Raw genomic sequence first — 72,089 nt, 5'->3', positions numbered from 1 at the left:
CATTGCAAGGAGCCTTCTCTAAAGACGCCTATCCCAGCGGCCACCATTGAAGAAGACCTGGAGAGGGCTAAAAACTGTCTCAAGAATGTGGTGGACGAATGTGAACAAGACTTAATCAATGTAAGGCAGAGAAGCTGTGAGTCCAAAATGTGTTTCCAGCAGGGGCAACAAATATTGGAGACAAAGCCCAGGATTTGGTCCCTGGCTCACACCGCCACTTCTCTAAACCAAACTGAGTATCCTTCCTGCATGCTGAAACGCCAAGGAGTCTCCGCCTCCGTTGCAGTTTCTGCTCCTGTTAGTGTCATTGACAGACATCAGGATTCCCCAGTCACCAATCTCAGGAACTGGGTGGATGGGGTGTTTCATGACCCCATATTCAGACACAGTACTTTGAACCAAGCTTTGAGCAACACAACAGTTTCCTGGGCTACCACCAAAGGAGCCATTCTGGAAACGGGATCTTTAGGACGCTCAATTGGAAACAGTACTAACGTGCTAAAAGGCCAACTGTCAAACTTATCCCACCAGGACTCAAATAAAGAATTTCTTGCATTTCCCAAATCAGGAAGCAAAATGTTTTGTTCTTAACAACACCCCAAGTGGCAAAGAACTTTCTAACAGCTGAAGAGTGGGATACACTGAAAAGAGATTTGGAAGAATTTAAATTTAAATATAATTTTTTAAAAATAACAAAGATAAGGATTTAAAGTTCAGTTTGCTTAGTTAAACGGGCAGACTTTATTCATTGCTGTTTTGAAGAATTTCTGTTGGCTGCGACTTTAAGGGATCAATGTCGTGAAAATAATTTAACTCCATGTCTAAAAGCACGTACTATAGTGTAGGCGTACTTAAAAGTTTACATCCAAAAGTTTACAAACGAGAAATTTAAATTCTGATATTTAATTTAAGGCATGCCAATATTAGTTATAAAGACTTCTCAGATTTTTTCCTTCTGATTTCATTGTTACCATATAATTCACAAACGGCACTTATACCAAGTTTACACTATTGCACAAATTTACCTTGACAAATATGTTAAAAAAGTATGTTCACTCCAATAAATTGTCTGTTTCAGAAGTAAAAATTAGTGGTGGCGTTTTGCATTACAAAATAAATATGTTCCAGTTTTAGAATGTGTGTTCATAGATGTTCTAGTAATTTAAAGAAATGTCAAGATGATTGCATTAATACTAGAAAAAGTTCATGAAATGTCAATAAATCATTAGCATAACTGCAAACAAATTTATTTAAATCAGAAATATTGATACTTTTTCATTGGGCCTTATTTTTTTCTCTTTCTGTGTCTGTAAAGGAATCCAGAATGTTCTAAACTCGGAGATTCTTGAGCAAATAACGGTCTAAGATTTCTCCTTTGAACAGATAGTTATTGTTATGTTTGTAAGTACAACATTACATTTACCAGGTTGTATTCTGTTAAAGAACGCCTTGTTAATGAATACTGTGTGTTACACTGGAATATGGATGTCCAGTCTCAAGAGCCTTCTCTGCTAGAGAAACACAGGGCCATCCATCATTACATTTGTTGAGTTTGACAGTTGTCATCCAGGAAAGGAGGGGGGAAAGAAAAACAATAACAGGAGTTAAATGTTCATCCTTTAAAACAATATTAGATAGATAGATGTGAGAGGAGAGAGAAGTGTAGTTGTGCTCTAGATTTGCTGAAATGAAGGGGGAGAAAACAGAAGGAGGAGAGAAAAAAGTAGACTCCAGCTGCCCACTAATGTGAGGGTAGACAGTGTCCGCCGCATAAACCTGAGAACAGAGTAGGGGGAGGTGGGATCTTGGAGACTAGGCTGGGGAAAATCACCCCGGGACCCAGTGTTGGCCGCTGTGGCAGGGGAATCTCTTTTTATGAGTGCGAAGCAATTGATTCACATGGAAAATTTGATATTTTAAAGAACCGTTTTAGCTTCAAGCTCCTCTGATAGTATGAAGAATCGTTGATTCTCCATGAATATTTCAGCACTTCAGGACAGATGCTTTCCCGTTTTGACATTAAATAGAGTGCAGCCAAGAGAAAGAGCTCGTTCTCCGTGTGCTTCAGGAGGTCTCGCTGCCAATTTACCAGTTAAATAGCAAGCGTTTTAAACATTTCCCTTTCAATCCCGGAGTCGAAACAAACTTTCTGTTCCGCAGGCCGGGGAAAATAAAGAAATGATAAACCAAACCTGACAGAAATAAGAAAAATAATCTTCTTAAAATACGAGTTTATAGTCCAGAGGAGCCCTATCAACCGGTGTGGGCAAGAGTTAAACGCTCATAATGGGACTGAAGTAGGAACATAGCAAAAACTCTGCATCCTTTCCCATACTTCCTCCCCCAAAAATTAAAACAAAGACCAGAAATGAAACAGAGCGCTACCCCCAGGAGTTTGTAAAGAAGTCTCGAGAGAGCAACTAGTTAAAATATAAAACACACCAGCCCGCAAACTTTTGAGACCGGTTAGTGCAGCAATTGAATAAAGGAATCTGGGTGTGGGGAATAGATCAAACCCTTCCCCTCTCTGAAAGCAGCTGTAATTGGATTGTATCCAGTCATATTCCCTGTCATTGTATTGACTTTCGCTCTCTTGGATGATATTATCGAGATCACTGAACCTCGCTGCTGATCTGGCTGTCAAAAGGCTGAGACAGGAGCCCCCGGCCTGGAAAACGTGCATCAGCCAAGATAATTTGAAGTGAAATTTTCATTTTGACAGTAAACCCCTCAATTTCTAAAGGCTCTGCACCCAGAGATCTCGGTGGCAGGGGGAGGCTTTACAGAAAGCCACGTCTTAAACTGAAAAGGGCAAAAGAACTCGAATTAGTTGTAATAGATAAAAGGGCAAAAATAAAGAGTCAAGGGTACTTGACAGTAATAGCGAAAGTGGAGTCTCTGGGGAGAAGTGTTCTCAGCTAGAGGCTGGGCCGGCAGGAATTTTAATGCAGCAGGCCGGCCGGAGAGCTTTCCAGTGAAGCCCTTTAGACAAAGCAATTTTTTTAAAACCAAAATAAGGTAGAAGGGACGAGAGGGAAGGGGGCGCAAGTAGTCCGCCATCAAAGCAGCGGTAGAAGCAAATGGGACAGGAATCCGCATAACCACCACATAAGAAAAAATACTGGCATCTGTGCTAGCTATGTTAAAGCAAAAATGTACGTGGGTGTCTATACACGTCTTGTATATGTAAGTACGTGTGTACATGCTAACGTTTCGCTGCAGATTTCAACTTCGGTGTTATTGAGGATGTATGGGGGGAGGCCCGAAGATTTAATTATCCAATACATTGATAGCCAAGTGAGTATGATAGGAACACAAAGTCATATGTAGAGACAAAGTTATGAAGTAAATATAATTCAGATAATGCATTTCTCTAAATCTGCTGTACCACATAAAATCAACACATATACGGAATGCTAAATTATTCAAAACACACTTTCTGTGTATAATTACAGGAATTTTACCCTCAGAGGAAACAACAATATGGCATTAAAATTGGTCTGATTTCTATAGAGTTCTTTTGCACTTTTGCACATATTTCGTGGCCAGGCATTTGAAAAATGGTAACAAATGCTCTTGGAGATAATAACTGACAATATTGACTTACATTCAAATCTGGGGAAAGAAATCCCCAAATAATATTTAAAATAAAGGCAATAAAATTATATTCAAGGCAAAACCGATCCAATATTATAAATTAGAAAAATACTTTACTTTACCCCTTTATGCTATGTTACTATCGTAAAACAAGTTCGAATAAGTTTGTACCCGCTATCTAACAGGACCTGATTGCGGTAGGCTACAGGTATATAGGATGCTCTTTGTATGAATCAGAATTTTGTTTTGGGGTGTTTTTTTATCCTTGTCTAAAGATTAGCGGTCAGGCATAACAGATCATTCAAAAGCATCCATAAAGTGTGAACAAAAGACTATGAGAAATTAATCTTTGCTATTTGATCCAATAGCACAAGTCAAAGATCACTTTCAACTGTTCCTTGGCTTGGGTGGCGGGGAGGAAAGCTCTAAGAAAGAAAGCCATATCACTTGGATAGATATACAAAGCAGAAATATAAGAGGAGATCAAAAAGAAGGGAGAAGAAAGAAAAAAACATGGAGAAAACGGTCTGAAACTGAGAGACTCTAAATCATTCAGCCATGGCAAATTCAAACACACAAAGGAGGGGATGCTAAATTAACAGTGCTTTTTACATAGAGCCCAAATAAAACTGTAATCAGCGACGCGTTACTTTTCATTAAGCGAGTTTGACAGCAGCATATTCAGCCTCGACAAGGGAACAGGAGCGAAGAAATATACGGCTCTCCTAGCCCGAGTCATAAGATAATTCCTTAAGCTCCATTAACAACTCTTAGCCGCAGGAAATGGGCTCCCTGAAAACATCTCCAAATCTAAAAGCTTTATCGACCTCTCAAACCTCTGCTGATGGTTCTATTTTTTAAAAAAACTTAAGGGAGAGACGTCCAGCAAGGTAATAGACTTTGACACAACACCTTCTTAACTAGAGAGAGAGAGGCAGAGAAAACGAGACCTTAAATGATATTTAAAAGGCAGCCAATTAAGATTTAAAATGATTGTCTCCTGAGATTATGCATGTGATTTATGTCACCTACTTTTTCCCAGGCAAGCATGCAAAATTGCAACTGGGCAGATAGCCTGTTCTTTAAATAATAATATATTTTTTAAAATAAATAGTAGCAATTAATTATCTGTAGCTATCTCAAGCAATTTTAAATATTAAGCTAATAAGAGGTTGGACTTCAGATATTCTGATTGAAAGAATACATTTCAGCAGTCACCTACTTTATCTGTAGTCAATTAAAAGACAACCAAATAAATCATACAAACATTTTCTTTTAACTTTTATGAGCATAATTTTAAAATAAATTTTACTATGTGTTCATGTCTGACTATTAAAGACTTTTAATTAGTACATTTCTCACACAACAGAATGAAATAGCTTTCAGTTCATCCACACAGTAAGAAGACTTTTTTTGTCTTTACAGGATTTGGAATAGCACATATATTAGTGGTAGGTTGGTTGTGAGGGTACATCAGACTTAACAAAGTCTTAGTGATGTATATTTGCCCTTTGTCATTAAATCTGCCCTTCAAATAATTTGAAATTTATTTCTTGTATTGTATTAAATGCCAAGAAAAGTTAACTTTTACTTTAATAATTTCATCCAAAAAGCCCTGAAAATGAGAATGAGGGCTGAAATTCTTTGGGTTGTATTGGAAAGATCCCCAAACAGTGTGAGTTTGGGAGTGGGAGATGGCAGTGGGGAAAGGGAATCATTCAGAGCCTTTGGATAAGTTTAGATCTAATCACAATCTGATGGGGCTAGGACTAAACTTTCAGCATTAATGCTTTATTTGTGTGGCACTTGTGAGTTTAATGCCCACCTGTACCTTTGTAGATGTAAACCTGGAAAAGGGAGGTTTTTATGGCCAATGCTAGTGTGTGTATGTGTATAGAAGGTACCACATTATCTAGATTTTCCACTATGTGCTAAATTTAATATTTAGCATTTATATACCATTTTTCATTCTCTTTACACACATTAATTCTCAAAACACTTATGTGAAGCAGGTATTATTATACCCATTTTACAGAAGGGTAAACTGAGGCACAGAACAGTTAAGTGACTTGCTGAGGTGATTCAGCAAGAAAGTGGCAGAGACAGAAATTAGAACCTGGGTACCCTGACTCTCAAACCCCTGCTTCAGGCCCTGATTCAGTAAGGCTCTTAATGCCTAACTTTAAACACATGAGTAATCTCAGTGAAGCTAATGGGACTACTCATGTGATTAATATAGGTGCATGGTTAAGTCCCTTGTTGTACTGGGACCTTAAGCACTAAATACTCTTATAATTTAGTTAAGGTTTTATTTGTTTGTTTGTTTGTTTGTTAACGATTTGCTTCTGCTCCCACTGAGGTTAAAGCCAAAATGTTCACTAAGGAACCTAAGAATGGTATTCACCAAAGCAAGTATCCTAGGCATAGAGCCCAATAATATAGGTCAGTTGGAGATTCCAAGGAGAGGGGTGTTTGCTAAGCCCCATGTCTCTCAGGGAGTTTGGCACCTACTCACAGGCTGCAGTGAGGCACCTATCTACACGTGCGAGTATACACAATTACTTGGCTGTGTACTGATAGACCATGTATCCTGAACCCATGCCACGTGTCTACATATGCTGTGCTGTGCTGGGCATAGGTATAGGCTGTGAATAGGCATGTACCTTCATCCACACTGCCCCTTTTTAGTATGTAACATTAGTGATGATGTTTCAGGGGCAGTATCCCAAAGTCCTGTTTGTCACTGGAGACACTGTTGGAACCACCTTGCTATATGTTGCTGGAACTGTATGCCACCTTCACGCATTTGACAACAACAGTTTCCTGTCATCTCTCCCTTTTGTCAAACTGCATTGGAAACATGGAACAGGCTCCTGCTATTGTTCATTGGACATATATTCATGTGGTGCAGTACCAAATACTGGGTAGAATCGGTTCAAAGAGATTTCAGACAGCAAAGACAGCATAATCTCAGATGGGGAATGAAATTCCTCTTGGGACCCATAGAACAGATGTGTTGAATAACAGAACTGCAATGGTGTGATAATGGGTGGAGCACTGCTTCTGGTCCTGAAGAACCAGCATAGTGTGGTGGCCTTGGAAATCTGAGATGATGACCAGTGGTTGCAAATCTTCAGAATGAGGGAACAGAACTTCATGGAGTTGTGTGAGCAGCTTCCAGAAACCCCAAAGAACCAGAGCACTTGATTTTGGAAATGGATACCAGTGCAGATGCAGGAGGCTATCATCCTTTTGTTGCTGGCAACACCTGACAATTACTGGTCAGTTGCCAACCAATTCAGAGTTGGAACGTCAACTGTCAGGATGGGCTGTACAGGTTTGTCAGGCTACCAATACTGAGATCTACCCACGGGTGGTTGCCATAACCCAAATCCCTGAAATTATAGCAGGATACAGAGGATGGGTTTTGTGAACTGTGCGGGGGCCATCAACAGAATACACATTTCACCAAAAGAGGCCACCAAAAGAGACCAGTATGTGAACCATAAAGGTTAATATTCACTGGTTCTCCGAGGATTGGTGGACCACAGGGATTAATTCATGTACACAAATACTGGCACAGGAGAAAGGTCCATGATGCCAGGGAGTTCAGGAGGTCCAGGTTGTAATTTGGGGGTGGAGGTGAGGAAGAGGGTCTTTATTTCCCCAAAATAATGTGCCTATGTACAGTGTTTCTGTGCATACCTTTATTTTGGGTGATCCTGCATACCATCTCTGACTGTGGCTCATTGAAGTGTTACCCCTTCATCACCCACCCAAGGAAAAGGGAATTGAACTACAGACTGAATAGCTGCAGAACGGTGGTGGTGTCTGCCTTTGTGTCTGAAAGCCTGTTGGTGATGCCTTCGAGCTTGTCTGGATGCTAATGTGGCCAACACAGTTTGAATTATGATGGTTTGCTGTGCTTTGCATAACGTATGCAAGGCTAAAGAAGCTTTCAGAGTGAATGGTCACTGGACAGATCTGTTTTTAAGGCCAGTGCAGGTAGCCAGATCCCACCGATGTGCACACTGTTCTTGGTTCCCTGCAGGCCTGGAAAATTTGTGATACTGTGTGCGTGTACCTAATGGAACAGTGGGGAACCAGCAAGTGACTTAGAACTGTGCCAAGGTACACAGTTGTGATGCAGTGGAGCTGCTTGAAAAAGCATTGCCACATACTTCTGTTGCCAGATACCTCAGAGGGTTTCAATCCCCTGCAGTTAATGTACTAACTGAAAGCAGACAGCTGGGGTAGGACCCTCAAGGTTAACAACTTTGTCGGTGGTTTTGTACTGTCATCATTGAGCAATGTTTTCATTACGTATTAACTGCTCTGTTTTGAGTTGGCTTATGGGGAGCACTTCAGCAATCCTAAAGTAATTAAAAAAACAGTTCTTTAAGGTTTGGGGAGAGACTTAACACATTCTTTCCTCACAATTCTTTCTGACACCATAGTGCACAGTTCTTATCAGGTATATGCATGTTGATCCCATGGCATGAGTACTGCCATAGTTGCCAGTGGTAACTGTTTGATGGATGTGGAGGTGTCATTAAATCACTGCTCAGTATCAGATATCTTAACTGTTTAATTTTGTTTCCTTTGTCACTTAATTTTTAACAAAGATACAAAGAGTTTTAAGTAAAATTCTCCTCTACCATTGTGGTGTTTAGGATATCAACAGTTATTTTACTGCATACTTTATTGCCACAAACCTTTTTTTTTTTTTCCAAACATTAGTGAATTCTTGGCTGCAGGTGCGGGGGTGAAATTGTTAGCATTTCCATGGCACCACACTTTTACAGAAATCATGCAGTCATGTGCTGCGAATCCTGTTACCTCATCCCAAATCTCTGGAAAGTATCATGTTGATCATACTCAGAAAACAACGTGCATGCAGAAGTGAAGGGAAGAGTTACTTTTATTTACATATATACATGGGACATAGAGCTAGAACGGTTTCTAACAGAAACAAATTAACAAAAAAGATGCCCCAAAAAAGACAAAAAACAAGCCAAATTCATTCAGAAGTGGGCAAATATCATTTTCAGAGGAGATCTCCTCATCCTTGCCCTCCCTTTTGCCATGACAAGTGGGGAATAGCTGCGGTTGCAGAATATTGTGGAGAGGGTCAAATATGGACATGTCCTGTGTGGAATTTGGGGTCTGAACACATGCAGGGCTAGAGGGACTAGCTTAAATGGGGGGAGGGATAGCTCAGTGGTTTGAGCATTGGCCTGCTAAATCCAGGGTTGTGAGTTCAATCCTTGAAGGGGGCCATTTAGGGATCTGGGGCAAAATCAGTACTTGGTCCTGCTAGTGAAGGCAGGGGGCTGGACTTCATGACCTTTCAAGGTCCCTTCCAGTTCTAGGAGATGGGATATCTCCATTAATTATTATTATTATATAAGTTCATCATTCACTTCCTGAATGCTTTGGGAGTTCCCCCAAGAGGGTTTTCAGCTGACTGAGAAGTATGTGGTGTTGATCAGCCTGCATGCTCATCCCTGGCAGGAGAGGAGCTGGGATTCACACTTTAGCAGCAGCCTGGGCAATAGTTGGAGAAGGAGGAGAAAGTGGTAACTGTTCCCCTAGAAAAGCAACTGCCACTGCAATGGGTGGGGCCCAAAAGCATTCTGCTACCAGTTGGACTAGGGACTGCATGAGTGCATGATCCCATTCTTTCTGTGCTCCTATTGCCAGTGCTGTCTCCCCATTTGCAGGAATGTCTTATCCTAAGAGCCCATTCTTCTCTTGCCCTAAGAAAATCTGACTATTCCTGACTCCTTCTGTCAATGCCAACAAGCAGGTCCTCCAGATGCACTTGGTTTCTTCCTCTTCTATCTCTGGGGTGCCACTCCTGCTCTTCCAGCAGAATGGGTTCTCTCTTGGCTTCAGAATGTCCTGGCAAGTTAAACAGAAGATAGCATTATATTGCATTATATTGCATTTTCTTTGGAAGATAATTACATACCCCCACACAGTGCAACTGTGCAGCCAAAGGCTGCAAGGAATGCAGTTGCTACAGCTTCCTTCCTTCAAACTACTTTTGCAGCCCACAAGAAAGGGTCTGAGGTTAAAAGTGATAAGATACCTGCATTAATTTTATTAAAATGTTGCAATGTTTATAGTGTTTACAGTGGGAAGATTTGGAGAGAAGGGCAGTTGACAGGCAAGGATGGCAAATGTGGGTAGCCCAATGGGATAGCCTTTGAGAAACCATGTATCATTAAACTGTTCTTTTCCCATCCAGGCATTTCAAAACCCTTCCTCCATCCCTTCCCACCTGCAGTTGGCTCAGAACAGGGAATATCACTGGTCAAATGCAGGGACACAAGGACTGCTCATTAACACTCTGCTATAGCTTCCACTAAATACAGTGCTTCATGTGATTTCAATACAATCACTGAATTACAGCTGTGTCTTGCTCGGGGACCAGGCTGGGGTGGAGCATGGGTGGGGTGGTGAGGAGGCTGGCTTCAGCCATGTATTACTGGAGCAGGAGATGATATTTCTGGGAAGTGTGGGGGCATATTATAACTTACTGGGCTCAGATTCCAGTTCCTGCCAAAGCTCAGGGTCCTTTTCAGGCTCCTCGGGAAGGGTGTGGGGAGGGGAGCTTCCTCAACCAGGTCTGCCAGGTAGAGGTGCAGAATCACATGTTTCTCTTCTTTCAGGTCTTCTGGGGGTTTCTTCTGGGACTTCATCCAAGGTCCCTGCTGCCTCCTCGCCCTGCCTCTCATCAGTGTCCTGCCATACATTAAGGCTGGCAGAGTCGAGAGCGGGTTGTGACTGAATTCAGGCTCAGTACTCTCAGCCCTGGAGAACACTCAATCCAGCTCATCACATGCTAGGTCATCTCCCTAGAGTGACTATCTGAATCCTTCACCCCTTGCTACAGGAGCCTGAGGTGCTTCATGCACGCCCAATAGTGGGACTGAGTCCCATGAATGTCCATCTCCTCCAGCCTCTGTGAAATCTCCTGTACAGGTGTATGTTCCTTCCAGTATGGGCAAAGTCATGGAGGATGGTGTCCTCTGTCCACACATAGATCAGCATCTGGGTGTGCTCCAGAGCCTGGTTGGCAGCTCTTGGAGCATGGTCCATGATTGCTAGTGCTGCTCAATACAGTTCATTACAGAACTAAAAGTGTTCAGCGGAGGCACTAGTATTACTGGCAATGGGGGCGGGGGCAGGGACCTTTATATATTTGAGTAAGGGTCAGGCAGCAAAAGGGGTCAATGCACTGTGGGATTGGCCCAGGAGAACTATTGATATCCATGACCTGGCATGCCCTCCTTGCCACCACCTGCACTGCACTGTAGAACACCAGGCCATAGTGGAGTTGTGTACATACCGACCACTCATGTGTGCTACTGTTTGCACACTAGATTGTCCTTCAGAAATGTATTTCAGGGCTTCAGATGTGGACAGTCGGGAGTTATGGCACAATATAGCACATGTAACCATGTACACTAGCAAGTGTAGACCCCCTTGATTGAGATTTTCAGTTGTGAACCCCTCTCCTGGAGTCAGGTGGTAGAGGAGGACCGTCCTCAGTACTTTTAACCCAATTATTAGGATTAGGGAGACCCCCTTCTACCTGATGAGATGAATGCATTTGAATTGGGCTCTGCCACCTCTCAGGTGAGTGCCCTAACCACTGGGCTATGGGTTATTCTGATGTGGTTCTCCCTCAGTCTTTCCTGTTGAAGCTGTTGCACTTTGGATAAATAATTAAAGAATCATTGTAGCAGAGGGACTGGACCCTGGGTCTCCCTCCTCCAAAGTGAGTGCCCCACCTACCAGGCTACAGAGTAATTTTCACTCTTTCTCTGGCTCAACAAATATTTAAATATTTCCTGGGTCAAGTCCCTGCTCCTCTCAGGCGGAGAAGGGATTTGAACCTGGGGCTCCCACATGCTGGGTAAGTGCTCTAACCACTGGGATATTGGGTAAAAGGGGCAGCACCTCCACTTCTTCATATTTTCTTTAAAAAGGGCTGACCTGGCTTCAGCACCTAACTCCAGGACAGGCTTCACAACTCTGAATCCCAAATAGAGATAGCTCCTCCCTCCAACACAAAGTTGGATATCTAAATCTGTGAAGGGGGCAGGGATTAGGCCCCATCCCTCTCATCACTATCTCCCTGCTCAGCTTCCTGTTTTTTGTGGATCCCATTCCTAGGCACTTAACTCTCCCCATGCATTTTATAAGGAGCCTGGGGGCATAATTCAAGGCTTGGTTTCCAATAGGTAACAGAACACCTAAACTTAAGCACTGCAACTAAGAACCTGTGTCCTCTTTGTAGATCTAGCCCAAGTCTTTATTTCTGATTGTAAGTGTGTTGAGTTCATGGGGTTAGCTTGGATCTTAGAAGGATCAAAGGACTTGTAGGCTACTAAAGGTTATCAGGCAGATAGTAGGATCTGTTATTAGTCTCGGTAAAGAGGAGACTGCTGGAAGGCCTAGAAAGGTGATCTTGCCAAAGAAAAGCCTTAAGGAAGAAGACTGGGAGGAAGGCTGGAGAGGAACTGAGCAAAGAACTATTTGGGAACCCTATAAGAAGAGGGATGCACCCGGAGAAAAGGGAAGAGTTTTCCCACACCCCGATCAAGGGACTGAAAAATAGAGTTTTGCTTTTCCTTCTGGATTGTCTCTTTGGTTTACTCCAGAAGGAGGAGTTTGGGGGTTAGCTGGAGGGTTAAACCATCCAGCCAACAGTGGAAGTTGAGGTACAGGCCAACTCTGATGGTCTGTACCTCAACTCACCAATTCTGATGGCCTGTACCTGTTCACTCACCTTCACACTGAGAATCTGAGTAAATAAAGTCTTTTCTTTCTTGCTTATCAGAAGTTTTATATAGAAGGCATGTCTCCTTTTATTCCAACAATATCACCTTCCTATACATTTTGTTATACAGATGGTCTATGACAGATTAAACATGAGGCAGAAGTTGGAGCATGGATGCCATCAATGCACTGTGTCTGACTGAAGGTAACGTAGAGATTTTTTTTAAGTCCAATGTCATCGCTGTGCTGGAGGACAAAAAACATTCTTTCCCTACACTATACCATCCACAAAGTCATGATCAGTGGAACTGTTCCAGGTGGTGGATGAGCTAATAAATCTGACCTGCCTTCACCTGGAAGCAAATCAGATATTTCTCACTCTGAGGAGTTTTCTGCTAACTTTGCAGATAAAATAAATCAGGTTTAGAACAGTCTGGGCAGCTCTACAATAAAAGCACTTGTTGATAGGCAGTAGCTAAAATAGATGAAAATAGCAGGGGGACTCACACGCTTTATTGACCATCATGATGGGTCTCAATGTCATATGGTGATGTGTTGTTATGCTGTCTGATGGTGACAGAATGTAGCACAGGAAAGAAAATGAAAACAAGCGAAGAATTTTATCTAGAAGAAGTTCATGCCTTCAGGCAGTCCTACAGCCAGCCAAATAAAAGTATATTGGCCAAATTTTGCACTTATTTACTTAGAATTTACCCTGCCATAATTCAAACAATTTCATTAGAGTTACTGCACAATTACATTAGTTTATCTGAAAGCAAAATATAGCCATGTATGTGCAGTGTATAGAGTTGGGAGAGGGCATATCCCTAGTAAACCCCTGCACTGATGTAAAGACATCAAATAAAACTGGGGATATACGCCAAGCATTAATTGATGCAATTTCATACACTTTAGCAATTTAAAAGCTATTTCACATGAAAGATTTTAGGGACATAAAAATACACACATATCTGGTATTTTACTGTATTGTACTAGTTACAAGTTATATTATTTTTGTGCATTTGCATGAAATTGAAGTTAAAATAAATAAAACCAAAAAACATGCAAAATAGAAACGAAAACTATCATACTCCCAAACCTATTCATGTTTCCCATAAGACATTTGCATTAAAATATGTACAAACCTCCCAAATACCAGCATTAACAATGTACAGACATCTATAATTAAAGCAAGTTATCCCCTCCAGAGTACATAAGAATAGAAATATGTATTGCCTGTCTTTGTATCCTATCTGCAACCAGTATCTCCAGTCTCCTTCTCAACACAGCCTTGTTCCCTGACATCTCACTCAAACATTCATGGAATTTTATTGCAATATTTTGGCACCAGACTTTCTGTACAGTAATAAAATAATAATATTATTATAGCTCCCAAATTTTCTGTTCATCCTCTTCCTTCCTTTAATTTATTCCACTTTTTCTCTTTTCTTCTATGTCTTTCATAGTTACATAGAGTTTAAGGACAGAAGGGGCCGTTAGATCATCTAGTCTGACCTGTGTAACACACGCCATTAATTTGAGGTCAGACAAAATGATCTAGTGGTCCCTTCTGGCCATGAACTCTATGAAATAAGTTCCCTCCAGCCTTGGGTGGTGGGAGGATGATAAGATGAGAGGAGTTCCCTATCTCTGCTGTGAGGAAAAGACAGACCTAGACAAATCTCAGGACATAGTCATTTCCCCTTCTTCTAGTACTACATAGTAGGTTGGTGGGAGAAGGGAAAGAAAAGTTAACAATAGGGAAATGGAGAGACTGAGGGGCTGGATGGAGTATCTTTTGTTCTCTCCCTCCCCACCAGGATGGAAGAGAAAGCCAGCAGCATGGGTCTCCTCTTCACTTTTCACTCTGGAGAGGATGTGGAGGATCTGCTGAGTGGACAAATCTTTCTTTGAAGGAGAAAAGGGAGTTAGGGAATGCCTAACTGGGGCAGCTCTTTTTCTTCCATCACAGGCAACTACTATACCACCAGGAAGTCTGGGAGCTGCAGAAATTCTTTTGCTATGCAACAGGATCACCTGCTGTTCCTACTTCAACTTGCTTGGCCTGATAAATTATCTCTTCACTAGTAAGGGAGATGAAGGGGAAGGAGGAGTTCAGCCAGGGCGAGAGGGCCCAACCCTTGAGCCAAGAATTGGGGGTGGGGAGGGAAGGGAGAGCTCCCACACACTGTGCTTTATCTGTTGAAAAACTGGAGAGGGTGCAGAAAAGAGCCACAAAAATTATTTGAAAGCTGGAGAAAATGTCTTCCACTGACTTAGAGGGTGCAATCTGTTCAGCTCATTAAAAAAAAAAAATCAAGAGGTGACCTGATCACAGTCTGTAAGTACTTTCATAGGGAGAATACCAAGCAGTAGGGAGCTCTTTAATCCAGCAGAGAAAGGCATAATAAGAATCAATGACTGGAAGTTAAAGCCAAGGAAATTCAAATTAGAAATAAGGCAGACATTTTTAACAGTGAGGGTGATTAACCATTGGAACAAACTATCAAGGGAAGTAATGGATTCTTTGTCTCTTGAATTTTCAGATCAAGACTGGATGGCTTTCTGGAAGTTATGCATTAGTCAGACACAATTTATTGGATTCAATGCAGTGGTAACTGTATTAAACTATATGGTTTGTGCTATACAGTAAATCAGACTACAAGATCTAATGATCCTTTCTGGGCTTATAGTCTATGAATCTATTAATTTAACCCCTGGTGGGAGGGGATAAATGCTATATCTTGCTAGTTGATATTTGGCCAATTTTGCTTGGTGAGGTTCTGGATATGCTAAGTTTCTTCTGCAATGCAACCTGTGAATAAAACTCAGTCTCCTTGTTGGTGCTAAAATCTAGTGCAGAGGTCTTAGTCCTGTTGCTGGAGACTGTCAATATCCTCTACTGCAGGGCAGAATGCCTCTCTCTCTCTCAAAATTGTATCTTAACAGCCTTGCCAATTATTGGTGTGTTTCTGACTCTTTTTTAGGGACAAGATTACTGATAAGTGGTGAGAAAATTCTGGTGTGATCAGCCGTTCTCAGTCTTTCTTGACCACTTCCAGTCTGGCTTTACAGTGATATGGCACAGAAACAGTATTAGTGTCATTGACTTACAACTACCAATAGACAGATTTCAGGAGTCCGTTAGATGTGTCAATAGACATTGATACTTTTGACCTATGCAGTGCTTTTTACCTATGTAGCCCCTTATTTGAGATGTGGCTTAAGCCTCCTGGCTTCTCTCTCCTTGGTGCTTGCTATCATCAATATTAGAAGTGACTTCTCCCCTCTCTTGAATAGGTTGGATTCTGGGTTCTTTTTTGCACCTCAATCTTCCACCCAAGGTGACCCCATACTGTGCCAAGGATAAAAGGGCTGTCCCTTGAGCAAATTAATTGGCAAGAAGCGTAAAGCTTAGTACACAAACGATAACAAAATATATAAGCACAAACCCCAGCAAAGGAATGGAGAACCCAAATTAACAGTGTAACATAGGGAGATTTTACTGAGAACAGGAAAATAGGTTTTGGGGAAGGAAAGTTATGGTTAACTAATAAATACTAAGCATTAATAAATAAACTAATCTCCCAGCATTTACAGCTCATCCCAAACCCCACCTTCCTCCCTGGCACCTTCTAAGGCACATGGTATGCTGAGGTTGAGTCTTGAGATGGAATGTTGCAGTGCTGTTACTTTGGCCAGCTTAAACCAAAAGTTCCCCTTACCTTATTCTTCATCCATGGCTGGGGCAGGGTCTTCTGACATCTACCAGACTTGCAGGTTACCTAGTCTGGAATCCTCCTGGGTATTAGCTCCATTCTTGGTAGTTGACACCAGTATGGAACTCTCTGTCTCTCCAGATCTCACAGCAGTGCAAGACCTCCCTTGGGGGGGGGGGGGGGAGTTTAGTAGGGATTCCTTGAATTATGCTGTCTTTTTAAACTTTCAAAATCAAAACTGCTTTTTTTTATAGAGTCAGATTAGGCACCCCTAATGCCTATGTAGACACAGTTAAACACTGTTTAATTATTTGACCTGGCTGAGTTATAGTCTAGGTAGGAGAACCTTTTGTGTACATGTATACATGGCCTAATGATTGAATTATGCTCTTTCATTATCAAGGAGTTTTGCACTTTGGTTCCCTCTTTGATCCTGGAATCCTAAGAGGCATTCATCTTTGTTTAGTGAGAGAATTGGGGCCATTTCTCCCAACCATAAAAAAAATAATAAAATAAATTAATGGAGATATCCCATCTCCTAGAACTAGAACGGACCTTGAAAAGTCATTGAGTCCAGCCCCCTGCCTTCACTAGGAGGACCAAGTACTGATTTTGCTCTAGATCCCTAAGTAGCCCCCTCAAGGATTGAACTCACAACTGTGGGTTTAGCAGGCCAATGCTCAAACCACTGAGCTATCCCTCCCCCAATCTGCCCACTCTGATGTCCAGACTGGATAACAGTAATGGGCCTCAGAATACTCAGCTAGTGCAAAACAGGTCTGGAAAGTTATTTAGATCTCCAGAGCTTGTCCTAGCTTCCTATTAACAATCACTGTGATATATTCAATTATATAATAAATAACATTCAGATGATCAGATGGAGAATAGCAGAAAGATTTAGAAACATTTCTAACTTATGTGTTGGGATAAAGACATAGTATCATTCGGAGCCTGTCAGCAAAAATACATCTCATAAAAACAAAATGGAAGGAAAAGCAAATTCATGATTAGAGCTGGGCAAATAATATATATACTTTTTGATTTGCTGGCAATTCTGAAATATATAAAAAAATTAGTTTCAGGTTGAACCAAAAATGAAATCTTTAATCTGTTTTTGGCAAATCACAAAGTTGAAAAAATTGTTTTAGATTGAATTAAATGATTTGTTTTTAATACAGTCTCCTCCTGGAGCTCCAGTCACCAGAATCCGGTGGACTCTGGTCTTTATATACTACGTAAATATGAGACAACTTGCTTTTTACTTTTAGAGGTGCAGTAGCTGCACTAGGGAGGAGGTAACTAAATAAATATGTAGTTCCGATATCCTTTAGGACATTTACAGTCATTATAACTTCAGGAATCAAGAACTAACTAATTGTGAGAATATATTGTTATTATAGCAAGGTGAAAGATTAGGGTGAAACTTAAAGGAGTGGTACAGGTAGGAGCCAGGATAAAAGGGAAAGGAAAGGCAAAACAGGGATTATAAATAAGCAAAGGAATCCATAACCCCACACCAATAGTTAAAGACTCCCTTCACTGAAATAATCAAAAACCAACAAAATAAACACAAAAAAATAAAGCGGAGTTGGAGGATTAGGGAGGCTTGCAGGTGCAACTACCATGTCTCTCTGTAGTCCTCAGAGTGCTAGTGGGCTGGATCTGGGTAGGGAGTTGCGATGTCTGTCACAGAGAGCTCATCCTTTGGGGTGGGGTAAATTCCTGGAGGCCTCAAGCCTTCACTGCCCCAGGCCTCAAGCCTTCACTGTTGTGCAGAGGAGGCTGACCAAGTGAGGTTTGCATTTGATCCCCAGTCTCTGATTTCTCTTATCCACACAGTAGACTCCTTTCCTAACTGAGGAGCTATATCTCTGGCTCCCTTCCCCTGAGTACTACAGGCCGGGATTCAGCAACCTTCTGGGTGATCGTAGCCATGTACAAACTAGTCTTGGCCTGTAGTTGGCTGTCCTGGCACATCAGTCAGGCTCAAGGCCCAGGGACAATGACTCCTCTAGTCTAACCTCCACTGGCTGTCCACATCTGAGGCATCCAGGTTAGGCAGACCTTTGATAACCTGGGGATCTTTCTCATTTCTGAAGTCTGCTGACAGGCTTCTTGCTCAGGATTGCCAGGCAAAATTTTTTCATTGTGTAATTCCTCCCACTGGTTGCTTCTAGGCTACTGTCTGTGGGAGCTGCTTCTTGTAAGCTCTCAAAAGAGCAAGGAGGTTAAATCAACATAGAAAAAAGAGTTTTGCAGAGCTTTTTGCATCTTGTCAGGCTCAGTCTGGGAGCAATGGATGAACAAAGCATAAATATAACAGCTTGGAGTTACTTTTTAATCTCTGCAATGTCACCTAGCTTTCTTGTTACATGTTTGGGGTTCATGTAATAACGAGATTCAGGGGGTTCTTTATAAAATTGGGGCAACAATGAAACATTCTTAGAAGGACAAACTCTATTATTATAGATATTTTGCTATCTCTTATTTCTATGTATTTAATTCTATTATTTAACTGTAATTGAAATTAATATTGAAAACTAACAAATTGAAAGACACAAGAGATTACACCACCATATCTGTGAAGGTTAAGATTAGTTGGCTCTGGCTATATATATTGTTTGGGAGGTAATCGCTTGACCATCAAAAAGGCATCAGATCACTCAAGTATTAATAAAGGTGGCTCTATGGGCATAAATATGCAAAGGCAAAAAGCTAATAGATATAAGACCTGAAAATTTTAGGGCAAGCTCTTCTCAGATCTATCTCTACTTTGATATTCTCTTCTCCTATATGCATGGATCTCCCATTTATGTCAACTGGAATTCTGTATATGTAGAGATTTCCATACAGGTAGACAGAAGAGCAGTATTGGGACTTAGATCTGCAACATGAATCTGAGAGAAGGATTTTCTCCTGGAATGTATTCACCAGAAGTGTGATATGACTTACAGTTTCATTTTCCTGAAAATTATATTGTGCATGGAGCAGCTGAATACTTTGCCCCTCCTTCTCTCTTCTTATTTCACTAGGAGGGTGGTGAAGCACTGGAATGGGTTACCTAGGGAGGTGGTGAAATCTCCATCCTTAGAGGTTTTTAAGGATGATTTAGTTGGTGTTGGTCCTGCTTTGAGCAGGGGTTGGACTAGATGACCTCCTGAGGTCTCTTCCAACCCTAATATTTTATGATTCTTAAACCCTCAGTACCTGGTACACCCATAACAATATTCCAGCCAAGAAGGAGTAAAGCATATAGCTTTTGGTTATTTGAGTGAAGAAACTTCCTTCATAATGACTAGGTTAAAACAGAAAAAAGAAAACAACTCAGAATCTGTAGGCGCTGAGTTCCTATCTTAACTTATCACTGGTCTAATGTTAGAATAATTTATGAATGGGTTGCAAAAGAAATCTGTAGTAAATTTTAGCAAAATATACAGAAATGTTTGTTTAAATTTGCTGGAAAGATGTAGATACTTCCATCTACTCATCGTACTCCTAACTCCCTCCTATTTGCATTCTAGAAATAAGTGTCTAAAATTAGACTTTAAGGGCCAGATTGATAAAGGAACTTAGGTACCTATTGCTTTTTTATGTGTCTAAGTCCAATATGTAGGCACCACTAGAATTAACAAAATCCTCCTGCAGCTGCCACCTAACTCTGGAGGCATCTAAAGCACCTACATTTTCACAGTTAAAGTCTCATAGGCACCTAAGTTTATGTTGCTGAGCATGTGCACTACTGCCTCAAGGAAACACCCACATGCCTCTCTCTCATTTAAGCCCTAGCAGGAGTCTCAAACCAGGCATTGCCCTGCCTAACTTTCCTGTGAGGTCCATCCTGTTCGGCATGCTCAGAGCACACCTAACTCTGCCCCAAACAGAAGAGGGGAGGAGGAGGAGAAGAGGAGGCTGTCTTCTCTATGACCTTTAGCCTTCTCCCAAAATGTGTGAGACCCTGGTTCAATTTCCCACTCTACCTGATAAGGAAAAGGGATTTGAGCACAGGTATCCTACCTTTCAGGTGAGTGTTCTAATGAGTGGGTTATGGAGTATTCTGGTGGGGATGGCTGGCTCTCAATCTCTCCAGTTGAAGTTGTTCCACTGTATATAAATAATTAAATGTGCATTGGGCCACACAGAGTGTGATAATGACTCTATAGTCCAGTGGTTAGGGCAATCAGAGGGAGGGAGAAAACCCAAGTTCAAATTCCTTCTCCTTACCAGGCAGAGGGAGGAATTGAATCAGGGGCTCATAAATCCTAGGTGAGTGCTCTCAACACTGGGCTAAAGGTTATAAAGGAGGACTCCTTCCCCATATCCTGGATGTTTCGTGTCATGTTAGGCATGCACCACGGTCTTCTTGCAAGAAACTGCATAGGTATTTGACATTGGAGAGGGTTTCTGGATGTGGATCCCAAGCGGAGACAGGCACCTAACTCCCTGAAACGGGTGGGATTTAGGACACAGCCCTCTTCTCAGTATCTGTTATTGACTAGAAAATATAGTAGCTTCCTGCTCAGCATGCTGGCTTTTAGGGATCCTGTTCTTAGTGGCCTAACTTTCCCCATTCATTGTATAGGCAGCCTGGGCACCTAATTCAGGGTAGTGTATTCCACTGTATGTCTAGGCACCTAAAGTTAGGTGTTGCAATAAGTCCCCTTTGTGAATCTAGCCCTAAACCCCTATTTAGGCAGCTAAATAAATGGCCTGATTTTCGAAAATGCTGAGCACCCAGAAGCTTCCATTGACTTTAATGTGTCAGGAAGGAACCAAACTATTTCTAAATCTGTGCTCAATGAATGTAAACAAACAAAATGCTATTTCTTTTGCAAATGAGGATAGAAAAATATGTAAAGTCTCCTAAAATTCCCTAGGCCTGCTGACTTTATTTCCTTTAAATGCTCTCTATCCTCCCTGAAAGATTCAAAGCCCCCAAAATTTGATCAGGCACTGCTCTTGTTTATAAGGCTTAGGACATCCAATCAAGAATCAAAACAAAACAAAAAATATGTGATTTACGTGGCCAATCACACACAACACAAAGCATAGCTCTGGATTTGCAGACAACCCATAAAGTAATATTTTTTCTTAAAAATGAGCTGATGAATAATTATGGAAAACAATCTCATTTGGGAAAAAATCCACAGCCATGTCATGTATATTACAGAACAAAGGACTATGTTAATTTAATATATTGTCATGAATAGCATATAACAGTCAGAAACCAAGAACAAGTTTCATAGGAAATTGCAATGTATGAGAATCCAGAGAATGTCAAGGAAAGTACAGAAATATTTGAACTTGTGTGCTCAGGTGGTACACAAACAGTTGCAGCTCTACTCATTAAGGTTCAGTATAGAAAAGAAGGGCCATGCATCAGAATGTAAGCAACAGATTAATTTTATGATGAATGCCATTATGTAGAATTCAGAAGGTGGAATGAATACCTATAATAGCACAAATGTTGTCCATATAGGGCCCAATACATTTCCCAGTAAAATAGCTGAGAATTGCTGTGCGCTCAACACTTTGTAAAATCAGACCACTCACTATATAAACATCACTTACAGGCCACTCACCCATATAAAGGTGATTAAATATGGATTTAGGAGCCTAATTTTAGCTAATTTTTTAAAAACCATGGCCAGTGAGTGATATCATACTTATCGCATACTTAAGTACCTGTAACTATAAATTAAAATAGTAGAACTGATGTAAATCAGGAAGTGCTGAAATAAGTAAATAAGCTTCAAACATAGATTTTCTGGAAAAAAGGTTTTACAAATCTTAAAAATGTTTCATTATTATTCATTTTTAATCAAAATGTCTCTTTTTGAAATTTAAACAGCCACTTCACACCCTAGATGCATTTGCAACTTCATCATAGCAGATTTGTGCTTGTACATGAGAAGAAGAAAATGAAAAATGACTAGAAACAAAATTGGTGAAAAAATGTCTACTTTATTGTTAAAAAAGAAAACGTCATCAATGTGAAAAGTGAGAGCATTAATCTTCAACTGAAGTAACTGGGAGCTTTACCTTAGTTAGAATTATTGTAATTAGGATATAAATTAGATATTAATTATAATCTCAGGAATTATTAGTGACAAATATAAAAATAATTATTTTAAAATATATTATTTTAAACCTGGAAGTATCACTTTAATTCCCTTTTTAAAACAATAATCACTCTACTGCTCCATGATTAACGTATTTTAATACTGAAAATGCAACATTTTGTTCAAAATGGAGAGAACTGATGAGCAGGAACACAAGCCCATTTTAGTATAGACTCGATCTCATGCTGGCTTTCACCATAACACGTCTGGGGACTTTTGATCTTGCAGTCAACAACTAATGAATTTCTGTCTGTTTAGTTTTCTTTATACGATTACCTTAAAAGAACACTTTCCATATGTCATCTTATTCCTCTGGGGACTCTGAAAGAAGATAAGAAGACCTCTTAAGTAAGCTTTGTAAAGTCATGTGTCTGTCTATATGTATTAAAGCATGCAGCTGTGTTTTATCTTATGTCATACTTAAGTTTATTAAAAATAAATGCAATCTTTTGAATTTAGTCTCATCCAACGTATGTCTCATGCAGTTTAACTATTTGATACCAACTCATCATTTGTTAACACATGCATGTTAAAGAGATCAAATTCAAATATTTATAATAAAATAATTGGAAAATGTAGTGAAATATATGTGCATCCAAACTCAGAATTCAAAACACTCATTTTCTCTCTTAATGTAAAATGTTTTCACAAATATTCTCAAATAGTTCCTATAATCAATATTTACTTCTACAAATTATAACATTATATGTATACCATGCTTAGAATTTTTTCTAAATATAACCAGTGTGATGTAAATGGTATTGTGAAAACTGATACTGATAGAACTTGATAAAGTTGTAGGTAGATGCTGTGTAAGAGTTCCCATGCAGCACTGTCAATGCAATGCATAGGAATCCTGTTCTGAAATACCAGGACATTCCTTTCCTCAGACTAGAGTGCCAGTATTGTTGAACTGTGCCAAAAAATACACTAGTGCAGGCAAGTAAAGGGATGGAATGTGCTTCCTCACGTCCCTAAAGTGGACTACTCACATTGTGGGTCACAGCACAGCAGTGAGAGCAGCCTCTATGACAGTGGATCCCAAACTGGGGTTTGTGAATCCCTGGGGGTTCGCAAAATGTTACAGAGGGTTCTCGGGAAAAAAAATCCCTAATGGCGAACAGCTGTCCCTAGGGACCCCAGGCAGCATGAGGCCAGCAGCCCGGAGCCCCTGGACTTCCAAGAGCTAAGCAGCTCAAAGCAAGCATATCTATCACACTGAGGAGATTTAAACTTCAAGACTCCATATAAGAAATGGAAAGGGAGGTGGACATCTTTTGCTGTTTTTTAAATTAAATAGGCAGCTAGTATTGTTTTTAAAATTATTATGAAGAACAAGTTTAAGCTTTGTTGTAACATGCGTTGTTTGCCTGGACTGCTCAAGACCTGAATGCTTGAGTAGGAGGAACTCTTTGAGTTGGCTTCTTAAATACCTTCATGCTGTTTCACGTCTGATACTCCTTGATGAAACATAGGAGCCTTGTCTTATAACAGGCTTATTCGAAGTGATACAAGCTACAAAAGTAAGATCTTGGAAGAGTGTTGCCGTTTTCATAATGTAATAAAAATACTGCAATAATAAATAGTAATTAATAATAAATAGTGTGTAATAAGCATGTCATAAAAACAAATTTTATATTTCCAAGATCACTGCTTTTATAATTTATACTCAGGTAAAGGGAAAAAATCCCTGGAAATATTCATTTTTAGGAGGGGGTTCGCGAGACTTGACATTTTAATGAAAGGGGTTCACAGGATGTTAAAGTTTGGGAACCACTGCTCTATGAGGTTGCTTCTCCCCCTCCCATGCAGGTGGATGAGGACTGGGTGGGCAGGGCCAGGAAATGGGCAGAGATAGTGTTGGCAATGTTTGAGGGTGGAAGGGGGGGGATTAGAAATACTTACATGTTATTGTGTGAAAATGTGGGGAATTAATTTGCATATTTTAAAATAATTGGCATGTAATCATAAACTTAATTAAAAAAAAACTGTGTGTACATTTAGTGCTTCATATAAGGCATCATTTTATCTGAACTTGGTTGGTGGGAGGTCCCTTGAAAAGACCTACACAGAAGAACTTCAGTGGCTACCCTATCAAGAGAGGGAAGGGACCAAAAGGGAACCCAAGTTAACTAAGATCTAATCTACCCAAGGATTTTGTGTCAATGTAACTATTTCTCTTAGGGGGTTAATTTTTTACTGAAATAGTTATACTTCTACTACCCCAAGTGTGCAGCTATACCAGTACAGCACTCTTTCCTATGAGGGAACAATCAATACCAGTATAAGAAGCACATTTACATGAAGATAACTGCATCCAGACTAGAGGGGGTTGTACTACTTAAACTGTATCTGTATAGTTGAAGCAGTACAACTTTTGTGTATAGACGTCCTAAAAAAGACAAGCAAAAACCACCAGCTAACAGTGGGGATATGTAGCAGATAACTTCTAGATAGTGCCCACTGCTCCACAATATGTCAGGAGAGTTGTGGTAGGAAGACAGCCTGAGATATAAGCCCTTGTAGTAGAGGCCTGGTATGAGGCCTAAGCTAAAGTAGTGGGCAAGCTTTGCTGATATAAAGCAAAGTTAGCAAAAGAGGCTGTTAGCAAATGTCAGGCTCTGCCTGCTTGCAAGTTTACAGAATTTGGCAAGGACAGGGCTAATATTGCAAAAATACACATTCCTATGACATGCTAAGCACAGAGTACTTACACAAACACATCGCAATATCAAATGGTACCAGAACATTTTGCACCCCACAGCTCTGCCAATGCGTCCTATCCCCCTGCAGCCACAGATCTGCCAGTGCACTCCAACCGCCCTGACTCGTTCTACCCTGTACCCCACAGCTCTGCCACTGCACCCTGTCCATGTACAAACCCTGCACACATCCAACACTTTACTTCAGCCGGGAGCTCTTTGGGGCTGGGACTATTTTTGTTATTATAGTAACACAGGAGCATCACTATAGTTAAGGTTGTGTCATTACTTCTGTTTAAAGATCTCCTACAGCTCACATAGAATCAAAGAATATAGGGTTGGAAGAGACCTCAGGAGGTCATCTAGTCCAATTCCCTGCTCAAAGCAGGACCAACACCAACTAAATCATCCCAGCCAGGGCTTTGTCAAGCTGGGACTTAAAAACCTCTAAGGATGGAGATTCCACCACCTCTGTAGGTAACCCATTCCAGTGCGTCACCACCAATAGTGTTTCCTAATATCTAACCTAGACTTCCCCCCCTGCACCTTGAGACCACTGCTTCTTGTTCTGTCATCTGCCACCACTGAGAACAGCCTAGCTCAATCCTCTTTGGAACCCCCCTTCAAGTAGGTGAAAGCTGCTATCAAATCCCCGCTCATTCTTCTCTTCTGCAGACTAAACAAGCCCAGTTCCCGCAGTCTCTCCTCGTAAGTCATGTGCCCCAGCTCCCTAATCATTTTCATTGCCCACTGCTGGACTCTCTCCAATTTGTCCACATCCCTTCTGTACTGAGGGGATCAAAACTGGACACAATACTCCAGGTGTGGCCTCACCAGTGCCGAATAGAGGAGAATAATCACTTCCCTTGATCTGTTGGCAATGCTCCTACCAATACAGCCCAATATGCCATTGGCCTTCTTGGCAACAAGGGCACACTGCTGACTCACATCCAGCTTCTTGTCCACTGTAATCCCCAGGTTCTTTTCTGCAGAACTACTTCTTAGCCAGTCGGTTCCCAGCCTGTAGCGGTGCATGGGATTCTTCCTTCCTAAGTGCAGGATTCTGCACTTGTCCTTGTTGAACCTCATCAGATTTCTTTTGGCCCAATCCTCCAATTTTTCTAGGCCACTCTGGACCCTATCCCTACCCTCCACCATATCTACCTCTCTCCCGAGCTTAGTTTCATCTTCAAAGTTGCTGAGGGTGCAATCTATCCCATTGTCCAGATCATTAATAAAGATGTTGAACAAAACCACCCCCAGGACTGACCCTGGGGGCACTCCACTTGATACATGCTTCGCTGAATTCCTTTGAGGTTCAGTGTGCCTCAGGAGGGTGCAGGGTAGGGGTGTGGAGCCCTGAAAAAATAGCTAATTTTCAAAAAGTTTCTAGGTGGTGGATTTTATTCGTTTGTTTGTTTGCTTGCTTGCTTGCTTGTTTTGTGCAGAGCTAGAGATCAAATTATTGATGTGATATGGTTCAAAATGGTCTCAGTTTGTTGAGTTTTACTCAAGGTAGTGCATGGCACTAAATCTTTGGGGGTTGTTGTATTAATTTAGATGGAATATATGGGATAAGGGTATTAACAGAACCCAATCATGGTTCAACATTAAACAGTGTTCAAAAAGGTTTGGGGTTTGGTATACAGGAGACTTCAGCCTGCTTAGTACCATGTAAAACACAACATAGAAAATCCTAGTGACCTTTTATTAAAGATAAAGACAAGAAGGAGCTAGCTAACAGGAGCAGCAAATAGGGGAGTTTTGCAAGGAAACTCTAGGTGAAGGAGGAGAGACTATGTGAATTAGATAAGTTCACAGAGGATAGGTCCACCAAAGCTATTAGCTCAGATGGTCAAGGATGCAACCCCATGCTTCATGTGTTCCTAAATCTCCAACTGCCAGAAACTAAGACTGAACAACAGGGGCTGGATCACTCAAAATTGCCCTGTTCTGTTAATTTCCTCGGGAGCATCTAACACTGGCAACTGTCAGAAGGCAGGATACTGGGAGGGCAAGGAGTACCCCATAACATGAGGATTGCTGACTACAGACTGATTTGGGTGGAGAGAGGTGGCCAATGTTGACATCATCTTTCGCCCACTTTGCACAGTGACTGAAGAGGGTTTAATTTACTGCACTTTGGGATGATACACTTGGGTGGAAATGATTGGGGCCTTATTCTTCATGCTCACCTTATACAATGTATGAGGAGAAATCTGGATCGCATCAGAGATTTGTGTCCAGGTGCTTGGATAGTTTTCTGTGATCTGGCTGAGTGTGTGAATGATCACTATAATGACAATATGAAAGTTATTAATGAGTGTTGGAGGAACATTTATCAAAAAATGGGAGGGATTCTGGCTGTCTAGAAAACATGTACTGTATGGCATAGAAACAATGCAATTCAAGCTGTGACACCTTACTGTTTCTTGGAGATGGGGTATATATATTGGACAGGGATCAGAGGAGCTTTTTCTCAAATATCAAACTGTTAGCATTTTGGAACAGAAACCCTGTCTGTGATTTCTCTCACTAGCTCTGCCACAAATTCTATCATCCAGCCATTCTGAAGCACAACCAGGAACACCATTCCACTGTAACAGAGTTGTCCTTTGCTCTAAACACTGTATGTGCCTTGGATTATAGGAGGTGGGGAAGTAATAACACTGTAAACATTTGTATACCAAGGAGTGAAGACTTCAGGGATACTGGGTACAGTAGTGAGGAGTGGGGCAGGTTGGAGGTGGGAATGTAGTGAATGGGTCAGGGGCATGGTGGAGGAGGTGTTCCAAAGCAGGGAAAGTGGGGCCCAGCTGATGTGTGGGGTGGAGGGAGTGACTGGCTGACTCAGTATGCAAATTGTGGGATATGATATGTATAACTGCATAAATGACTACTAATTCCCACCAACAACATATCTTTCCTGTTAAAAAAACTAGGAAATTCAATGGCAAAACACCTACATTAACACAAGAGTTAAGATTGCTTGTAGAGCATTGACTTGAGCAAAAGTCAAACTTCTGAAAACCAGGAAATGTCCATGTAATGTGACCTCAGCCCTCTTTTAGCAATGGCACACTAAACTACATTAACTTACATTAACGCCTTCAACTTTCCAACTCCACAGTTGCTAAAATGTACAAGATCTTCACCTCCTTTTACCACCTATTCACTCCACCATGCTTTCAGCAGCAACTAGAGCAACTCCCTACCCAGGAAGTTCATACGTTTATTAAGCTCCCCATTTAAACACACCTGGTCTTCTCTGGTAACTGTGGAGGACCAGAAACTCTGTAACCACTTCACATCCCCCTTCCTTTATAATAAAAGATTAAAACTGAAATTATAAATCAATGTATATATACATAACAATTCAAGATAATTTCAGTTTTCTTAAAACTACTACTTGCTACTATGTTCATTTATCAATTGCATTTAAATAGTCTTAAGCAGCATTCTAATGATCAAATCTTTGAGAGGGGTCTGCATTCTCACTTCTGTAAAGTTGGTGTGTGGAGTTCCCTGTGGAGGAGGTTCACTTCCTGACAAAGTACCCGCAGGTTCCAGATTCTCTCTTCATTTGTGTTGGGAAATATTGTAAATGAACCTGATTCCCCAGGAGAAGTCCTTCTGGAGTCTCCATTAGTTAGGATCTGGGAGTTTTGTCCAAGTTCTGCATGGTTCCAAATGTTTGGGAGTTTTTGAGCCAAACTTTGTTCCCTGCTCTCAGTGCAGATAGTGCTTTTGGTGTGTGAAAAACACTGACGTTTTGTAGCTGCTGAATTTTTATTTCAGCATCCCATTTTCAAAATTCCTTCAGGTTGAGACACTTAGGTTTAAGCTGTTTGGATGCCACAAGTAAAGTCATCTTCCTATCAGATGCTCTGCTGGAGACAGTCCAGTCACAAGCAGTATTGACAGATATGCAAGGAGTGCTTTACATGGGTCCACTGATTTTTGCAGAAATCTTTTTAAAGTCTGCATTGCTCTCTCCACATCCCCATTGCTCTGGGGATAATGTGGACTACTAGTAGAGAGTTCAAACCAAAGTCTTGTGCAAATGCTAGGAAAGCTTCAAAGGTAAATTGAGGCCCTTATCAGATATGAGGACTTTAGGAATTCCATGTCTAGTAAATTGACTTTAGTTTCTGGATGACTGATGAAATCTGTGTAAGTATAGCCAAGTCAATATATTTGCAGAAGTAGTCGACTACAGTAATGTTGGTTAGGGGTCTGATTGTATTATGACATTTCTATATCAGCAAAAGCCATACTATAGACATAAGTTATATCAGCATAACAGTTGGTTTTGCCAATATAGGTCATTTCGCTCCAGTGACTGGTATAAACTAAAATGGCAAAAGCACTCTTTTGCTGGTATAAACTGTGTCTACACTAAGGTCTGCTGATATAGCTATCCTGTTGTACAGGTATAGGGGAGGGATAGCTCAGTGGTTTGAGCATTGGCCTGCTAAACCCAGGGTTGTGAGTTCAATCCTTGAGGGGGCCACTTGGGAATCTGGGGCAAAATCAGTACTTGGTCCTGCTAGTGAAGGCAGGGGGCTGGACTCGATGACCTTTCAAGGTCCCTTCCAGTTCTAGGAGATGGGATATCTCCATTATTTTTTTTTTTTTTTTTTTTTTTTTTTTTTTTTATAATTAAGCATTAATTGGAGTAGTGGGACTGAAACCTGGGTGTCCCCTGCCCACCTCAGGAGAGTGCTCTAACTACTGGTGTAACAGTCATTCTTACACTCATAATTTGGCCCAACTAATATTTAATTATTATACAAAGTAGACCAGTTTCAACAGGAAAGGTTGAGCTAGACCTACTCCAGAATACTCTACAGCTAGAGCCCTGTGTTTTTCACAAATGTGAAATAACATGAAATAAAATGAAAATCAAAGTAAAAAATTAAATCAAACAAACAAAAAAGCACTGTGCAGGTTTGAGCCAGCCACATTTCCATCATGGGGGGGGGGAAGGCGTAGGTGCGCCAAACTTCAGTGAGTGGTGTTGCAAGCTGGGACCCTGGGTCACACCTCCGCTCAGGTTTGTCCCAGCTGCCCCTACATCTTGATGCTGGGGGCCAGCCAAACTTCAGTGAGTGGCTTTGCAAGCTGCGCATGGAGTCATAGTGCTGCTCAAGTTTAGCCTGGCCTCCTTCCACCATCACAGAGGGTCAGATGGGACAAACCTGAGCAGTGCTGCAACCCATGCACCAGGTTTCAACATCCAGTATGGGGAGCTGGGACCAGCACCATGGGATAGAAGCTGCCACTGCTTAATGAGTGTGGGTGGGCTCATACTGCAAAAACCTCCCAGGCATCTCCCCCCGCCCAAAAACAGGAACTGACCACCCACAAGACATTCCATCCCAGTGGAGAGGGGAATTAATGGGAGGTTGGGAGAATATATATGGGGGATAGTGGATGGGTCCCTGGGTCTATGGGCGGGGGGGGGGCTTGGGCTCAATGTGGGAGGGAGACTATTTAGAGGGGGTAGGGGCAGGGTTTCTGGGGCAAATTGGGTTTGGGTGTGAGGTTCAGTGGGATAGGGCAATGGCACCAATTCAGATATTTCTCAGAGGGTTAATTCTGGTCCCTGAGCCTCCCAGCAGGGGCCCCGTTCTGGTCCCTGCTTGTTTTCCCCCACTCTCCTGCAGTGACTGTAGATCTCTCTTCTCTCTCTTATCCACACAGAACATCTGCTGATACCATCAGAGTCAAGTTCTTGGTGGACTCCCCCATGCTTTGCCATATAGGAACAGACTCCCTTGCACCAGATCACAACACCACTCACTGAAACTTGTCCTGGATGACCCTCTGTCTGTATGGAGGGGTGGTCGTGTCAAATTTCAGTGACACTGTGACCATGAAGCCAGAGTGACACTCCAGACTTCTCTGGCAGCAGCTGAACAAATGTAGTACAGAACTACATGCTTAAGAATGGTTGAGCCATGCCCCTCTTCTCCCCCCCCCCCCTCCCCCCAGATCTGCAGCCTGTGGAACTTTCGAGCAAATGTAAAAACCTTTGGGAGAGCATTTGCCCCCCATCCCCAGCCCCTTCAGTTGGCACCACTGAGAAAGGGGAAAATATAAGGGGGACAGGAGAGCTCGAGTAGGGGACCCCATGGATCGAGAATGTGGGGAGAGGGGGTCTGGAGAGCAAGCAGTAGGGTTTGGGAAGATATGTAGTGTCAAATTTGAGTTAAATTATGAGTATAGGTAAACCGGGATTTATACACTGTTTTTATTTATATACGATCTGCCTCCATCTCTTGGTGTGAAGTCTTTCTAGGGGTCTCTTTCTCCTGACTGACCTTCCTTAGTTTGGGTCTCACTCAGATCAGTTCCTAGACTCTCAACTTCAATTTTCTATCAGCCCTTCAATTTTAGGGCTTTGATCTCTTTCAGTCTCCTGGCTGTTTTTTTGGAGGCAGCCTGGTGCAGGGCTGTCACCCTTTTGATGTCCCAGGCCCTTCTGCCACCCTTTCCTTCTGTGTACTCTCCCCTTTATAGCAGGTCTTGTTTTCTCTGTTGGTTCCAGCTGTGGTGCCTATGTCCATGACTGGCAACTCTGAGAGCTGCCAGGGAGTATGATCAAGCTGCTTGCTTGTAAACAGGAGAGACTCTCCTTGCTTTTCTGTCTATGCTCAGTATAGAGTTTGTAGCTCCCATTACACAGTCATTTGAGGTATTTTATTAATGCAAATGTAATATAATAATGACTGTCGCTCATTTCCGAATATGATTATGACGGGCAATCAGTTTCCACATATATGGTTTACGAGACGTGCCAGGACAAGTTGGTGTCTACGTTCCCTCATACTGTTGGCCAAGATGGCATGATGATATTTTGTTGCTTGTTCTGCTTCCTTCATAGCGGAGTGCCAAGCTCTCTGTGATGGGCCATATTATCCCAGGTCATTGAGTCCAGCCCAGCAGACTGTATGTGCCACTTGATGCAATCCTTGTAGTCGAGGTTGGGATGGCCAACCTTTCTATTGCTTTTTCCAAGTTCACTATACAGAACTCTCTTAGGCAGTAAATTGTTATCCATACATATAACATTACTGATCCAGGTCAATTGCCTTTGCACTAGCATGGCTTCCACGCTTAGCATGGCTGCTAGCCTTTGTACTTTATTTGTTGGTTATTTTGTCAGACCATTTGATTCCCATTATGCTGCATAGGTGGCATTGTTGCAGACAGTTAAGTTTTTGGATATGGCGAAGATAAAGGGGGCAGGTCTCTAACGAGTATAGAAGACAAGGAAGCATAACAGCTCTGTAAACTTGCCATTTTGTGGACACTTTGATCCCCCATCTTGTCAATAGTCTTTTTTGTAGATGACTGAAACCTGAGGCAACTGACTTTAAGTGTACTGAAAGTTCTTTGTCAATGCTTGTATCTTTGGTAACTGTGTTACTTAGGTAGCAGAATGACTTGATGTTGTTTAATTGGAAGCCATTCAATTTTATTTCTGGTGGTGATGGAACTGATGGACTTCTGCCAGGAGATGGTTGGTACAGGATTTCTGTTTTTGTTACATTAAAAAAGGCCAAAAAGGGATACAGCAGGGGCAAAGGAATGCAGCAAATGTAGCAGGTCTTTCTCAGAAAGGGTGACCGACTCTGTGTCATTGGCATACAATAGGTCCTTTACTTCATTTTGCTGGGATTTGCTTTTGGCCTTGAATCAATGGAGGTTTAGAAGTCTGCCGTCAAATTGTGTTGTTTAAGTGACACCTGTAGTGGTAGTACATGCGGTGACTTCTAACACTCCAGCCAGGAACAAAGTAAATAATGTAGGAGCAAGCACACAGCCATGTTTAATCCCATGGGCTACAGGAAGGGATCAGATGAATTCGCACCCACTGATACATGAGACTACATATTGTCAAGGAAGCATCGTATAAGGTTGATTAGTTTGTCTGGGCAGCCAAACTTTGCAAGAAGGCACCAAAGAGCAGAGCGTCTGATGGAGTCAAACGCCTTACTTACGTTGACAAGGGCAACATATAGGGGCGTTTTTTGTTCAGCAGCTTTCTCCTGTAACTGTCAGCAGTGCTGTGTGATGAATGAAAACTTCACTGGGATTCAGGGAGTACATCATCTGAAATAACCTGAAGCCTCTTCAACAGCATCTTACCGAAGGTCTTACCAGGGATGGAGTGGAGCAAAATGCCATGATAAGTGCCACAGTCACATCTCTCCCCTTTGCACTTGTAGCTTGTTGCGATTTTGGCATCTTTGAAATCCTGGGGTAAAACCTCATTTTCCCAGCAGAAAGTAAATAAGCCTAACAAAGCTTTGTGAAGTATAGGACCACAGTATTTCAGCACTTCAGCAGGGATTTCGTTGGCTCCAGCTGCTTTTCCATTTGCCGTTTCTCAGTCTCCTCCAAAATGGTGGATCTCTGAGTTCAAATTGAACTGGTCTTTGCTCAATTGAGTCTACTGTTTGATTATTTTCCCTCAACTCATAATTGAGGAGAGTCAAAATGCTCTTTCCATCTATCTAGTATCATACTGTGCTCAGCCAGGAGGGTGGTGCCATCAGTGGACAGGATTGGACATTATTGCCTCTTTTTGGGCCATAAATATACTTTAACTCTTGAAAAAAACCTTGGTGTTATTAATATCAACAAGAACTTGCAGTTCTGTTGTTTATTTCTCCATCAAGTGTCCTCCATCTCCCACACTTTCTGCACTTCAGATTTTGATTTCTTGAATGCTTCTGCAGCTGTGAGAGAAGACGGGTTGTTCAGTTTAACTTAGTGCATGGCTCAATGGGCCACAAGGAGTGCTTGAATATTGTTGTCATTTGCATCCAACTGTTAATGCATAAAGCCAGTGTTGGCTTTATGAATTCTTAGATTTTAAGGCAAGAAGGGACAATTTTGATAATCTTGTCTGACCTCTTGCATAACGTAGTCAATAGAATTTCACCCAGCAATTCCTGCATGAAGCCCATACTGATTTGCTCATACAGTTCATAGGGGTTTTAAAAAAGGTTTGGGATTCATGGATAACTTTCTTTGAACATTGAAAATATATCGGTTTCCCGCTCATTCACCACACCATTGTCACTTACACTTCTCTGGTGTCTCTTGCATAAGGTGACCCATTGTGCTGCAAGTAATCCAGGTTGATAAATTGCTTCTTTTGTTCAAGCAATATTAGAAAGTCATGTTACATGTGTTTTCAGTGTTACTGCATAAAAACCAGTTGTGTAAAGGAAATAAATCATTTCAGAATAGGCACTTCCATTTAAACAAAATAGTATATAACAAAATTAGTGTATAACTAAATAATATTAACTATTAGAATAAATAGGAGATTATTGTGCTTTGGAGTTTACATGGTAATTTCACTTGGACAACATATCAATATAAAGTTTAATTGGTTTGAAACCTGGAAGGTATGCATTACCATGTGATTCCTATATATTTATATAACATCATAGAATTATAGGGTTAGAAGACCTCTTGAGATCCCTTCCAACCCTGATATTTTATGATTCTATGATTCTAAGGGACCTCAAGGATCATCTAGTCTAACCTCCTGCCAAAATGCAGGATTTGTTATGTCTAAACCATCCAAGACAGATGGTGATCCAGCTTCCTTTTGAAAACCTCCAGTGAAGGAGCTTCCATGATCTCCCTAGGTAGTCTGTTCCTTGTCCTACTGTTCTTACAGTTAGGAAGTATTTCCTGAGATTTAATCAAAATATGCTATGCTGAAGTTTGAACCCATTGTCTCTTGTCCAGCCCTCTGTGGCAAGAGTGAACAACTTTTCTCCATCTTTTTTATGGCATCTTTTAAGTATTTGAAGACTTCTATCATGTCCCCCTTCAATCCCCTCTTTTCCACACTAAAGATACCCAGTTCCTTCAGCCTTTGCTCACACGGTTTGCATTTCATCCCTTTGATCATCTTTGTCACTTGCCTCTGGATCCTATCCAAAATGGGTCAAAGGAACGCAAACAATCTGTGATGAAACTGGGAAAACACCTCCTGAATTCAAGGCTTGTGCTTTAGCATCTTATCTTACTTTTTGTTTATTTCTCAGACTATTGAGGAGAGCTTGAGCTGAGGGTTTTGGGTGATTATATCTATTGGCAGGCCTTTTCTTTTTGTACGTTTGCGTGTGTTCAATCTGTGCAATGTGTATCTATATACATATTATTTTTCTAAACTTCAAGAAGGAAATGTATAATGTACAGTACAGTTTACTCCAGATTATCTGACTGGCATGGGGGACATGGGTTTTGGGATTTTGGATAATAAAGAGGACCGGAGCCATTCAACAGTGGGGAAGCCTCCCCCGTGGACAAGAGCTTGTCCTTCTCCTTGCAGCCCAGGCTTGGTTTCTCTCCTCTGCCCTGCTCACTCGTTCCTGTGACAGTGGAGCTACAAAGAGCTCCCCACATGCTATGGAGCCAGTGACACCCAATCCCTGCTGACACAAGGTGCAGCAGCACAAGGAGCCCCTGCAGCTCTGCTGTCATGGCCAAGCTCACTCATTCCCATGACAGTGGGGCTGCAGAGGGCTCTCTGCACTGCCACAGGAGCCATTCAGCGGCAGGATGGCTTCCCCCCATATCAGGGCCTTTTTGCCTCTCCTCCTCTGTGTTCTGGCCAGGGGCCTCTGCTCTATTATCCAAACCTCCACATTATTCAAATCCCTTCTTTGTTTCCCAGCATGAGATATGTGCCCTCTGCAGCATGGCTCACTCTGGGCGATGAGGAAGGGATTTGGATAATGTGGAGGACTGGATAATAGGGTTTCAGGTAAATTGGAGTATACTGTATACCATTCCATCTACCACTGTTTTGATAATGATGATACTAATTTGCTCTATATATGTTAAATCCAAGAACTCAGCATGTTTTGAGAGTTGTGTACTGGAAACTGGATATTTCTGCAGGGATATTGTGAAATAAGGAATCCTTCCCACCACCAGGCCTCAGAAGAAATAGATAGCCATTTGGCTAATATCTATCTCTTCCTGTGACTTATGCATCTTTAGCCTGGTGACAGTTTGAAGTCTATTTTTCTTGATGCATCTTGGGATGACCCATGACTACCAGCAAATAGCAGTAGTTGAAGCAGCTATAAGATTCATGTAGTAAATAATTTCCATGCAGACATTGACCGTATATATAACAGACATTTAACATATATATAAAACTGACCGTCTTCCAATGCATAAGGCATGGAACAATAAGCTTTCTTCATATTTCAGGTATCCATGCCTCCTTTTCCCACTATTTTCTTCTTAAATACAAGTAAATAAGTTCTGATTTTAGGAGATTAAGGGCTTATTTTTTTCACTTGATATTCAACTAGCCCTTTAAATTTGCATTCAGGTGGCAAAGCTAATTTTTGTCCCCTCACAAAGTTGCTGAAGTGTTTTATAAATAGGCCATTACTTCCATCACTCAGAACTGTAAAGTCTGCTTCTTCCTGCAGACTTCTGCTCTTTGGACCTTCCTCTTACATTACTGGGAAATCACAACAACCTATTGCTTTTTCTGATAATGGAATTCAGAATCAGTGCAGAGAGTTTCCTCAGGTAAACAGTGGTACATGTGCATTAAGAAATATCCCTAGCAATAAAATGTTGAAAAATCATCTCCTTTTTCCTTGACTTTTCTCATAATTCAGACTGTTCAAATTCAGATTCTCCACACTCTCTCTCTCAAATGACATAGCTCCAGACATTTTTTTCTTTTTCTTCTCCTTATTATTGCCCACATTTAACTGATTTCCAATTTAATCAGCCCCTCCCATTAGAAATGATTACATTAGAAACTTTGCAAAGGGGAACCATACTACTTTGATCACATTTTTCATTTTCAGAAGCTAGAAATATTGGACTAAATTTCCTATTAAACCAATAGTAACTATGATACTATTTTCTATTAAATGTGTATTTTCTTCATACAAGCCAAAATTTTACTCCTGTTACCCACAGAGTGAAAAACCATTAAATGTATATGATAAGATTTTTTACTGACTATTGAGCTCAGGAGGCTGGGGCATATACAAATTTTAATTACTATAAGGAAATCAAATGTAGAGTCCAATTGTGCTCTTACCTATACTAGTGTAATTTCATTGGAGTTAATCCTGATTTACTTCTCTGTGAGAAGAAAATAAGACTCTTAGAATCTAAAATTTCCACCCAAAGGACAGATAAAATTTTCACTACATTTCTTACCCTTTGATCTCATATTGAAACCTAAACCTCACAAATTACACAACATTTATTCTCTAATATTTCTAAATTTTATTGGGGTATTTTCTTAAAATCAGGTACAAATCATTTTAGTATATTCATCTATAACAACTGTGGTGATTTTGTGGTTACTGCACCATTAAGTCATTTGAGCTATGTCAATTTACAGCAGCTTAGGATCTGACCTGATATTTTGCATAGATCTGTACTTTTCACAAGAATGCTTCCTTTCATAGTCATTTACAAGTTCATGCAGAATATAAAAAGATAAAAAATATCTATCTATCCCTTAAAAATGGAGATAGTCATTATATAGCAGCAATATTTTCTGCACAGGCACTTAATACAAAATATCAGACTAATATGCTGAACTGTGTACCTTAGTAATTTCTCTGAATGTTACAAATAGCACATGTTTATTATTTTCTTCAAAATTACATAAATCTAATTTATTTAAAATGTTTATTTTATGTGTTTTGAAGTAAATTTCCCCCTACAAATATTTTATGCCATAATCTCATTGAATATCTTCTTCTTATGACTCATTTGGATGAATTGCTCATGCAGTAGGCAGTATTTAGTTTTATGTTTGCATACACAGAGATGTGGTCCAGGTTTCATAATGCTTTGAATACCAAACCGTAAAACCGCTTTTCAAAAGCAAATTCATAAATGCAATCATGCATACCTTTTTGAGTTATGAGGTGGCTGCAGATTTGGCCGTGCTGACTTGATGCAGTTTTGACAGGTTAGGTTAAAAGATTAAGTCTAGTCTGTCTTCACTTTGCTCTGACTCTGACACACTAAAAAAAGTTGCAGATTGGCTCTATGCCTAGTATGACCTCTACATCTCCTCAGAGTGACAACACTTCCCTTTAAGCCTCTCCAAAGGTCAAGGCAGATAACTTGTTGAGTCTTCCAGATACTTTCTTATCTGTGGCTCTTCCTCCTAACATCACATAGTGGAAGAAATATGCAAAACTCTGAAGGAAAATAAATCAGACTTTATAAGGAGTAACTTGTATTACAGTAAATCTAACCACCACCCTTGTTAGCTTGAAGCCACAATATTATTCAAAAAAACCCACCCAGAGTTCAAAGAGGTCAGACTCTTTCACAACCCGTCTCTTTTGCCATGTTGATAGTTATATACATAATTAATTTACATCTGAAGCCAGTTTTTCAATCATTCAAAATGAAAGAGTTAAGTAAATGACAGTAGTTTGTATGAAAAAGAAGCACAGTACTATACTGGGAACTATACTGGGATTTAAGATATATTTAGGCAAAAGTGCACCCTTAAGAAAAATTGAAGACAAATAATAATAAGATAATTAAAGGCAGGCATCACAATCAAAGGCTTTTACAAGCAATGTTGTTATATGTAAGATGATTACCTTCACATAGTCATATAGATTGATAGATTTTAAGGCCAGAAAGGACTGCCATAATAATCTAATCTGATCTCCTGTGTCACACAGGCCATAGAATTTTACTGTTTAAAATTTGTGCCTTATTTTGAGTTTGAATTTGTGTACCTTCTAAATCCAGCTATTGGATCTTGTTATACCTTTGTCTGCTAAATAAAAGGGCCTTCTGCTATCAAAAATCCTCACTTCCTGTAGGTAGGTACCTATAGAGTGTGATAAAGTCACCTCTTGTATGTCTCTTCAATAAAATTACAAAATTGGGTTCCTTACATCTCTCATGGTAAGACAGGTTTTCCAGTCCACAAATTATTCCTGTAGCTCATCTCTGAACATTCTCTGATTTTTCAACATCCTTTATGAAGTGTGGATGCCAGAACTGGATACAACATTCCAGTAATGGTTCTACTAATGTCAAATACAGAGATAATCCCTCTTCCTTCTTTTATTTGATATTCCCCTGTTTTTACATCCAAGGATCGCATTAGCCCTTTTGTCCAAGCATCGGACTAGGAGCTCATGTTCAGCTAATAATTCACCAGGACCCCATCTCCTTTTTAATCACTGCTTTCCAACTTGCAGTCCCCCAATCTGAAAGCTGTAAAACATGGCCTACATTCTTTGGGTGGTATTCACTTGTAGGGGAGGTTAGGTGTCTACGTGCCATTTTAGGTGCCTATTGGCATTCACAAAACCCCTACTCAGCTGACACCTAAACCTGTAGGCACCTTAATTCCCTAAGCACTTAAACTTCTGCCATTAAGTCCCCAAAACATCTAAATTTCAGTGACTAAACATGTGTACAGCCACTGAAGTACTGGTACCACCCAGCAGCTTGCTGACTTTCTCACTCCTAAATCTTAACTGGATTCACAAATGAGGTATTCTCCGCCTCACTTGTCTTTGGGGCCCGACCCAACAGTTATGCTCAAAGCGCCCTTCAGCCCATGCAATATGGGTGGAGCAGGAGTTGGTGGTGCCCCTTTTCTAAGTTGTAACCTAGTTAGCACACTTCCTGAGACTATTAGAGACCAGGTTCAATTCACCCCTCTCCCTCATTCAGTGTAGTGTCTTGAACTTGACTCTTCTATCTTCCAGGAGCTATGGAGTATTCTGGAAGTGTGTCTCAATCTCTCCTTCTGGACAGACCCACTGTGTATAAATAATTAAATATTCAATTGGCTCAAGGGGACTGGAATCTGGGTCTCTTACATCCTGGGCAAACAATCTATTCAGTGGGCATAAGCAGGCCATTATCTCTTCCTCATTTTTCTTGAAAAAAGGGCTGCCCTGGATTAGGTACCTAACTCCAGGAGAGGGTTTACAGAAGTGAATTCCAAATGGAGATAGATGTCTCTCTTTGGCTCAGAGTTAGGCATCTAAATATTGAGGCCAGACTGCTTGCCATTTCCTAATGGCTAACCAAAGCAGCTCCCAACTCAGTGTGCTGGCTTTTGTGAATCCATGCATTGTATAGGCAAGACTGGGCATCTAACTGAGGGCCGTGAATTCCACTAGATGGCCAGATGCCTAAAAGATAGGCCACTCAGCATTGCAGCACCTCAGGCCTGGTCTACACTACGACTTTAATTCGGATTTATCAGCTTTAATTCGAATTTACCCTGTAACCGTCCACACAACGACGCTATTTATTTCGATGTAAAGGGCCCTTTAAATCGATTTCTGTACTCCACCCCGACGAGCGGAGTAGCGCCAAAATCGATTTTAACATTTCGAATTAGGGATAGTGTGGCCACAATTCGATGGTATTGGCCTCCGGGAGCTATCCCACAGTGCATCATTGTGACCGCTCTGGACAGCAATCTAAACTCGGATGCACTGGCCAGGTAGACAGGAAAAGCCCCGCGAACATTTGAATTTCATTTCCTGTTTGCCCAGCGTGGAGAGCACAGGTGACCACAGATAGCTCATCAGCACAGGTAACCAGGCAGGCTGATAATCGAAAAAGAGCACCAGCATGGACCGTGAGGGAGGTACTGGATCTGATCGCTGTATGGGGAGAGGATTCAGTGCTTGCAGAACTTCGTTCTAAAAGACGAAATGCAAAAACTTTTGAAAAAATCTCCAAGGGCATGATGGAGAGAGGCCACAATAGGGACTCTGAGCAGTGCCGCGTGAAAGTCAAGGAGCTCAGACAAGCGTATCAAAAAACAAAGGAGGCAAACAGTCGCTCCAGGTCAGAGCCGCGGACATGCCGCTTCTACGCCGAGCTGCATGCAATTCTAGGGGGGGCTGCCACCACTACTCCACCTGTGATCGTGGATTCTGGGTCGGGGATAGTCTCATCAGCGACGCCTCAGGATTCTGCCGATGGGGGAGAGGAGGAGGAGGAGGATGAGGATGAGCTTGCAGAGAGCACACAGCACTCCGTTCTCCCCAACAGCCAGGATCTTTTTCTCACCCTGACTGAAGTACCCTCCCAAGCCTCCCAAGCCAGTACCCAAGACTCTGACCCCATGGAAGGGACCTCAGGTGAGTTTACCTTTTAAAATATAAAACTTGTTTTAAAAGCAAACGGTTTTTAATGATTACTTTGCCCTGAGGACTTGGGATGCATTCGCGGTCAGTTCAGCTACTGGAAAAGTCTGTTAACGTGTCTGGGGATGGAGCGGAAATCCTCCAGGGACATCTCCATGAAGCTCTCCTGGAGGTACTCTGAAAGCCTTGCCAGAAGGTTTCTGGGCAGTGCATCCTTATTCCCTCCTCCATGGTAGGACACTTGACCACGCCATGCTTGCAGCAAGTAATCTGGTATCATTGCCTGACAAAGCCTGGCAGCGTATGGTCTCGGTGTTTGCTGGCATTCAAGCAACATCCGTTCTTTATCTTGTTGTGTAATCCTCAGGAGAGTGATATCACTCCTGGTAACCTGGTTGAAATACGGGAACTTAATTAAGGGGACAGAGGTGGCCGTTCCTACTGGGCTGTTTGCCTGTGGCGGAAAATAAATCCTTCCCTGCAGTTAGCCAAGCGCAGATGGGAAATTGGCCCTGAGTTTTTCGCGTTTGGCTAGCAGGAATCTTCCCTGTTACCAGCCATGGGGGGGGTACCATGATCATCCCAGAGAATTCATGGCGGGAGGGGGGCGGCGGCGGGGGGGGTGGTTAGTTTGGTGCCTGCAGGGATCTTCCCTGATACCAGCCACGCGGTGGGGGGGAGGGGTACAGCGATCATCCCAGAGAATTCATGGCGAGAGGGGGGGTGGTTAGTTTGTTTTCTGCTGCTGCTGCTGAATGTTAACAGAAAAACTGCAGCACTCTACAGGCTATGCTTGGTATGTGGGAAAGGAGGGCGCAGAAGCTGTAAGACAATGGCTTACCATGGCCGCATGCAAGCCGAATTCTGTTGCCCAGACCTGTGATCTCTAGCAGCAAAGCCACAGGCACTCAGCATTAAGAGGCAAAATGCGACCTTGCACAGAAATCACATGTGCTATGTAATGTGAATAGTGTTGGTCACCGTGAAAGAGTATAAGCATTGTTCTGCAAAATGTAGCTTTTTAAACAATTCTCTCTTTTTTCCCCTCCCTACAGCAGCTGCAAATTCCTCAAGCCTCCCTCCTCCATCCCGAAGGTTATCACAGATAAGGCGTCGTAAGAAGAGAACGCGAGACGAGATGTTTTCTGAAATTATGGAATCCAGCCGCAGTGACAGAGCTCATCTGAATGAGTGGAAGGAAACAGTTTCAAAGTATAGGAAAGAAGCCAGTGAACGTGAGGACATGAGGGACCAACGTGAGGACAGGAGGGACCAACGTGAGGACAGGAGGGACCAACGTGAGGAGAGGAGAGACGCTCGAGATGAGAGGTGGCGGCAGGAAGACCAGAGGAGGCAGGATGCAATGCTGGGGCTGCTGCGTGAGCAAACAGACATGCTCCGGCATCTGGTGGAGCTTCAGGAACGGCTGCTGGAAAACAAACTGCCGCTTCAGCCCCTGTTCCACCCTCCCCCCTCCCCATGTTCCGTATCCTCCTCACCCAGACGTGTAAGAACACGGGGGGGGGAGGCTCCGTACACCTTCCCATTCCACCCCAGTAGACAGCCCAAGCAAAAGGCTGTCATTTTTTTAACCTTTTCTTTGTGGCTTTTTCCTTCCCAGCAATCCTCCTCCCAAATACCACCCGGGTTCCCTCCCTCTTTTTCTAATCTATTAATAAAGAATAAATGATTTTTAAATGATAGTGACTTTATCTGGTTTGAAAGAAAGCTGGGGGAAGGGGGAGGGTGGGTTCCTTACAGAAAATGAGTCAATAAAGGGGGCGGGTTTTCATGAAGGAGAAACAAACAGATATTTCACACTGTAGCCTGGCCAGTCATGAAACTGGTTTTTAAAGCTTCTCTGATGCACAGCGCTTCCTGGTGTGCTCTTCTAATCGCCCTGGTATCTGGCTGCGCGTAATCAGCAGCCAGGCGATTTGCCTCAGCCTCCCACCCCGCCATAAAGGTCTCCCCCTTACTTTCACAGAGATTGTGGAGCACACAGCAAGCAGAAATAACAATGGGGAGATTTCTTTTGCTGAGGTCAGAGCGAGTCAATAATGATCGCCAGCGACCTTTTAAATGGCCAAATGCACATTCTACCACCATTCTGCACTTGCTTAGCCTGTAGTTAAACAGCTCCTGACTCCTGTCCAGGCTGCCTGTGTATGGCTTCATGAGCCATGGCATTAAGGGGTAGGCGGGGTCCCCAAGAATAACTATTGGCATTTCAACATCCCCAATTGTTATTTTCTGGTCCGGAAAGTAAGTCCCTTGCTGCAGCCCTTTAAACAGAGTAGTGTTCCTGAAAACGCGAGCGTCATGAACCCTTCCCGCCCAGCCCGCGTTGATGTTAGTGAAACGTCCCTTGTGATCCACAAGTGCTTGCAGCACCATTGAAAAGTACCCCTTGCGGTTTATGTACTCGGTGGCTTGGTGCTCCGGTGCCAAGATAGGGATATGGATTCCGTCTATCGCCCCACCACAGTTAGGGAATCCCATTGCAGCAAAACCATCTACTATAGCCTGCACATTTCCCAGAGTCACTAACTTTTGTAGCAGCACCTGAGTGATTGCTTTGGCTACTTGCATCACAGCAGCCCCCACCGTAGATTTGCCCACTCCAAATTGATTCCCGACTGACCGGTAGCTGTCTGGCGTTGCAAGCTTCCACAGGGCTATCGCCACGCGCTTCTCAACTGTGAGGGCTGCTCTCATCTTGGTATTCTGGCGTTTCAGGGCAGGGGACAGCAAGTCACAAAGTTCCATGAAAGTGCCCTTACGCATGCGAAAGTTCCGCAGCCACTGGGAATCATCCCAGACCTGCAACACTATGCGGTCCCACCAGTCTGTGCTTGTTTCCCTTGCCCAGAATCGGCGTTCCATGGATAGAATCTGCCCCATTAACAACATGATCTCCAAAGCACCGGGGCCCGTGGTTTCACAGAATTCTGTATCCGTGTCCGTGTCCATGTCCATGTCAATGTCCTCATCATGCTTGTCGCTGCGTTGCCGCCGCCGCTGCCTCCTCGCCTCGTTTTTCTGGTCCTGGCTGAGCATAAACTCCACGAGAACGCGCGAGGTGTTTACAATGTTCATGACTGCTGTCTTGAGCTCAGCGGGCTCCATGCTTGCCGTGGTATGGAGTCTGCAGTGTTCACTCACCCAGGAAAAAAGGCGCGAAAATGGTTGTCTGCCGTCCGTTGCTTTCATGCAGGGAGGGAGGAGGTGAGGCTGTACCCAGAACCACCTGCGACAATGTTTTTTGTCCCATCAGGCACTGGGATCTTAACCCACAATCCCAATGGGCGCGGGAGACTGCGGGAACTATGGGATAGCTATGGGATAGCTACCCACAGTGCAACGGTGCAGAAATCAACGCTAGCCCCGGTACTTGGACGCACACCACCGAATTAATGTGCTTAGTGTGGCCGCATACATTTCGACTTTATACAACCTGTTTTTCAAATCCGAATTATATAAATTTGGATTAATCCCGTAGTGTAGACATACCCTCAGTCTCCTTTGTGAACCCCTAGATGTATGACCTTGCATTTAGCTGTATAAATGCATGTTGGTTGGTTGTCCCCAGCTTGTCAAGAAATCCAGAACACTGTGTGTAAGTGACCTATTTTCATAATTGTTACTATTCCAAGAATATCTGTAACCTGCAAAGTTTGAAAATTGTTTTATATTTTTTTTTACAAATTATTGACAAAAATATTTAGTAGCACTGGACTGAAAATCCATCACTGTGAGACCCCCCCCCAGTGAAAACAAATCCATATGATGATGATTCCCCATTAACAATTGTTTGATATTTACCTATCATATCAGTTTTTAATTATACTAAGCTGTTAATGAGAATGTGTGTATTATATCAAATGCCATTCAGAAGTCTACGTCTATCAGATCAACCCATTACATTAATCAACCAAATTTGTAATCACATCAAAAAATACTATCTAGTTTTATTGACAAGATTTATTTCTTATAAACCATATTGATTGGCACTCATTATATTACCATCTTTTAGTGCTTTATGGTTGGAATTTCATATCAGCCATACCATTATTTTGACAGGACAAGTGTCATGCTAGCATGCCTATAATTATCCGAGTCATCCCATTTATTCTTTTTAAACAATAGCTTTCTTCCAGTCCTCTGGAATTTCCCTAGTATTCTGAGATTTATTAAACATTAACATCAACAGACCAGAGAGCTCCTCAGCCAACTCTTTTAAAATTCTTGGGATGAAGTCATCTAGAGCCTTTTCTTTATGAACAAGATGCTGTCTACATAAGAAAGTTGCACTGGTTTAACGTAAATCATTTTTCAAACTTATTAAGTTAAACCAGTTCAAAACCCTGTGCAGACACTTATTTTGGTTTAAGAGTGGCTTACTTCAGATTATCTTAAATCAATTTCTAATTAGTATAAAGTAAACCGAAATAGAATATCAGGGTTGGAAGGGACCTCAGGAGGTCATCTAGTCCAACCCTATGCTCAAAGCAGGACCAATCCCCAGACAGATTTTTGCCCCAGATCCCTAAATGGCCCCCTCAAGGGTTGATCTCACAACCCTAGGTTTAGCAGGTCAATGCTCAAACCACCCTTGAACTAAACCAAAATAAGAGTGTTAACACAGTCTTTGGCATCTGTTTAGTTAAATCAGGTTAAAATCATACCTCTAGTTAAACTGGTACAACTTTCTCATATAGACAAGGCCTAAACTACTGACATATTGATTAAAAGAACAGGAGTACTTGTGGCACCTTAGAGACTAACAAATTTATTAGAGCATAAGCTTTCGTGGACTACAGCCCACTTCTTCGGATGCATACAGACATTTATTGATTAAATTTTATTTAATACTTTTATGAAACTATAAAGATTAGTTTATTTATTTATTTGTTATTGCAAGTGAATGGCATTAATTGCACGTTATTATGAGGCCACATCAGTCTCTCTTTCAAGAAAAAACATGGGTAGAAGCCAGACAGGACAAAAACCTGAAGTCCACTATGCAGATTTGTCTAAAAAGCATCCCTTCAAGATGTAGGTTCTTCAGGGGCCTGAAAAGATGACAAGAGGGGAATCCACTAGGAAGGGAATCCCTTTCCACATAGGACCAGCAAACCTACATCCCCCAATGATTAATTGGGTCTAGGAAGAACTGTGCTGCCAATGGCCTAGTCTCTCTGCAGTGGCTCAGTAACAGTCACATAGAGGACTCCTCCAGAGTCAATGTTAAGGCAGCATTACCTACAGCTAGGATATCTGCTTGGATATCTGGGGGCTGAGAAAAGAAAGTGGTTATGGAGAAAGGCAGATGTCATGCTCCACCACCCTCACCCAAAGAAGTTCCTAACTTCTTGAAATTAAACATTGTTTCATTGAAAAAAAATATTTAAGGAAAAATGTGTATTCATCTAAATAGTAAAGTAGACTTGCATCTTATTGTTATTTTTAAATTGTTTTGATATTGAAATGGCTCATATTGTCTATTGTGGCTTCAGAGAAAACCTTGTGATACAATGCAGACCTCCTGACTCCAATCCCAACTATACATATAAAATGAAAGGGTCTAAATTAGTTGTTACTACTCAAGAAAGAGCTCTTGGAATCATTGTGGCTAGTTCTCTGGAAACATCCATTCAATATGCAGTGGCACTCAAAATAGCGAACAGAACGCTGGGAATCATTAAGAAAGGGATAGATAATAAGCCAGAAAACATCATGTTGCCTCTATATAAAACCATGGTACGCCCACATCTTGAATACTGTGTGCAGATTTGGTCACCCCATCTCAAAAAAGATATATTGGAATTGGAAAAGGTTCAGAAAAGGGCAACAAAAATAATTAGGGGTATGGAATGGCTTCTGTATTAGGAAAGATTAATAAGACTGGGACTTTTCAGCTTGGAAAAGAGACGGTTAAGGGGAGATATAATTGAGGTCTCTAAAATCATGACTGGTGTAGAGAAAGTATATAAGGAAGTGGTATTTACTCCTTCTTATAACACAAGAACTAGGGGTCACCAAATGAAATTAACAGGCAGCAAGTTTAAAACAAATAAAAGAAAGTATTTCTTCACACAGCGCATAGTCAACCTGTGGAACTCCTTGCCAGAGGATGTTGTGAAGGCCAAGATCATAATAGGGTTAAAAAAAGAACTAGATAAATTCATGGAGGATAGGTCCATCAATAGCTATTAGCCAGGATGGGCAGGAATGGTGTCCCTAGCCTCTGTTTGCCAGACGCTGGGAATGAGCAACAGGGGATGGATCACTTGATGATTACCTGTTCTGTTCATTCTCTCTGGGGCACCTGTTACTGGCCTCTGTCGGAAGACAGGATACTGGGCTAGATGGACCTTTTGTCTGACCCAGTAGGGCCATTCTTATGTTCATGAATCTTACACACTAAACTCATTCTCAGGTATCAAGTATGCATGTGTTAGTATGTGCACATGCACAAAATATGGAGGTATAGTATTTGTAGTGTTCTATACTGCTCTCTGAGTACATTTTGTGTAGTGTTTTATCTTATTACAGGAAATGGTTTAAGCATTTTAATATATGCAATTGCATATATATTAAAATGCCAGGGTTCAGTGCCATGGTTTGCTCTCTTAAATCTGCATATAGAAGAGAGATTATAAAAACATTTACAAAAGTACATTTTCAGATCCGAGGACAGTCCTTGTATTCTAGATGACTGTTTCATGATTTTACCTGATAGAGGTTTAAAGTTTAATTTAGAGAATTTATAGTCTAAAAAGCTGAATTTTCCCATGGACCTGCAGAGTTCTGTGGTGATGTTAAATACCTATTGACTGTGATTTTTGAGTAGTTTTAAGCAGACCAATTCATACATAAAGGTGTTATCCAGCATGCAGTGCAGAGTGTAAGAAGGACAATGGTTCAACAAGGAAATAAAAACGTATTTCTTGTTTTAACATTAGAGAGAGTAAAGAAGATCATGTATTAATTAAACAAAAGACTAAACAGAACAAACCTTTGGAAAAGCAGACATAACATTTAAGAATAAAATCAACATGGCAGGGTAAAGGTCGGAGAAGATCAAGTAAGTTGCTAATAGTTGTGCTTTTTCCATTTTCTTATCGATCAATATTATGTTTTTTCCCAGTGAAAATGCAACAGCAGAGTTATTGCTGACCTTTTCCTCACCCTTCCATTGTGTATAAAATCACAGCAAAATAACAGACAACTTCATAAGCTGCAGAGTTTTTCTAACCAAAACACCACATTTCCAGAAAATATATCTTTTTAAAATAGATATAAAAGCCTTTCTTTATAGGATAAAAAGTAATTTTCTTCTATCTAAATTATATGTATGAAAATCCTATTTGGAATAAAAGATATCAGTTTAAGCATCAATTATTACATGTAATCTTTGGAAAATTCAGATACAATTTTAGCTGATAATTGACAGTCCAGGCTTGCTTCCAGTAAAATTAATGTAAACCAATATTTATTTCAGTGGGAACAGGATTGAGCCCCTAAATCTCTTCTCAAAATTTTGCTCAATAACTACTAGTAATATTATTCTTTCCAAGTTAAAAAATAATTTACCAGAAACTCTTGATAAGAAATTTACAAAATAGTTAAAAAAATTAAGAAAGAGGAGAGAGATACAGTAAATAATTCAGGAAGGAGATTACTTTTCTTTTCCTTACATTATGACACTGTCTTTCCACTTCCTTCCTAATTCTTCTCTCTTATTATGAATAGACACACAGAGAATTGGAGAAACAAAAGAAATTATTAAATGAAAACATTTGAAGTGATTTAGATGTACTGTCTTTTTGTATGTTTTTTATCCCAGTTAAGTTAAAATTAAATGATAAAAATACACTTTTATATTTTAAAATATCAGTGAATTGATTTTTTTCCCGCATTACTATAGCACACAAACATATAATCATCTCTCATAAAAAAAAGAAGCACCCTTTGAGGGTGTGTGTGAGGGGAAGAATTATTGAAGTTTCCCGCTACAGCTAATTTTAACAGATAACTGTGGTAAAGGTAAATAAAAATAACCAACTCACCTAGTGAGAAACATCAAAACATTCACAGCTGCTCATTATATATTATTTTAATGGAGCATTTTATATAGAACAGTGGAAACACTTAAACATTTCAGTAGTAAAGGTATAACCTATTAACTTAAAATTGATGTAATCATAGTTAAGACAGCTTTACTTACAAGGATGCTTTGCTGGGTAAGGTATCTGTTGCTCAACAGTACTGTGATATGTTTAATCACAGCATGTTATTCAGCCACTAGCTATGTGGTGCTGTACAAGGTTCCAGATAGGGTGTGCTCCCTAGTAACCAAAGAAAGCCCTTTTTTTGCCTTTAGTTATAGCTGTTTTTACTAATAAAAGCCTCTTGTTTAAGAAGGACAGACTGTCAGAGTCACCAGGCAGCCAGCTGAAGCAGGAGCAGATGTAGTTTAGACCATAGGCTGGCAAGCATAGCAACAGCCCGGGATGAGCAGGGAGATGCAATCTGAGTTTGTTGAAACTACTGACAATAGGAGCACTCCTGGACAGGCAATGACATTGAGCACATTGGAAAGACTGCTTCCCTTAGGAGCCTATATACATGTGTAACCCTTCTGCCTATCTAAGTTGGCAGCAACAAGGACCAAGGACCGGGTTCTGTATCTAGAGGTTCCGTTTCAATAACACAATGCAAAACTGGCTCGAGCCCCCACCCAGTGACCTGGGACAATTACATACCACGCCCTGGGCGCCCCTAGGAGGCAATACTTCCCCTCTCACAAGCACAGAGTCTGAGTGTAACAGAAAATGTTTAATAACATGAGGTAAATGACATCAGCATTACATTGGAAAAACACCACAAACAGGATTCATAACACAAACCATGAGCAAAAAACCCACCCCAGCAAGTTGGGCTGTGTCCTTTCCCTTGGGTTCTTGAAACCAGCAACCCAAGGTTCACCAAAGTCCCAAAAGTCCAACAACCCCCCAAAGTCTCTGTCCCTGGTCAGTGCAGCCCCAGAGTTCGGGGGGGGGGGGCACGCAGGGTGTTAAGGGGCACCTTACGTGATCCGAGGCCGATGGGGTTCCGCCGCAGCCTTCACCACGAGCCGCTCCACACCACCAGCTGCCCCGTGAGCTGCTCCCGCCGTCCCACGAACTGCTCTGGCAGCTGCTCCACTCTGCTCACCGACCTGTGAGCCGCTCAGCTCTGCTCCACTTCAGCTGGGCCGCTCCCACAAGGCTCCGCTCTGCTCGCTGCTCCTCCAGCCGCTCCGCTCACTGCTCCGCCAGCCGCTTAGCAATATAGCTTCAGGCTCCCCCACTAGCTAACACAGCCTCAGTGATCTCAGCTCTTTTGTGATTTCAACTCTTAGCAATTTCAGCTCATAGTAGTAGGGGAGCCCCAGTGCTAGTGCACCATTGGCCCAAAGTGAATTCAGCTCAGCAGTCGGTAACTAGACTTCTAATGGAATCAAATTTAGCTCTGACATTCAACAGTGGAGAGAGGGGATAGTGCAATTGGTGTTTCAACCCCTCAGAGAGGGGGCCCATCCCATCAGGTACAAATACCTGTCCCCATCCTCTCTCCATTCACTGGGAGTTGTAACCCATGCCCCTTGTCAAGCAAGTGCTACTTAGGTAATGGTGAAGGACTCCCTCAGTCCTTCTGTCATACAACAGTTCCACTGGCCTTGATTCACAGAATCAGGGTAACAAAACTTTATTCTTCCTGCCCCAATAACAGAGAAACTGGGGATCCCACACCAGCCAAAGTAACCACTTTGAGTTGCTGTTGTTTCATGCCAGGCGAGTAGGTGTGCCTATGCAAACAAGATCAGCCCCTGGAGTTCTTTTCCACACTCGCCATAATTCACCACCAGATGTCAGGGTGGAGCTCATCCTGACTCTGCTTACACATGCTTTCAGATCACCTGGGTGGGTCCTCACTTGTAGATTGACTGAATCTGGGGCCTATCTCAAGACCTACAGGTAATTGCCTCTGGCTCAAGGATGATTCATCAGGCTAAGGGAGGCTCAGGCTCAAAGGTATCATGCTGACTCCATAGACTCTGTCATGACATAAAAACATGCTGTGTATCATTCACACCTAATCAACTCAGCTCACATGACAAATACTGGATATTCACAACAAACTGTTCAAGAGCAATATACACACCATGACTTTTTTTTGCAGAAAATTAGAACTGTTCCCAACTCTCATGATTTTATCTTGAATCATGTGATATCTGATGTTTAACTTAAAGCTCCATCTCCTGGATACTATTGATTACATATGAAACTCAGCTTCCATTTTAAAAAGTAAGTTTCTAACTCTCATGGTTTCGGAGAAAAGCTTGAAAAGATGACTCAACTGTACCATAGAGGATCAAAGACCAGAAGGCAAATAAAAAGAACCTAAAATGTATTATTTGTTAAAAATCTCATGACTCATGATTTTTATACACTTAAGTTTGGCAATACTGAAACTGGTATAACAATACTTAGCTATTGTTACCTTAATCGGGTGTAGCAATGTCTAGTTGTTAGTAAACTGGTTTCAGATCCTTAGATGAAAGGCACCATAGAAGTGCAAAGCATTATTATTGTTATTATTATTCATTTTATTTATCATCATATTACACTGTCCTCAAAGCAGAAATGCCAAAACTGAATGAGAAAGTGGCTCTCATCCTTTTGACTTGGAATATCATTGTCATGTGACAATGTTAACAAATCACAGCAAGAATCACTTTCTTATAAGGAACTGTTTAGGATAAGAAAAACAACATTTTCTCTAAACCGATCTCTGCCTCTCTCTCTCTTCCCCCTTCACTCCAGAGAGTGATTAATTATTAATTATTATTATTATTATTATTTTATTGTTTTTGTTGTTTGTTGTAGTATTTAGAGGGTCACCCCCATTAAGGATCAGGGCCTAATTTTGCATACATTCAATGAAAGGACAGTCCTTGTCCCAAAGTGATAAGTATATAAAGCAAGAGATAACATCCAAATACAGCAAAAGGATGCAGATGAAGAAGTACAGAACCTTTCTGCCCAGCTTCCTGTTATAGATTTAAAAATACACACCTCTCCACAGCTTCCCTCCATTTTTTCTAAATAATCTTTAACAAACATTTTTATTTCACAACAAATTGTATATCAATTTAAATTACAGATTACCACTCCAGATCTGGTTACATACATAGTTTTATGTATTGCTTCAAAGTTCCCGTTCAGTAAGTTTAGGACTATTTTCATAAGGTTATCTTCCTTCACTATTGTTGTGGTGTAAATCATTGCTAGTAGGGTCACATACCAATTCAACTGAATTTGGAATCAGTTCTGTTCCCTTTGTACCACTTTGGTTGCACAAAGGGGATAGAAAACTTCCATACCAGGGCAGCTCCATATGCCTTTTGAATAGGGGAATCTCCAAATGGCATAAGTCATCAGAAGTGGTTCACCACCTCTCCTAGCCACACCTTCATTTCTATTTCATAGAATCATAGACTATCAGGGTTGGAAGGGACCTCAGGAGGTCATCTAGTCCAAACCTCTGCCCAAAGCAGGACCAATCCCCAACTAAATCATCCCAGCAATGGCTTTGTCAAGCCTGACCTTAAAAACCTCTAAGGAAGGAGATTCCACCACCTCCCTAGGTAACCCATTCCAGCACTTCACCACCCTCCTAGAGAAAAAGTTTTTCCTAATATCCAACCTAAACCTCCCCCACTGCAACTTGAGACCATTACTCCTTGTTCTGTCATCTGGTACCACTGAGAACAGTCTACATCCATCCTCTTTGGAACCCCCTTTCAGGTAGTTGAAAGCAGCTATCAAATCCCCCTTCATTCTTCTCTTCTGCAGACTAAACAATCCCAGTTCCCTCAGCCTCTCCTCATAAGTCATGTGCTCCAGCCCCCTAATCATTTTTGTTGCCCTCCATTGGACTCTTTCCAATTTTTCCACATCCTTCTTGCAGTGTGGGACTCAAAACTGGACACAGTACTCCAAATGAGGCCTCACCAATGTCAAATAGAGGGGAATGATCACGTCTCTCTATCTGCTGGCAATGCCCCTACTTATACAGCCCAAAATGCCGTTAGCCTTATTGGCAACAAGGGCACACTGTTGACTCATATCCAGCTTCTCATCCACTGTAACCCCTAGGTCCTTTTTTGCAGCACTGCTGCCTAGCCATTCGGTCCCTAGTCTGTAGCAGTGCATGGGATTCTTCCGTCCTACGTGCAGGACTCTGCACTTATCCTTGTTGAACCTCATCAGATTTCTTTTGACCCAATCCTCTAATTTGTCTAAGTCCTTCTGTATCCTATCCCTACCCTCCAGCGTATCTACCACTCCTCCCAGTTTAGTGTCATCTGCAAATTTGCTGAGAGTGCAGTCCACACCATCCTCCAGATCATTAATGAAGATATTGAACAAAACCGGCACCAGGACCGACCCCTGGGGCACTCCGCTTGATACCGGCTGCCAAGTAGACATGGAGTCATTGATCACTACCTGTTGAGCCCAACGATCTAGCCAACTTTCTATCCACCTTATAGTCCATTCATCCAGCCCATACTTCTTTAACTTGCTGGTAAGAATAATGTGGTAGACCATATCAAAAGTTTTACTAAAGTCAAGGAATACCACATCCACTGCTTTCTCCTCATCCACAGAGCCAGTTATCTCATCTGGGAGCTGACCTTGTTCGTGAAGACAGAGGCAAAAAAAGCATTGAGTACATGACCTTTTTCCACATCCTCTGTCACTAGGTTGCCTCCCTCATTCAGTAAGGGGCCCACTCTTTCCTTGACTTTCTTCTTGTTGCTAACATACCTGAAGAAACCCTTCTGGTTACTCTTAACATCTCTTGCTAGGTTTTCTATTCCCATTTTCCACCTTTTACTCCTCCTCCCCACTTAGTTCCCCTCCCTACTCCAGTTCATACTTTTCTCCATTATTATTGGATTCCTTCTCAAGTTCCCATTTTCTGCTCCTTTCCCAATCATCACAGAGTGTGAGAATCTATAGGTCTGGAACCTGGGTCTGCTGGCTCCTGGCCAGCTGCTATGTCCACACTGCCACTTCTGGTAAAGTAGGGAACAGCAACCTATCAGCCCTATGGATTCAAGCATCACTGGATATCCCGCACTAGAGGTCTGGACTGTTGAACCCTACTGCATTCCCTGATTGGCCCAGTCATGCTATTTATAGCCTAAGGGAAACACTTTACAACTAGGTGGATCCCTGGTTTGTTGCTGCAAACAGGCCTTGCTGCACACTCCTGATACTTTACCTTATTTCTGGCCCCAGAAGTGCTGCTGATATCTGGTCTTGTTCCTGGTCCCCTGCTTTGCTCCTGACATCTTGCCCTGCCTCAGTTCTTGGTCCCCTGCTTTGTTTATTCATTAAATCTCATCCTATTTAAAATGACATCATGAATTTTTGGAAGTCATTGTTTTTTAGGTGTTTTAGGTAAGCAATACTGTTCCTACTTCCTTCTGCCTCCATCCCAGGTTCTAGGCTCCACTCCAAACCTTTCTCACCAGCAGGGATCAATTTGGAAAAAGAAAATGATAGCAGTAGTTACTAAAGCTTCATCCAGAACCCAGCGTCTGACCAAAACACCTCACTTTCCAAATGAGCACAAAAAAATCTTCACATGTTCTACTGTAAGCATCTAAATTTGCAAACATTCCAGTCAAAAGATAGAGGTAGAAGATAGGGCTTAGAATGGAAGATTCAAACTATGGAATCATTTTCAACACCTCTGCGATGTATATCTGGGTAATATGCAGTACAGACACCAAAACCAATGGGCCCTAAACGCACTCACATACTTCCCATCAGGCCCACAGTTTAAGACTGGTAAAACATGCCATCATTAATAAAGTAAAAAACATATAAAATAAAAGACGCTTAACCCCTACACCTGAATGTGTATTTCATTATAATGTTTGGCACTAGATTTTCTAAATTTCATCATGATTTTTTCACCTACACTCTGTTTTGTCATTCTACTCTGTGTCTGCTTTTCAGTTATTCAATTTTTTACCTTTCTCTTTACATAAGAGCAAAAGACAGCCATACTGGGTCAGACCAATGGTCCATCTAGCCCAGTATCCTGTCTTCTGACAGTTCCCGATCCCCGGTGCTTCCGAGGGAATGAACAGAACAGGTAATCATCAAGTGATCCATCCCCTGTCACGCATTCCCAGCTTCTTGCAAACAGAGGAACACTTCAGAGCATGTTTTTGCATCCCTGCTCATCCTGGCTAATTTTAATCTTGCCTCATATGGAAGTTGTTCCATACCCTAATCATTTTTGTTGTCTTTCTCTGCACCTTTTCCAATTCAGTATATCTTTTTAGAGATGGAGCGACCAGACCTGCATGCAGTATTCAAGATGTGAGCGTACCACGGATTTATGTAGTGGCAATATGATAGGCCTCCCTACCCTAGTGTTAGAGTTTTCTATCTAGGGCTCCCCACCATAGGGCTAGTGTTCCTATGCCATAGGGTTTCTAACCATAGGATTACTGTTTCTATGGGTCGGGCTCCCTGACTTAGGGTTTGGGTTCCTACGGCGACAGCTCCCCACCTTTGCATTAGGGTTCCTATGGGTTGGACCCTTGCATTCATAGTTAGGCTGCCTTTGCGTAGGTGACTTGGAGATAAGGTTAGGGTTCTGTTCGAAAACCTCTTCTAATGACACCTCAATCTGGGACAGTTCCTCAGATTTATCATCTTAAAAGCGTGTTAACCTAACACTCTTTTTCATCTGAAACTTTCTTCTGCCCCCTCTTTCATTCTTTCCTCCATCAACTTCTCTTATTCTCCTCCTCTGCTCCAATTCTTTTAGACTACTCCCAATGATGCTATCTATCCATCACATGAGATTTGGGGAATATAAATTATGCCTGATCACTCAATATAACTAAAGTCACTCTATTCTTCCTCTTCTCTTCCATTCTCCTCTCTGTGACAATTTCTCAGGTGACTGTGAGTCACCATGTTATCCCTCTGGTGGTAGGGTCTTTCTTCTCTTATTTCATTAGCAGTAAAATGATTAAGTAAGCAAACTGGCTGTGAGTATCAGGACTCTATTAAACACACCATGATGCTAGTATTCAGTTTTGCCAACAATCATGATTTTATTACGAGTCTCATGATATTTGGTGTTTTACTCAATGTCACAGCTCCTGGAGGCTTGGGAATACATGAGAACCTCAGCTTTCATTAAAAAAAAAGTAAGGTCTAGATCCACAAACAGATTTAGGTATCTAACTACCATTTTAGGCACTTAATTCCAAAATTTAGTTCCTCAAAACCACCATTCAGATGCCACCTAACCCTGCAGGTGACTAAATTCCCTAGCTGCCTATATTTCCTCCAATAAAGTCCCCTAAGTGCCTAAATTTCTGCCAGTGGGAAAGCATAAATACACTCAAGGCCTGTCATTGCTGAGATGTTTCGTGCCTAAGCCCCAGCATCCCAGAGGGAAGATAGGTGGAGAAACATCTAGCATGAGGGGGATTCTCATACAGAACACCACTATGAAGGAAGTGGTGGTACTGGTATCTCTTTTATTCTTAATTGCCCACACATTAGAGCACTCACCCAGGACGTGGAAGACTCAGGTTCAAATTCACACTTTCTACCTGATTTAGAGCAAGGACTCAAACCCAGGTCTCCTGACTCCTAAAAGTGCCCTAACTAATGAGCTATATGGTATTGGGGAGAGGGGACTCTCTCTTAATCTTTCCCTTTGAATTTGTTTCACTTTGTATGAAGTGCTTAATCATTGAAGCAGGAACTGGAACCCAGGTCTCCCAAATGAATGCACTAAGCTCTAGGCTATAGAGTCACTTTCACTCCCTCACTGACCAATAACTATTAAAGTATTTCATACAAAGTGGAATAGCTTCAACTGAAGAGACTGAAAACCCCAAACAACAATACCCTCTACACCATAGAATCATAGAATATTAGGGTTGGAAGAGACCTCAGGAGGTCATCTAGTCCAATCCCCTGGTCAAAGCAGGACCAACACCAACTAAATCATCTCAGCCAAGGCTTTGTCAAACCGGGTCTTAAAAACCTCTAAGGATGGAGATTCCACCACCTCCCTAGGCAACCCATTCCAGTGCTTCACCACCTTCCTCATGAAACAGTGTTTCCTAATATCCAACCTAAACCTCCCCCACTGCAACTTGAGACCATTACTTCTTGTTCTGTCATCTGTCACCACTGAGAACAGCCGAGCTCCATCCTCTTTGGAAGGCTGCTATCAAATCCCCCTCACTCTTCTCTTCTACAGACCAAATAACCCCAGTTCCCTCAGCGTCTCCTCGTAAGTCATGTGCCCCAGCCCCCTAATCATTTTCATTTCCTTCCGCTGGACTCTCTCCAATATCCCCATATCCCTTCTGTAGTGGGGGGCTCAAAACTGGACACAATACTCCAGGTGTGACCTCACCAGTGTCGAAGAGAGAGGAATAATCACTTCTCTCGATCTGCTGGCAATGCTCCTACTAATATAGCCCAATATGCCATTGGCCTTCTTGGCAACAAGGTCACACTGCTGACTCATATCCAGCTTCTCGTCCACTTTAATACCCAGGTCCTTTTCTGCAGAACTGCTGCTTAGCCAGTCGGTCCCCAGCCTGTAGTAGTACATGGGATTCTTTCTGCCTAAGTGCAGGATTCTGCTCTTGTCCTTGTTGAACCTCATCAAATTTCTTTTGGCCCAATCCTCCAATTTGTCTAGGTCCTTCTGTATCCTATCTCTACCCTCCAGCGTATCTACCTCTCCACCCATTTTAGTGTCATCTTTGAAGTTGCTGAGAGTGCAATTCATCCCATCATGCAGATTATTAATAAAGATGTTGAACAAAACCGGCCCCAGGACCAACCTTATGCCAACTAGATATCAAGCCATTGATCACTATGCATTGAGCCCAACAATCTAGCCAGATTTCTATCCACCTATCCATTCATGGAATCCATATATTTTTAACTTGCTGGCACGAATACTATGGGAGTCCGTATCAAAAGCTTTGCTAAAGTCAAGATATATCACATCCACCGCTTTCCTCATATCCACAAAGCCAGTTATCTCATCATAGAAGGCAATCAGGTTGGTTGGGGCATTCACGGGGGAGATAGGAGACCTGGGTTTAAGTCCTGCTCTGATTCAGACAGAGGGGGGATTTGAATATGAGTCTCCCACATCACAGGTGAGTGCGCTAACCACTGGGCTCTTGGATATAAGGGGCAGGGAAGAATTGTGGCAGTACCTCCTCATCAGCTTTTTGGGCAAAAGGATTGGCATGGCTTTAGCACCTAACTCTAGGAGAGGTTTCAAGGCTGTAAATCCCAAGTGGAGATAGGGCCCTCCCTCTCGCCCAGAATTAGGTGCCTAACTACCTTTGCCTAAGCCCCACCCCTCTTCTAAGCATTTCCTATTGGCTCTCTGCTCAGCTTGATGACTTTTGAGGATCCTACTGTTAGGCACTTAACACTCTCCATGCATTGTCTGGGGTGCCTGGGTGCCTAACTCAGGGCTGTGGATTCCACTGGCAAGCAGGGATCCAAAATTAGGCATTGCAGTGCTGAACCCAAGATGCCGGTGTGCATCCAGACCTGAGTTTCTTGCTCTCCTGGTTAAAGAAAAAAGCTTTACCCAGATGCACTCAAAACCAAAAGACAAATAAAAAGAAAAAAATACATTTTTAAAATATCTCATGATTTGGCAGGGGGGATGACTAATAATTGTTGAATGTTGGGGTTCACAATAGTGTTGTATTACATGTGCATGTGCTGCAGTTTTTCTCCAAGCCACATTCAGAAGTTACTGCCAGGCATATTGCCCTAGATTTTTGAGGAACACATGTAGGGCTGGTGAGGGGATGAAATGTGCCCCAGTCCTCTACCTAACCACATGTGGCTCCCAAATATTATAGAGAGCTATCTATAGAATCTGGTGGAGGATATCAGCCAGATAGGCAGCTGACTTTGCCTTTCACAAAGGTAAGGAAAATCACATTCAATATGGAGATCAGTGTTAGGGATGTAAGCGCCCAGAGCTAGAAAACTTTAAAGAAAATTGGACTTGTGAAAGCTATAGTCTGGGGGAAATGGGTCACCCTGAGCTGAGAGATAATGGCCTCTGTTGGGTAGGGAGCCCATACTGAAAAATCAGATTGGAGAGAATCTGCATAGATGTCTTGTTTTGCTCTGTGTGTCCTGTCCAAAACAGTCTGAATTTAGACTGGGCAGCAACAGTGCTGACATTGCAAGACAGGGCTGAACTAGACAGCAATGGAGCTGACTTCACAAGGCAGGATTGAACTGGATAGTCAAGCTAGTGAAGCAGGGCTTTGCTGGATTGGAGCAGATGGGCCAAGGAGAGTTGTTCTGATGCCCACTTGTTCACCTGAGAGTCTGACTGGACTTGTGAGCGAGGATGTCGATGTGGGGGTGTGGATTGTTCTGTAAAGAAGAGTTCTTGGCCTCACCAAGCTGAGCAGTCAATAACTAGCACTCTGGGGTGGCCATACCCATCACATACTGCATTTTGCTAATTTTATTTTTATATAAACATATGATTATTGTATTTTTCCCAAATAAAGGTATTTGTGGTTTCCTATTCAAAAAGATGCCTGCATGCTTGTTAGTGGGCAAGAAACATCTGGCTGTAAAGGTGATCATGGAAAATTCTCAAACCTGGGAGTTTATAAGGTTTAGGTGGAGACTTGAGCCAAACATTTTATTTTTAGACAGCTCTGAATCTGCCTCTTACTACTGCTAATGAGCCCTGTCAGAAGGCTATGCACCTGCAAGATGGGGGTTACAATTTGGTACTAACTATTTAAAACTCAAGAATAAAGAATAAAAGCTAGTATTATACAAAAAAGACTATATTTTACCTTCCAAGTAGAGAATATTCTATGAAGATAATTGTTTATGTTTATCTATCCTAGTAGCATTGTACCCAGTGGTTGAGATGAGCACATTTGTAAAAGTTAATAGAGCAAACTATAATGTAAGACAAATTGGTGTTATTAGTCTAAAGTTTATGGCTCAACTAAACTAATAATATGCAGTAAAGTAATAGGAATAATTAGAAAATATGAAAAATATATGTGGATTTTAAAAAAAAATATGGCAAAACCTTACAGTTCTTCCTTTTGAATAGACAATATCTCCAATAATTCTACACAGTATTGCCTCAGGGCATATAAGGAAACAGTAAATGTAAAACTGATAATTACTTTAAATCAAAAAGTATTAAATACGCAAAATAAAAATTACAGAGAAAATTATCTTGAGAGCTAAACCAATTGTAGGATTTTTTTAAAATAAAATCTTGCCTTTAATCATAAAACAAGGGTTTTTTTTATTTTTATCAAATTTGTTTATTCATTATTTCAATTTCTAAGTAGAAAAAGAGGTTCCATCCCAATGTCTGTAGTCCCTGATATAATTTAATTTCACAGCATATATACATTGGGATTCCCTATCCAGCATAAAATAAACTCATAGCAACAGTTAACATATCTTCACAGTAAAACTTCTCCAGCCCTCAGCTCTCTCCTTTGACATATACCAGGGAGAATAGAATTGGCCTTGGAGTGTGCAATTGCCTGGGGAGCTGCAGAGGTTTGAAGCCCTGGGAGCCCCCACTCCCATACTCCCTTATCAGTTGGGCAACTGGACAGCTGAGGAGCCTGGGTGCCCTGCAACCAGGGTTCTGACAAAACAAGTAGTTCTGTTTCACAGAGGATTTTGATGTTTGATATTTTAAAATTGTTTTCATCCTGATTCAGAATAACAACCAAAAATTTTAGAGCGACAAGGTGGGTGGGGAAATATCTTCTGGTGGTGGGAGAAACAAGGTCCTGAAGAAGTGCTCTGCATGGCTCGAAAGCTTGTCCAATAAAAGATATTAACTCACCCACCTTGTCTCTCTAATATCCTGGAACTGACACAGCTATCAAAATTTTGAAATTCTCTTCAGAAGGGAAAGCCCCAGGTTCCCAAATCAGAAACAGTTTGCCTGGCTGGCTTCCCTGGACCCTTGGTGTCACCAACTCTGAGGCAGTCCTCCTGGCTGGCAGCCTCTGACCTGGAGGCTCAGGAAACCTTAGGGTCCCTGACTTCAGGTAGTCTCCCTGATTGGCTGCCCTGGGGCTAAGACCCTGGAAACTCCAGAGCTGCTGACCAAAGAAGCCCCGGGGTCCTGAATCAGAGACAGTCTTTGTGCTGGCTGGCCTGAAGTCAGGAAGCCACAGACTCTGAGGAATTGACGAGTCAGGAGCCTAGCAACACACCAGGTGGGGACTCTGGCAGGGTCCCATCCAGCTCACTGGCTGGTATGCAGGGTGGCAGGCAACCAAGCAGGGAAGCAGGCTGGCTGTTCCATCAAATGTTTTGATAGGATTGACTTGTTCCTGCAGAACATTTCAGTTCCATAAAATCAGCATTTTCCAATGGAACACTTCTGTTGGGAAAAGTTTTTACCAGCTCTAGTACCCAGGTTCCAAACCATTTAGGGATTTAGGGCTCAATCCTGCAACATGCTGAACATTATGTCCTTAATCAAGCAAAGCACTTATGCACATAATAATGCTCTGGCAATGCAAAGGGGATGGATATCTGGGACAACTGTATATTCCCCTGGAGAGTGGAATCCTGTGTGATATAAAGCCTCAATTCTACAAAACTTTCTCTTGCCTCCTTCCTCCCAGTGTGATGGGGCATTCTGGGGGGCTGCTGGGGGCAGGAAGATGTGTGGCTCACAAATAGGAACAGACGCTCAGCTGGTGAAAATCTCCATCGAAGTCCATCACAATATTCATAGCATAAGGATCCGTGGACTGGAATCCAGCTCTGTCCAGCCTGGACCAGCTGATATTCCCACAGTACCACCAGGAGGCCATACAGAGCCATAGCCAGGGAGCACTGTGGATGGCAGGTGCCATAGGAAGTATCACCCAAGGGACCTGGCGTGACAGCATCCTGCAGCCGTCAGATTGGCCAGATGCCTATTTAACCCTGGGGCGTGCCCCAGGAAGTTGTCTGGGCAACCATGCAGATTTCTGGCCTGCTGCAACTGGTCTCTGACCCTTGCCTCCTGACCCCAGCCTGGTACTACCTCTGGGTCTTTGACCCCAGCCTGACTCTGACTTGACACCTGACTCCTGACTCCAGTCTGGTTCTACACTACCACCGGTCTTTGAGCCCAGCCTGCCTTTGACCCTGACTCTTGCTTATTGAACCAGGCTCTAGCAATTCCTCCATCCCCCGCTCACAGACTACCATCCCTGATGTGCAGAACCCAGCCCAGTTGTGACCACTAGGCCAGACTGCATAGTCCCTTACACATAGTCATAGAGTTTAAAGGCAGAAGGGACCACCAGATCATCTAGTCTGACCCCCTGTGAATCACAGGCCACCAACATCACCCAGAACCTGCACACTTACCCAGCAACTGAAATTAGCCCTGTGACAGGTTCGGTTACAGAGACACCCTTGGGACTGTCACCTGACATGCTGAAACTATCACTGAGCCCATCTTCCCTGCCAGCTTGGGACTCCAGAACCCTGCCTTGTTCAGCCAGACATGCTAGTCTGCTGCAACACAGACCCAGGTCTGAACCACGCCCCCAAAGTTGCAGGCTTTAACTGAAAACCACTCAGCAGGTTACCTATCTCCAGCACCCAGACACCCAGCTCCCAATGGGATCCAAACCCCAAATAAATCCATTTTACTCTGTATAAAGCTTATACAGGGTAAACTCATAAATTGTCCACCCTCTATAACACTGATAGAGAGATATGTACAGCTGTTTGCTCTCCCAGGTATTAGTCACTTACTCTGGGTTACTTAATAAACAAAAGTGATTTTATTAAGTATAAAAAGGAGGATTTAAGTGGTTTCAAGTAATAACAGACAGAACAAAGTATGTTACCAAGCAAAATAAAACAAAACACGCAAGTGGAAGCCTAATACATTAAGAAACAGTTTACAGTTAAAATCTCACCATCAGAGATGTTCCAATAAGCTTCTTTCACAGACTAGACTCCTTCTCAGTCTGGGCCCAATCCTTTCCCCTGGTAGAGTCCTTGTTCCAGCTCAGGTGGTAACTAGGGAATTTCTCATGACTGCAGCCGCTTTGTTCTGTTCCACCTCCTTTAATATTTTTGGCACAAGGCGGGAATCCTTTGTCTCTCTCTGGGTTCCCACCCTTCCTTCTAAATGGAAAAGCACCAGGTTTAAGATGAATTCCAGTATTATGTGACATGTTCACATGTCCTCTGAGACTTCATTACTCACTGGCTGTCACCCACGTATACAGGAAGGCTTACAAGTAAACAGAGACATTTACAACTAATTGTCCTAGTTAATGGGAGCCATCAAGATTCTAAACCACCATTAATGGCCCAAACTTTGCATAGTTACAATAGGACTTCAGAGTAATACTTCATATTTCTAGCTTCAGATACAAGAACGATACAGTCATACAAATAGGATGAACACACTAAGTAGATTATAAGCTTTGTAATGATACCTTACAAGAGACCTTTTGCATAAAGGATATTTCAGTTACATTATATTTACATTCCAAGCATATTTTCATAAAGCATATGGAGTGCAACATCACAAGCCCCAAAATATTCAAAACATAAGACTTTCAGCCACGGGCTGTGTCAATTTACACAAGGTGAAAACTATTCTATGTGAATAGGCTCAAACATTAAGTTTTCAATGTCAAAAAGGCATACTTAAAACTGTATACTTTAGCTTTGAACACAAAGATGCTACCTTGCAATATGCTTTTGTTTTCTGACAGTTCCAATAATAGAGATTCAAGGCAAGTTTTGGAATAATAGCAATTCCTTAAATATTTTTCCCCTTTTAATTTTTAGTTCTTCTGCCCTTTAAGACTAGCTATTGTATGAACCAATGTTAAAATCTACTATATGTTGAATTTTGTGATATAATGTGATGTCACTGGGTACATAGAGGAATATAAAGAAATGTTAGATTGTGTAATTTTCAAAAAGGAGCCATTTTAAAATATCTTTGAACATCTCTTTAATCTTAACTATTGTTTCTTGATCATAAAAATGGTAGAAATGAGAGATGGGAAACATCTATGAAGTCATGATTAATAGCACAATAATTCATTTGTGGAATGCTGACTATGTGCTGAGTGTGTTTGTGGTAGATGGTTTGAGATTTTGGGTAATTGGGTTTGAGGAATATGGACAGTGCTGGGCCTTTGGGTGGATAGATGGGGGAGAGAGATATGGCTGTGTTTTGGGCTCAGTAGTTTTAGGTGGTCTGGGATGTAGAGCGAGAGGTTTGGGTGGATGGATGAGATTGGGTATGGTGGAGTCAATGGTCTGGGATTTGCATAAGTGGGTGGAGTTCTGATTTAGACAGAGTGGCTGAAGAAGGAAAGAGTCATCCACAAATTTCATTATCAGGCTGCCTGATCTTTCACTGTTGACCTGCAAGTTTATGAGGATTTTTAAAAAGTTTCATATGGATCTGAGCAGTATATTTTTGGCAGTGATGGATTGACAGAAACACCTTAAGCAAGGAGAAGACTTGAACAAAAAATTACAAGATTTTATTTTAAAGGGTCATCTTAATAGGTCTTGGAGTCATTTTGCAGGCCAAGGCAACAGAATCAACTATCTTCCTACCAGTTGGAGCAGAGCATCACTGAGAGGAGTTAATAGTAGCAGAAGTGGCAAAGAGATAGAGTGGGGATTTCCAGCTGATAGGAGGGGGGTTTACTCAACTTTGAATCATCTGCTTCTTGTTGAGAAAATGTCTAATTTTTAGAGTAATATCAATTTCTAAAACTTTTTACTATTCCTGTCCTTTAAAATGGCTTCTTACAGGAATCAATCAATGCAGTGAATTTTGCACTGTTATGTGATTTCAATGTGATACAGGAGACAAAGAAAATGTAGACACTTTACCATAATTTGAAGAAGTAAAAGAAAGTCTCTGAAGATTTTTCATCTCAAAGTATTTGCTCAATTTTCTGGAAAAATCTCTTAACCTTTGAAAGTTTACCTTACAATATTGAGTGCATGAGTATTTTCATAATAAAGTGAAAGTGTACTTTTAACAAAATGTTTTGATAGGTTTCCTGAATACTTTGGTGCTGTATTTTAAAAGTAAAATTCCCAATAAAAGTTTCATACTTTTTTCCCCAAGGGAATTGATGACAAAAGCACAGATTCTGTGACAATATATTTAAACTCTCAGCAATAGAAAAACCTGTTTCCAAGAGAAACTGATTTGTGATTGTCATTATTCTCCAGTACTGTACTTTAAGAAGCTAGTTTTGACTATGTTTTACTCTGAAAAAGTAGCAAAATATTGAGGGATCCTTGTTAATTTTATTCAGTTATTTCTGTTCTCTAGCCTCAATTAAAGCTGGGTAAATTAATCACATAAACAATTTATTCAATAACTTTAGCCCCTTTTTATTTAAAAATTATCTATTAGCAGACTTCTTTTTCTAATTTGTTTGCCATTTGAAATTATTTAGCAAACTGTTTATGCAAACACATTTCAGTCTATAGTTTGAGACCTATTTGCTGCAACCTTTGCTTGCGGTATTTTCTAATCCTAATTTGTAATTTATGTTGTAGGACTGGTTACTTAATTGTTACAGTATTGTTTCTATTCACTTAGTGGATGACTCCCAAATCTACAAAGCACTCCTTGTAATAATTTTAGTTAGATTTGAGCAAATAATTTCCATCTAATTCATTGAATTAACTGAGTCTTCTTTCCTTTTCCTTGAATTTCTGTGAGAAATTTGGAATTTCCTCAAATGTATTTGTTACTAAAATAAACCTGACATGTTTTCTGCACAAATTCATCCTTCCCCCTTCCTGGAATGATTGTGTACAGTTTGCTGTGAGTAGTCTATATTCAAAATTCAAACTCCAATCAGGGTTCTTTCCAAGCTTCATAGAAAGCTTTCTAAGCTTTTTCAGCTCAGTGCAGCACTCAGTAGGAGCTGAGGCTGATCTGCCTCCCCTGGTGCCTGCTACAATCTCACAATAGTAGAGCCTGAAGAGCCCAGCTCAGAGCTGCCACTTCTCATCCTTTCCAACACTAGGCAGGCATTTTCTCATCCCCACTTCAGTCTTAGGGTTTGTCTTTATTGCTAAAAAAGCTGTTTTTTTTCCTTGGAGTAACTAAGGTGAGCTATCGTGACAAGGAGTTTCAGTTTTATGGCAGAGAAAACTTGCCAAGGTCAGTCCCATGTGAGCCCTGTTGCCAGATCTGGAGAAAGAAATAAGATCCTGGGGTTGTCAGCTCCAAACTTGGAAGGGAACAGGTGAAGATCACTGCCTGTGCCTTGTCTGTGCCAGCTGCTTCCCACTCTAAAGATAATCCTGTGATTCCCAGACTCTTTCTCTCTCTCCATGTACACTCTATCATGCTCTTGCCATTTGCACTCTCATTGGTTTCACTGCCTGGCACCAGTCTGTGTGGGAGAAATGCCTGAGTATTCAAAGAGAAAGTGAGCATGACAGTGTGTACATGGAGAGAATGTGAGAGAGAGCTGTGAGAATTGGTGTGGGTGGGGGCCAAGGGCAGGAGTAGAGAGTATATGAGTCTGGGGAGACAGAGAGGTCCAGAAGCAGTCATCAGAATCTAAGTTTTAATTTTAAAAAATGTTTTTTCTAGTCCTTAAGTTTCCAAAGAAAACTTTGAAAATGTGAACTAAATGTAACTGATGCTGTAGACAGCCTGAACTGTCCCATTCACCTTAATGTCCCATTTACTCTGAAACCCATTGTCCTGGGAGCCTCCTTCCCCCACTCTTTGATGGGGGAGCCCTTGCTGCGAGGGCTGGCTTTAGGAAGTGCGGGGCCCAATTTGAACATTTTTGGCGGGGCCCTGGCAGGGATGACTAAAAAATAAAAAAAACATGTAAAAAAAAGCCTTTCATTTCTTAGCAACTGGTTCCCTATAAAAAGTTCTGATTTAAGGGATGTGCCACAGTATGTATTTTTTTGTACCAATAGAGTTACCATACGTTCGTATTTTCCCCGGGAGGAATTTTTAAATTTTTTAAAAATTTAAAAAATTCCTCCTGGACGGTGATTTAAGAACCAAAAAGTGGGCTGGCTGGCTTCAGGCAGGGTGCGGGGGGGGGGGGGGGTGCGGCATGGGTTGGCAGGGCTGGAGACAGAGGAGTGTGGGACTGGCTGGCTTCAGGCAGGGGGGTGCGGCAAGGGTTGGCTGGAGAAAGGGCAGGAGGTGCAGGGCTGGTGTGGGCAGGGGTGTGTGTGGGGCTAGCTGGCTTCGGGCAGGGCTGCAGGGGGGTGCGGCAGGGGTTGGCTGGAGACAGGGCAGAGGGTGCGGCAGGGGCTAGCTGTGGGCAGGGGGTGCAGGGCTGGCTGCAGGCAGCGGCAGGGCAGGGGGGGCGGGGCTGGTGCAGGCAGGACAGGGGGTGCAGGACTGGTGTGGGAAGGGCAGGGGGTGCAGGGCTGGTGCAGGCAGGAGGTGAGGCAGGGGCTGGCTGCGGGCAGGGGGTGCGGGGCTGGCTGGAGACGGGCTGGCTGCGGGCAGCGAGTGCAGGGCTAGCTGCAGGCAGGGCAGGGGGTGCGGGGCTGGCTGCAGGCAGGAGCTGGTGCTGGCAGGGCATGGGGAGCGGGGCTGGAGGCAAGGCAGGGGGTGCGGGGCTGGCTGGAGACGGGCTGGCTGGGGGTGGCAGAGGCAGCTGGAGCCCCAGCCCTTTAAATAGCTCCCACAGCCCCCCACTATCCCAGGGCTCTGGGGGCTATTTAAAGGGCCTGGGACTCCAGCCCCTGTTGGGAGCCCCAGGCCCTTTAAATTGCCCGCTGGGGAAGCCAGGCCACCCCGGTACAGCGCACCAGCTCTTGCCGGTATGCTGTACCAGGGCTTGGGCATGGAGCCCTCTTAGGGGTGGGGCCCGATTCAGGGGAATTGGTTGAATTGGCCTAAAGCCTGCCCTGCTTGCTGCTGCCACTTCCTGGCCATGATTGTGGCATCTTTCTTAGAACAATTAGGATACTGAAAGATTTCCTGACTGGGTGAATAGTTTAAATTTAAATTGTTAAAGTCAATTTTTTTTTCATCCAAACTTTTTTCATTGAAAAAATGGCTTCTCAACCAAACTCAACATTTTGGTCACAATTTTTGAGTTTTTGAAAATCTTTATTTTGGTTAAAACTTCCTGTTTTCAGTTGTTAGTTTTGGTTTTTCACTTAAAAACTACAAAAAATGGCATGGGACATTCTTCTTAAAGCTAATTTTTTCATGAAAAATAATTTACATTTTCCAACCATCTCTATCATATTCACACAAACTAATTGTGTGTGTGTGTGTGTGTGCATGTGGTCCTAGTTCAAAAGGAGTCAGATTCTTGTATGGCTCCTTTAACTGCATCTATTCCAGTGAAAGGTGTTTTGAAAACTCTGTCCCATTGCTGTGTCAAGCAGTGTCTCATCCCATCAGATACTATGGTGATGAAGGGCATTATATAAGAATCTAGATTTAAGGATACATAATAAAATACCAATTCTTGAGAGAATGCAAGCCTGTGATCTTAACATTTGTTTTCCACAAGCATTTGTGAAAATAAAAACTCACTTAAAAATCACTTAAAATCAATCACAGACACCAAATACAAAAGGGGGCCAAAGTAAATTATTTTTTAAAAAAATGTAATGAATACTCCAGAAATATTTTTCTTATTTGCCTAACTCTAATTTTAGCTCCTCAAATAGCCTTTACCTTAAATCAAGAAATAGTTAGCAGTGATATAACTGCTTTGAACTAATAGTTACCATTTAACAAAAGGGCAGAATTTCAGAAACTGATATTCCAACCCACAAAAGTCCTTGAAAAGTCATGCCACCAATTTTTAAGCAGAACTCTCCTCAGAAATCACAGGGGAGTTCTGCTTAAATACTGCTGGCATGATATGGCTCTGAGGTTTCTAGTATGATCACAAATCTAGACTATTCAAGTCAAATAGCAGCAGACTCTTTAAAGTGGATTTAAGAGATATTCTTCAAGGTCCACTCTTCTTGCATTGTCAATCTGTCCCCTGATTACTTTTTACATTGTTTTAAATAGTGTTGTAATTTGGATCTCTTTCTTAACAAATCACAAATAACATTCCTTCCTGAGTTTTGTTTCCCTTTAGAGTAATACCATTTTACTGAATATCTAATGTTCTCTCACTTTTTAATGATATAATGAAATCTCAGTTTTAATTACCTGAACAAAAAAGGTTTCAAGTCCATCAGATTGCCTTTCAAGGCCTGCAGAGGTATTAACTGATTCCATAACCAATTACCTACATTTTCCTTTACTTATTGCAAATGTGACCTTTTGTTACAATTTGATTGCAAGTTTCCTGCTGTGACTATGTAACTATCTTATGTGTCTGAGGACGGCTATCATCCTCTCATGTGATGACTGCTGTTAATTTTAATACACTTTGATGGCTGGAGAACAAATAAGTGTCTGTGACACAGTGCAGAGACATTTGAAGGTGGATAAACTACCACTTTAATGAGTAGAAATCAGCAAGCAAAGGGGCTTTCCAGTGACAAACCAGAAGACCTTCAACCTAGGCAAAGAAAAATATTTCAGTCTGCAGGCGATTAAAAAAAAATTGCTGTGCTTACAGTGGTAGAATAATAGTAAACATTATAAATAACACAAACTTAAAGGGTGGATGAATATAACTTTATATTATTAAGATTTGCATAAATGTTCTACAAGTCTCAAACATATATTCTAGTTCTACTGTAAATGAAACTATAATTTCATTTAATAAATCAGTAAGAAACCTATTGCTTAAATCAGCTTCTGTACCAGATGACTGATGGATAGCTAATATAACACTGATTTTTTTAAAAGGCTCCAGATGAGATCCTGGAAATTACAGGCCAGTAAACCCAACTTCAGTCTCAGGAAAATTGGTTGAAACTATAGTAAAGAAGAGAATTATCAGACACATAGATGAACATGATATATTGAGGGAAGAGTCAACACAGCTTTTGTAAAGGGAACTCATGTCTCCTCAATCTATTACAGTTCTTTGAAGGGGTCAACAAAAATGTTGACAATGGTAATCCAGTGGATATAGTGTACATGGGCTTTCAGAAAGCCTTTGACAAGGTCCCTTACCATAGGCTCTTAAGCAAAATAAGGACTCATTGGATAAAAAGGAAGGTCCTCTCATGGATGGGTAACTGGTTAAAAGACAGAAAACAAAGGGTGGAAATAAATGGTCAGTTTTCAGAATGGAATAAGTAAATAGCCATGTCTCCTACGGACCTATACTGGGACCAGTACTGTTCGACATATTCATAAATAATCAGGGAGGATTTTGGCATCCCTTTGGTCCCTGCCAGCTGGCACTCAGGGCATGAGGCCCAGAAGTCACAGACCTCTTTGTGGATCTCCAGCCAGAAAAATCTCTCTCCAATGTCTCTTCCCTTCTCAAGTGCTCTGCACATGGTACTGAGTGGGAAAGGTGGAGAAGCCTCCACCAGAACTTCCTAAGCGCCAGTAGCTGTCACCATACCTCTCAGGTTTGGGGTCTCTGGTCACCTGGTAGAGCTGCTCATTCTGGAGCTCAAAGTGCTTCAAATGTTGGTCTTCACTCTCCTCCCTGTAAGGGATGGTTACCTGCTCCCAGCCCTTATCATATTTGAAAACTATCAGGTCCCCCTCAATCTTCTTTTCTCAAAACTAAACTTGCAGCCTTTTAAAACTTTCCTCATAGGTCAGGCTTTCTAAACTTTTTATCATTTTTGTTGTTCTCCTCCGGACCTAAAGTGTGGCACGTGGAATTGGACACAGTACTCCGGTTGAGGTCTCACCAGTGCCGAATAAAGTGGGATAGTTACTTCCCATGTTTTAAGACACTCCTGATAATACACTGCAGAATGATCACATTCCCTAGGTTGAGTGTGAGTACAATTGATGAGTTTCCCATTTTATGAGGTTTTTTATCAGTTGTTACTGTTCCCCTTAATAGGATTAGTAGTCAAAATCCCAGCATCATGGTTTGTTTCAATATCCACCTGTTCATAGTGTATACCTGACTTGTGAAGTTTTCTTTCCAGGTGTCTCTGCACAGGATCCCAGTGTTCCTATGTGATTCCCTGAAGCTTTCTCAGGTTATATTTTGTTTAGGAAAGAATGCATCGTTGCCATCACCTACTATGGTGCCAGCCAGTGGTGAGAGACAATGACCAGGGTAGGGGAACCTGGGCCCAGCCTGCTCCACCGGGTTCCAACCCCAGGTACAGTAAACAGTAGTTCAAAAATGTGTGGCCTGGGGGCAGGCACCCCTACACCTGCAGCCTAGGCCACTTTCTACCTCGGTTTCTGTTCCTCTGTTGGTGTCAATGTTTTAGTTTGGAGTCCCCTCTAGAGTCCTTTGGTGCTGTGTAAATATCTAAGATAGATTTTGGTGAACAAAAAAATCATTTCTACCTTTCTCAACAGGGATCAGATGCACTGATTTCTGATATATTGATACTGGTTCCCAAAAGGATGAGTATTATGTTGGTAATAAAGCAGTCCACAAAAAGTATTTTTACAAATCCATGTCGATTCAGCACTCATATTCACCTGCAGATGCTCATTAATACTGTTTGGACTGTGCATTGAAGAGGGTATTGTTAAAAAAAAAGTACAACAGAACTACCTTGCTTTATGAGCTAAAAGGGTCTTCTGAAATTTGGTAAGCACCCTCAGGACTGTAGAGAGAGAGAGAGGAGGGTTTTATATTGTAATGGCCCCTTTTGTAATCAGACCTGATGTGCTTTCTGTCTGATTGACGTATGGAAGAGATCTACAGATCACTCAAAAAATCCCCTTATGACCAGGCTGTGA

General features: G+C 41.8%; 2 protein-coding genes across 9 annotated transcripts in view; both read left to right on the top strand.

Moving 5' to 3' along the window:
• Positions 1 to 1,209, top strand: part of IRX4 (iroquois homeobox 4) — a 13,206-nt gene extending 11,997 nt beyond the window's left edge. For 7 of the 8 annotated variants that reach the window (XM_054021158.1, XM_054021155.1, XM_054021156.1 and 4 more), the window contains one exon: positions 1 to 1,208. This exon is cut by the window's left edge and continues 152 nt beyond it. In XM_054021158.1, coding sequence (XP_053877133.1) covers positions 1 to 591 — 591 coding nt within the window. In that variant the 3' untranslated portion in view covers positions 592 to 1,208. The other variant, XM_054021150.1, reaches the window with a different exon arrangement.
• Positions 1,210 to 40,969: 39,760 nt separating this feature from the next.
• On the top strand, positions 40,970 to 48,149 carry LOC128831295 (pre-mRNA-splicing factor CWC22 homolog). The gene is made up of 3 exons (XM_054017613.1): positions 40,970 to 41,102; positions 42,164 to 42,461; positions 48,077 to 48,149. Exons 1-3 carry the CDS (start codon positions 41,087 to 41,089, stop codon positions 48,147 to 48,149), a joined length of 387 nt encoding a protein of 128 aa, XP_053873588.1. The 5' UTR covers positions 40,970 to 41,086.
• Positions 48,150 to 72,089: the final 23,940 nt, after the last annotated feature.

Source organism: Malaclemys terrapin, chromosome 2 (genome assembly GCF_027887155.1).
Source record: "Malaclemys terrapin pileata isolate rMalTer1 chromosome 2, rMalTer1.hap1, whole genome shotgun sequence".
Taxonomy (NCBI): domain Eukaryota; kingdom Metazoa; phylum Chordata; order Testudines; family Emydidae; genus Malaclemys; species Malaclemys terrapin.
This window is presented reverse-complemented; position numbering and strand designations above follow the sequence as displayed.

Bases quoted from the DNA above. Each gene is read 5' to 3' on its own strand.
- LOC128831295 (XM_054017613.1), top strand. The intron at 42,462-48,076 runs GCAGGATGCAAT...TTTTAACATTAG, and splicing joins CGGCAGGAAGACCAGAGGAG to AGAGAGTAAAGAAGATCATG.